Below are 72089 nucleotides of genomic sequence, written 5' to 3' on the forward strand. Positions count from 1 at the left end.
TCCTCGGGAGAAAAAGGAGGCAAAGCCACTTCATTCCAGTCTATAGTTTCAAGTTGTTTCCGATAACAAACGCCTTTCTTGTGATTTGGGATGCGGGCTTTCAATGAAGCGAGAAGCTTGAGGAGGTTTTCCTTGGTCCATCCTATAATTGCAGTCCGAGGACACGGAGGAGAGTCAGTCAATGGAATAAGACGGATTCAGATAACATGCAGAATGACACAGAAAGGACGAGTTAAAACAATGACAGCTAAATCTCAGTTGTAAGTAAGAAGTTTAGTTTAACTGAACTTACCAGATAATTCGGTCTCCATTTTGAAATTGTGATATTTTTTTTTTCCAAAACCACAATTAGCTTCTTTACAAAAGGTTTTAGGATGCTGTGTTAAAGTTTAGCCAGATGTTGAGTCCAAGTAGCTGAACAGCAACAATAGTTTGTTGGTTACGTCACAAAAGTAGCTCTGTAAATTAAAAACAAAGGCCGGAAAACAACGACATTTAACAACAAATCTCGTCTGCGTAAAAATGCGAAACATCACACGTCAAAGCGGAGCAAGAAAAGCTATGAGGTTGATTATTTTTATGGAAATGCACGTGAAACCGGTGAGCGGCGCGGCGGATATGAATTTCAGCCAATCACAAATCATAACAGAGAAACGTCAGTTTTAAAACAAGAGCGAATCAGCCAATTGGCTTCTTCTTTGCGTCCATAGGCCACACTGCTTAAGGCAAGTTAGGCGCCATCTATTGATCAGGAGGGTGTATAGCAAGCACATCCCAACGAGCCACCAATAAAATACAGAATAAATTTGCAAGAGAAAAAATCATTTCACAAGCGACTGTTAAAGTTAATTGCAATGACATTACTGATAGCACAGATTTTTTATTAATTTTAATCCTCCTTCTTCAAATCAACTGCAGTACAGACAGAAGGTTTGCATTTGAATACATTTATTTGATAGTTACAACTGATTTACAAATCATTAGATGAATGGCCATTTTGATAATCATTTAGAGCATTTAATGAAGTTTTTACAGGACATAATCTGATTATATAAAATGAAACCGTTCATCAAACAGCTGACTATACTGACTTTAAAAACTATAAGAACATGTTGATTACATTCTTTCATCCTCCTTTTGTGGACTTAAAACAAAGTGTTTGATGGTTTGGTGGTAGCATTATTACTTGAGCAAATTATGTGGATATTATTCTCACTACACTCATGTGTTTTAATTTTTGATTGTTTTGATTGTAGCAGCATATTTACAGACCAAAACAGCTCAGTGATGATATGTGTTAGCGAGTTTCTTGTTTGATATTATGTTGTTTCCCATCAAAATAGTTAAATGTATGTATAGATATCAGACGCAGTAAATGATTTACCTATAAAAAGATATTGAAATCATTAAACTACCTTGTACTTCTTAAATTTTTTAATATAACGAAGGGCTTAGGAAATGTATTTTATATAGAGAAATTATTTGAGAAATCATAGAGATATAACTTTAATTTCTATTACAAACAAGTTGTTTTCAGTGTTATAATGTTTGAAAATTTCAACTTTAATTTGCTCCCAACCATTTAAAGTCTCAAAAGTCAGACAGTACACATGCTAAATGAAAATGACTGTTTAACAGAAAATTTACAGTCATGAGGAACTATTGAAAGTTCTCACAAACTACATGGAAAGGGCAGTGGAAACAAGGAGAAGAGGAAAATTTGAGTGAGCCATGATTGCTGTGAGCTTAGCTGCCCAGACTGTAAGAATTGAGATTCCATAAACTTTCATGTACATTTAAATATGTCTATTGTATCAAGTAGTTTCATTTGACTGTGCAAATCTCATAGAAATACCACAGAGGTCATTGTTCTGCAAATTTAATTATTTCAGACAGATGCGTCTAAAATTCAGTCCAAAAACAGCTGGGATTTGATACTGAATGAAATATAGGCTGAGACTGTTCCACACATTATCCATCTATCCGTCCCTCCATCCATCTATCCATTTTCTGTTGATTTTCCAGGGTCGGGTCGCAGGGGCAGTAGCCTGAGCAGGGAAGTCCAGATTTCTCTCTCCCCAGCCACATATTCAGCTGGGATCCAGAGGCATTCCCACGCCGGCCGAGAAATAAAATCCTGCCAGTGTGTCCTGGGTCTTCCTCAGGGTCTTCTTTAGCAGGGACATGCCTGGAACACCTCACCAGGGAGGCATCCAGGAGACATCCTAACCAGATGCCTCAGCCACTTCAACTGGCTCCTCTTGATGCGGAGGAGCAGTGGCTCGACTCTGAGCCCTTCCCAGATGACCGAGCTTCTCATGGAGTTTCTCTGTCCAGTGGGCTGGAGTAGCCATCAAAGACCGGTGCATTTGTAACATTGTGGAAAGCAACATAAAAAGGGATTACACTGCTATCCTCATACCAGTACTTCCAGAACAATCACTCTTTACAGTTGACATACCTGGGATTAGAACTGGCATTAATCGTTGTATTGGGTCTGTATTAAATTTGTCTTAATGCCTAACCTCAGCAGTTTGAAATGGAAAATGTAGCAATAAAATACTTAATGAAAATGCAGTAAGTTCAAAAAGCTTTCAAAACATATTATGTCATGTTTTGACCTAACATGTTTAGTCATTTTTTGAGCATGACTCACATTTGCTTTTTTGATTGTTCTGTGTATCACCCTGTGATCCATCATATACAACCTCCAAATGAGGAGGTTGTATATGGAGCATCAGAAAATGGCAAACAGTGACTGATAAATCAATTGAGTTTTTACATTTTGCCCTGAGATTAACATCATTGGCTAATAAATTCCACAATTCTTTATTCAGAATCACAGTGTAACCTCAAGTAAGTCAGTACAACAATAATTTTCATGGCATTTATACATAATATCCAGCTTGCAATTGCATGGCAACAAAATACAGGGTTGGCTTTTAATATTAGGCTGCTATTTTACATTCACTACTCAAGCTTTCCATCTTGTGCTAACTCATAGTCTCATCTGTTTTTGTGTATGCCTTTCTCTTTTTTTGGAAAAATACATACGTCAGAAAAAGTCCAGCATCAGGAATGCAGAAGGTTGATACTTGAAATTTTACCCAATTTGTTTTAATCAGATACCATTCAATGAGATGTTAACACTGTGTATATTCACTTTCAACTGGCAGACTCTGTGTCTGCATTTCATGTGATAAAACATAAAAATAATTTAAACATGTGTAGTTTAATCTGTAAAATAGACATTAAAGTGAGCCTCAGATAAAATAAATATATTTTTGTAGACATAAAAAGTGCCATAAGCTGTCATGGAAGATGTCTACAATGGCATCTGAGTTTCACAGTATACATCCTTCCCAGGCTCCTCCTCAAATGTCACTTTGGCATCATCAGCATCCAACTGAAACAACAGATACAGAAAAATAAGTTCACACATCCTAAACCTGATCACACACCGCTTTGGCCTAAATTTCCACTTGCTGAAGTGACACTTACACATCTCATCTCCAGTTCAGTGAAGAGTCGGCCAGTCATTAACATGCGCAGGGGGATTGTGAGGATGAGAATGAAAGGGAGTGCTAGAGATACTGGACTGGACTTCACCATCCACAAAACTGCAAGACACACTATCTGGATGACCGTAAATAAGTGCATCCGTCCTGTGCTCACCTGCATCCAAGAAATACAGACATCCATGAAACACAAACATAGGGACCCCATGTTCCACCATCAGGTTCACAATTGTGTTGTTTGAAGACATGCTGAGAAACATTTGCTGTATTGGCACCAAAGTAAGTTGAGATGCAGAGTAGGGATGTGCTGCATCTATATTTATGTTCTTCTAATTAAGAATAAAGATGTGATGTAAAGGACAAGCGAGAAAGCTATGAAAGAAGCTCATACAATGATTTTTTCAACTCTGTCTGTCTAATGGTAATGCAATGATGCCTGGTGGCTTAAAATAACCATCAGTTTTGGTTTTAAACTAGGTCACATTCTAATTTTTTCGTGAGAAAGGGTAATAACATTTTTATATACCATATGAAATGTTGCCTTGTTTATATGTCAGTAACAGAAATTATCTGAAAAAATCTCCAAATGATTGAGATGTATATTTATAATTTATGGAAAATTTTAATAATTGCTGATGTTAAATGAAACTTAAAACAACAAGAAGAAAACACATTTTTCATCCAAGCAATAAGATTATATAACATTTAGAACAGGAACATCTCAATGTCCCAAATGTATTTGCCTTATTTACATTGATCTTCTCTATGTGTGGCCATAGTGAGCACCAGACTGTGCATGTCATAGGATCCTCATGATCCTCAAACCATCTTAAAATTATTGTGAAACTAAAGGGGTTCTTACTTTTGTAGCATAGGGTTCATCAGGATGGTATTTCTTAGGGATAAGAAGAAGTAGCATTCGATCCCACAGCTGAATACCGTTCAGTGATGTTACTCCCATGTAGAGGAAAATCCCAAACAAGGCTGACATGGGAATCAGCTTCAGGATCGGCTCCATCAGAATTGACAGACCTTGACACAAACAGATTTTCTCATAGATGAAGTGTTCTGTATATACCCCAGAAAGTAAAAAAGACATGCACACGTTGATAAAGGACAAGAAAGTACCTACCGACAAGCAAAGCTACCACGATGCCACTGACCCTCTGCTCCATCACTTTCTCTATCACAGGTTTTGGTCCTTTGCTCATGACCGTGAGGGCGTTGGCGTGGGTTACACTTCGCACTGTGGCAGCACTGAGCCATGGCATTCCGAATATTGCACTTAGTCCTCCCATTCCGACTAAAACCAATAAGTCATAATGGAAACCGGAACCTTTGACCATTTTCCTCTCGGGTTTACTGATGATCAGACTGCTCAAAGACATGAAGGGAGGTATAATGGTTTATGATACATTGATGACTCTGTCAGTTATACTGAATCCAAATGTAGTGACTTACGTTGTGATCTGTGATTCCAGAAAGATAAGAATGAAAACAAGCAAGGCAGGGATGCAGGAAGCAAACATTAACCAAACGGGGAAAGACTTGTATTCTCCAAAGGGATTGATGAGCCAGCCTCTTTTTGATGGATTGGACACCATAAGACCTTTAGGAACCACCAGTTTCTGTATAGGAAAATAATTTTGATCAAGTGTTAAGGGATGCAATCTTTTCAAATGTGTCATTAAAAAATAATCCTCCTGTTTACAAGAGTTTTTTTTTTTTTTGTGGGGGAGGCGGATTGTCTGTAAATAATATTTAGTATACACTACTAGTCAAACGTTCGGACACACTTCCTCATTGGATCTAATGGGAAAGGGTATCCAAACTTTTGACTGGTAGTGTATATATTGATCTTTAATAGATAAGAACAAGAATAACTTGAAAAATGACAGTTCTGATTCTAAACAAGGCCACTAAACTGAGGTGAGTATAATGGACCAACCTGAGTGTAGGTGTCTTCAATGTTGTAGTCTACAACAATCATTAGGAAAATAGCAATGGGCACACCAAAGTCACCAATCAGGCGCCTGACCTGGTGTGCAGAAATAAAGAGACAAAAAAAAAATGTAACTAAAATTTTATTTGAATGTTTTCAATCCTAGTAAAAGGAATGCTCTTACAAATGGTCTGTAGATTAACCACTCCTTGTTGGCTCACCTTTCCAGGAAGAAAAGTCCCATTCTTGAACTGGCGCAGGAAGTAAGCAATAAAGAAACAGCCAAACATAAGGCACATGGAGAGCAGGGCTGTGTTGGGATAAGGTGGTTTTATAGTGTTGATAGTAACAGTTACGTTCCCAGTGGCATTGTCATAGATAATGGTCTCTTCTACTTTTGGGTGCCAGGGGTTTTCAATAGATGCATTCAGATGATCGTAATTTAGAATCAGCGGATGGGCCTTGAAGATCTAAAGAAAGGTTGAGAGACCAGATTTAGTCATGTAGATTTCATGAAGACAGTAAATGTTTCAAGATTTATTTTGAACTGATGAACTGGAGAATGTGCAAAGGATGATGATGTGTTTTTTTTTTTTTACCCTCCCCAACTTGGCAAAAGTTTCATAGATGAATATGATGGAGATGAGGATGGAGAAGATCTCTTGGGTAAAGCGTGAGATGAAGCGCACCAGGAAGCTGCCTTCAAAGGCCACAATGATCACCACAATGATGACCAGCCAGACCCCCACCCACACTCTCCCAACAATGTACTCAATGCCCTGAGACTTGCAGAACTGAACAAAGGAAATAGGGATGAGTTTAATTCTGAACATGATTAAATGTTGTTTGTAAACATGCAAACAGCAAGAAGAAAAAAAAAAGGAAAAACTCTGTAACTCACACCAAAAAAGGCTTCCTCAAACACTAAAAGAGGACCAGAGAACCCAATAACTAGGACTGGCTGTGCAGCAACAAAACAGAAGATAATCCCCTGTATGCTGGTAGAAATGAGGAGTTCAGGAACACCCATCATGTTTTCCACCTTGTCAGCTGAACAAAAAAAAGAAATAAAAAGATAGAATCCACTAAACAAAGCAGATGCACCATGTCAGCAAATTATGACCAAACACACTCACATACATACCCAGCAGGCCTCCAAAGGTAATGGCAGGAGACAGGGCAGCAAAGTAGATGAAGATTATAGCAGCAAGGACTTGGGCATTCAGGGCATCTGTGATGTCACTCTTGTAGTACTGAAAGCGTCTCTTTATGTCTCGAATCATCCCACCAAATGGTCTACCAGTGCGGGAAAGGGGATCTTCAGGAGGAGGCCCGCTGGCAATTGAAACTGGGGAAAATTTTTGACAAAGTAAATCCACTTAAGAACTTATAAACCAAACATTATCCAATTGTCTATTTTAGTAAATTCAGAGTTGATCTGATGGTACCAACCTCTGTGGGTTTTGGAGTCCCGGCGACCCATAAGATCAGGCGATTTGAGTCTGTCCTGCAGTAGTTTCTTCTGAAAGTTTATGATGGAGCTGAGCATTGCTTCATTCTTGATCTCAGTGGGTGGGATGACAATGCTACAGTCCATGAAGTCCACCATGGCGTCAGTCAGTTCTCTGGCAGTTTTTGCATTAATCGCTGACTGATTAAACACCTAAAACAGAGAAATGAAACTGGTTTCAGCTGAAGATTGTAGGATGTGTCATCTATCTGCCTTTTTTTTGTTAACAAATGTTTTGGTGCCAATAAAGTTTCTAGTAGGATGATTGCATTTATGTTCTAATTAATGTAAATTATGAAAATCATGTCAAATTTTGATGCTGTACCAGGATTCTTCTGCCCAAAGACACTTAAAGCGACAAGACGTTCCCAAGCTAGTTAGCTATTTGTTATCATGGTTAATGCTAAAAAGAACTGTGATGTAGCAAAGAGGTGACTTTGTTTTTTAATTCTTAGTTTCACATCTCACAGGGGACACGTTGGGAAAGAATGGCTGGCTCCGGGGTGGGGCGGTTGGGGTCTGCGCCTGTATACGTATGTGTGTATATGTATGTGAATATATGTATGTGAATATATATGTGTGTATATGTGTGGGTATGTATGTGTGTATATGTATACATCTGTAGGTTGTTTTTTTTCTTTTTGTTTTTGGGTTATTTTTTTGGTTTTTTGGGGTTTTTTTTTTCTCTCTCCCTGTCCTCTCCCTTTATCTCTTTCACTTTTCTTATGAGGTGTTTTTTCTCCTTTCTCTTCCTGTCTTTTGTCTGTCCTCTCCGGTCCAGCAGTACAAATTCTACAATTCAAACAATAATACAAAATAAATATAGAAATAAAATAAAAATTCAGAAAGTCAAGGGGATCATTATATCTATAAAGCTTCCCTTGGCAGGGAAAATTTGCTCAGCAGAACACAGCATCCAGACCATCATTCTGCTTGCCTAAATGCTGGACAAGACAAAAAAATAAATAAATAAATAAAAAAAATTCTTAGTTTCACATCTTATGAAAGAGTATTTCTACGCTGTGAATTATAGGCTGACTAAAATGAAAGCAAATTAAGAAAACACAGTACGTTTTGGAAGCTTGTCAGTCAAATGAAACTTTAAACATCCTGTTTAAAAAGAGCAAGATGTTAACCTTTGACCCTATAAAGCAAAATGTATTTCTTATTTGATGATACATACAGTTTCGGAGACATTTCCTATTACTTTATGGTAGAAACTTTGCTCAAAATCCTGTTGTGTAACCATATGATACTGGTGTCCTGCCCCTTGGCAAATACCAAAAAAGTAGAAGATTACAATACAATAATTTTGACCTGTCATGAGGTCATAAATGCTCAAAATAAAAAACTTAAAAGTTGAACTTTTCTGCCAAGCGGTTCCTATATCAGACTTTAAAGGGTTAAAAAAATATAAACCAGATGGTTAGGAGGAATTTAAATACTATTTGGGGACGTTGGATCCGCCATGTTAATCTTTTCATATTATCAGAGAAGAGAAGTAAGAAGGTTATAGCTCAAAGTGCTCCAACAAAGGTCACCGGGTTTCCTTTTCTGAGTTCACAAAGATGTTTTTATTCTCGTCTGAGAGGTCTCATCATTTCTAAACATAATAAGCAAAACCTAAAGCAGTTGCTGCTCGGCACTAAGCAAAACAAATCACAAAAAAAAAGAAGAATCTCAAACTAACTGCCTGCTTCTGTCCAAAATGTGGGAGGTGGACGTGAACCAAAGATTTGATGTTTGAGGTTAGACAATAAAATCATAAGTTGAATAATATTTGTAAATTTATTAAGAGTAGATAAAGATTTAAGTCATATACTCATTATGCATCAGCACCTTTTGTTTTGCTTTTTCTCATTGTCATTTCACACTTATTAGTTACAGATATTATATGCAGTATCAGGAAGCAATGTCTTGCTTTAAGAGCTGAAAGAGATTCAGATTCAGTCATCACTTCAGTTTGATAATCACTTAATACACAACATATTTATGTCTGTTAAAAATCTCAGCTTACTCACTTTATCTGCCATTAGAGCTGCCATAGCACGGCCAGTCTGTTGGTAGTCCATGTCAGCTGTGCTGGGGCCAATGAGAACAAAAACAAAGCGCACTGGCACCGGGGCCTCCAAAGCTGAGTCGAGCACCATTGCTTCTTTGAGACGAACAAAAACAACTGTAGGTTTCTCCAGAAAGTCCAAGACTCCTACCCAAAGGGAACAACAAACATTGTTTCTCTAAATAACACAGTCAATGAACGTAAGGACTGAAAGCATCTTTACAAACAAGTACACACACACTGCAGCTCAGATCCAACAGGCCAAACAAAGTAGAAGAAAGAGTGACTTACCTACAAGCACCATGGAGGCCTCAACACGATCATATTCATCACTCTAAAGGAACACAGAACGTACCAAAATATGCAAGTATTAGTCACTACTTTCTGCGTACATTTTATTCAACGGAGCACTAAAACTGCTCCCAACCAGGGCTGCCAAATGACTGGCGCAGACATTAATCTGTGAAATAAGCACCTTCATTTTTTTTAACACATTAACTGATAAACAACAAAGTTACAACACATGTCATAATAATGCCACTGATTTGAGGCATGCGGGTGCCTTTTAACAGCGGTAAACCACCAAAAACCAATTTATTCTCCTTTTGTAAGAAGATTCTGATGGTTTTCCTTCCTTACATTTAGAGAATGGCTGCAGGGTGACTTACACACAGTATTTAATAAATCGCACAATCAAAACCTTAGTTATTTGAGGGAAGTTGCAAACACTAATGCATGTTATCTTGGGGCTCAAAAAGTTTGAGAACCACTTTCTGTTCTGTCTTAAAGGGTCCCTTAAAGGGTCCTTTAAGGCAAGGGTCTCAAATGCCGATCTTTGTGAACTACCATCCTACAGGTTTCAGTGTTTCCCTGCTGTGACATTCCTGATCCTAATCAATGGTTCATTAACAGGAAGGGGCAGGAGATGATTTTCATTTGAATCATGTATGTACCAGGGAAACACAAAAACTTGCAGGATGGTAGCTCACAATGACTGGAGTTGGTGCCCCTGCTTCAAGGGTCATGGAAGTATCTTAAAGAGACTTAATAACAGTCCCTTTAAGGTTATTATGTTACCATTTTTGTCTTATTAGCATTTGGAATATATGCCCATGTCAGTGGAGGAACTTACTCTTTCTCTGACTGAAAACTTGTGTAGTTCCATCCCATCAGTAAGCCGTTGGCTCTCTGGGTCAGATGACTGACTGGAACGATAAAGCAACCCTTGTCAGTAGCCATTCGTTTCCCTCACTTTCCAGTCTTAATGTTGCTCTGAGCAAAGAAGCTGCTGATAGTTTTAAATGTATCAGTGAGACACAAGAGTTTACATCTGGTATCTTCAATTCCTATGACCTTTCACTGTAAGTAAGATTTCAGGTGATTGATACACTTTGTGTCGAAACCATAGTCACAAGCAAAATGTCTTTAAATATCTAAATGTATAGATAAAAACATGTCTGGAGTTATTACCTCTTTAAAAGCAACACTTCTCAAAACAGTTAAGATTTGATAATAAGAAAATTTAGATATTAGTAATGATTCATTACATTGTGTGCCCACTCTGACATAATTAATAGCATATTTCTATATATTTACCAACCAAGTTTTATGTTCTAATAATCCACTTAGAAATACTGAGTGCTCCTCTTTTTGCTGAAGGGGGTGGTCTCTGTGTCTTAATGTAATTTTGATTAATACAATTATAGTTTTTCTTAGATTCATGCACATTAAAATCTAAAAATACTATTTAAAAAATTATGTTTTTTTTCCTGGATTTTACAAATGGAAAATGTGAAAATGGCTGCAAGGTGGTGCGGTGGTGAGCATCGTGGCTCGGTTGGCTGGTTCGGGCCTCTCTCTCGGTACTCCAGCTTCCTCCCACCCACCAAAGACATGCATTTTATGTTAAATGATCACTCTAAATTCTCCCTAGAAGAGAACATGAGTGTGAATGGTTGTTTCTCTGTGTTGGCTCTGTGATGGGCTGGCGACCTCTAAAGAGTGTACCCTGCCTCTCGCCTGCTGATTGCACTGATGGGCTCCAGCTCCCTGTGACCCTGAACTGGATTAAGCTATATTGAAAAATGAATAACTGAAAATATAAATAGGAAAAAAATGAATATATAATCAATTGATATATTATAAAAGAGGTTGTTTTAAATATTGTGTTCTTTAAGGGAGTTTCTTAATTTGGTCATTAGTTCTACATTTCCGATTGGGTTAATTGCTGCAGCAACCAGTCATGTTGGTTGTGTGTGTGTGTGTGTTGCTACTGTGTCCAATAGTAACCTTGTACTTTGAATGAGGTAACTATTGTAGAAACTGGTTGTCTTGCAGACAGAGTGGTTTGGCGGTAAAAGATGGTGTCACATAATTACAGGTTTGATCTCCTCAACAGCTACATGTTACTATCACGTTTCTCTGTGTGAGATGGTTAAATTTCCCCTTCTTGTGTGTAGATTTGGTTAACTGCCTCAGCTAAATGCCTGAATGTAGGTTTACTGTATTTGAGTCAGTAATGGCTGATGTCTTAGAGGATACCTGCGGTCTTGGAGCAGAGATTTCAGCACACCTTCCCGATCTCCGGACCTGATCTCCTTCTTGTTAACCATCTCATTGACCATCTTCTCAACAATGGTGGCAAGTGTCTTCTCCTCACAGTCAAAAATGACCACACCTTTGCAGAGAATTATTGGAAAATGTCAAAAAGTTATTGTTAGGAGTACAGAAAAAGAACTGTCGGTTTGCATTAAGAGGACGTGAGTGAAAACTTTCCATACAAAGTACTGGTAGTTAACACAGTGCAAAGTGGAAGTTAGTACACTATGATGAAAAAAGACTACTTTCCAAGTTGTAAGAAAGTTATTTACTGTACGGTCTGCTTTATTCAAAAGTTATGTCATATTAAAATATATTCCACAGCCAATTTTCCTCACTGACCAGTGTTCATGGTGAGTCGCAGCTGGATGAGGCTCTTGAAGGTGAGGTAGGAGATGTGTGAGGATTCCCACTCCCCTGCCTGCGGGTTGAAACTCTCCTCGTATCCTGTCCATCGCCCCAACTCCTGCCAGTACGCCTTCTGCTCCTGGTTCTCCATGAGCTCCTTTGGCTCCACACACCTCTGAAGACACAGAGGAAGGTAGGGCTAAAGACAGGCTTTGTATTTGTGGATCCAGCTGGGTGAAATGTTGGAGGTTGAAGTGGTAGGTGGATGAATTAGACCTGCACTGCCTACAAACACAGCTTGAGCTTGTGGTGTACAACTGTGGCTTTAGTGGCCTCTTAATTCACGTCACTGTATCTGTCTCAAACCTGAACATGATGAAACTGCAAGTCAAGCAACTCTAAGTGTAAATTTTTTTTTTTCCAACTCTAATGGGATTTCATAACTGTTGTTTTGCTCTCTTTCGTTTTGAGCTACATATATACCTGAAGAGTTGTAAAAAAAACCAAAAAAAAAACCCAATAGATTTGGTAGATATCTTCTTGATCTGACTAAGACAAATACAATTTGTCAGAAAGAGTAACTCTGGTTTCTGCTCTTAATTCTTTACAATATTATGTTTTTTAATTGCAAATGTAAATAAGGTGTCCTCATTTCTGCCAGTCTTATGTTCGGAAGAAGTTCTTGAAGTAAAAAAGAGTGGAGAGGGGTGTCCCTGACAATGCAGGATCCTTTGGCAGCCTCCAATATGAGTGGATAAAATATGATTCCCATCAGTGTTAGGAAGAGACCCGTCACTAAAGAATCAAGTCATTTTCATTAGTCATCTTTTGTACTGGTTCAACAGTTTGCATTTCAGCAAGACAATGATCTGAAGCAGAGAAACCTCTATGAAAGACTTGCAGTAATTTATCCAGACAGTCTAGTATCTATTTATTTATTTGTTTGTTCATCAGCAAGGCACTGAAGGTGGAATGAATGTGATCAGGTAACATTATCTAAAGGACTGAATCTCTGAATATGGGATGTGCATTATATGTGCTGAACTGCTGAGTGTGCCCCTCTTTGGAGTATTAAAATAGTAATATTTTTTTTACTCCAGCGAGTATATCCTATTACCATGTATATTTTTCATCTATTTAGTACTTTACAGAAATCTCATGAATATTTCTCAGCTTGTTGCCTCTAGTTGAGAGTTATTGTTGCTGTGAGAAAAGATAAATTACAGACGCCCCTCTTATATGTCACAGTTTTCACATGAGACAAATCCTGTCCTCAGACAAGGATCAGATCATATCACCTTTAAACTACCAAAAACATGGTTGATATTATGGGTTTTGTTTCCCATCGCAGCAGACAGGATTAACACATGAAGCCGTTTCTAAAATCTTGGTGGCAACAAAGTGGACATGGATCATGCAGAACTGGGAAGGTGACATTTTTGTCATCAGCAGATAGCTGGCTGCAGAGTCAGGTTCACTGCTAGTTTATGTCATGAAAATAATTAATTACTCACTGCTTCCATGTTTGGACTGTCAATACATCTCAACTGTGCTGGTGTGTGTGTGTGCCCCTCACCTGCCACTCTGCAACCAGGGGTAGCTTTGATGTTTGAGTCTCAGGCAGCTAAAACAGTCACCTTAAAAAAACAAACAAAAGAGAAAACAGTTTTAAATTGAATTATATTAATTATATTATGTATATTGGTTTAAACTGACTGTATCTACACAAATATCTGCATATATTTGTGTAGATTTGTGTAGTCTGTATGATATGTGAATTTTTTCTCTTTTTGATTATTAACATCAGAGTGTACAGGTATTGTTAATAAGGATGAGAGTCAGGAAATTTTTCTTTGTCTTTATTTGAACTGCTAATGTTGGGAAAAAACAAAAAAAATTAAAAATAAATCATATAAGTGAGTGAATGAAATCACACATTTCAAACTACGAGCAAGCTCATTAAGCTTCTGCATCCAGCAAATCTCCTTCCAGATTTAAGTTGAATCTTCTTTTTTAAAAAAAATTAATATATTCTTATGTCTGCCGCATATTTTTGGATGTTTTTTTTTCTCTCATTCGTGTCTTTCTTTGCTTATTTTGCTTATATCTACTCTGTCGATCCTAACAAGGTGTACAGCTGTGGATCAGAGTCAACCACAGGTGAAGACCACCCCTACTATTGACTGTAATACCATTTAGTATAAACATCTATATTTTATTTTTGTACTGTATATGTATATGTGCAAATGAGAGTAATTTTCTCAGGCATTTGCAGAATATCGTTTGTTTCTGAGCTGGTACCCACATTTGTCCAAGACAACAAAAAGATTTATTTCCAAAACACAGCATTTCAAAGGAGCGGAAGACTTAGATTAAACTGACTACAGTGTTTATGTGTGTGACTGAGTGTGTGCACGCGTCTACTCGTTTAACTGTAGTGAAACTTTTGTTTTTAAGCAGCAAAAAGCAAAAGATGCAACATGAATTAAACTTGGATTTAGATGTTGCTCCAATGGAAGGATTATAGAAGTAGAGAGGACTTTGAGTAAGATGCTTGGCAACTGATTCAAGTTGATGTAACATCCAATGTAAATTACACGTACGTATGTGCTTATGTAAATTATTAGAGTAACGAGAAATTTGAAAAATAAACAATTATTTATCACGTTACTTTTCACAGATAGAATCACTTTACGCTTTGTGCTTTACAATATAAAAGACTAAATTGATAGAATCATCCAAAACACAGATAAAATTGATAAGTCAATAATGTATTAATAAGAAAATACAATTGCTCCACAACAACCAGTCAAGTCACAGGCAACTTTAAACAAGCATGTCTTGAGCTTAGGCTTAAAAATATACTATAATATACTATAATATACTATAATATAATATAATATAATATAATATAATATAATATAATATAATATAATATAATATAATATAATATAATATAATATATCACATGCTTTGTATATGCATATACACATATATATATATATATATATATATATATATATATACATATATATATATATATATATACATATATATATATATATATATATATATATATATATATATATATATATATATATATATATATATATATATATATATATATATATATATATATATATATACACACACACACATGTATTAGTACAATTATTAGTGAATGTTTGATATGAGGTATTGAGGTAGAAAATCCTTGCTTTTATGTCTTTTTTTATTCAATGAACTTTTTAATTTTAGAACATTCTCAAAAGGCAAATGCTGCACTATGTTACAAGCATCAAATGGGAATCTGATACAAAACCAATTGCACATTTTTCCAGGAATTGTACTGATCCCATATTTTTATCTTTGAAGGTTACAGATTTATTTGCACTGTTGCACACATACCATTCATAACTCTTCTTTTTCTAAAACAAAAAAAGGATACTTACCTCCTGCAGGCGCTCGCTTAACTGACAGTGATGACAGGTGATTGACCCCAGAGGGAACCACAGTAAAAAGGGAAAAAAGGCATGCTTTTCTAAACACCACCTCTTTAAAGCTACTTTTGCATGCATGTGTGGATGCACAATAATGGGTGGGACTAATATATGCATGCACAAACACAGACACGGACATGTACACTTTTAATTACCTATGACACACTTGAACAGAGCAATGTGTTCTCCAATAACCCATAATATTGATGGTAAATACAGTTACTTGGTATGTCAGTAAACCTGCCGCACTGTGTCATTATTCAACCAGCATCTTATCACATTTTTGTCTGTGTTTAGAGGACAACAAAGACTTGGATTACATTACCCTTCCAGACTTCTTACCTTCACTGAGATAAAAGGCATCTTCTTCCTCTTTCTTCATGTTAGTCTTGATTTTGTATGTGCACAATGAAATTGAAAAACATCAATAACATTTTAAAATACATTTTTTAAATCATTATTAATAAGGAGAACAACAACCCCAGTTATTAATTCAGCACCATATCCATAATTAAGAGTCTTGAGCCATGTATTCCATACAACTCTCTCCTTAATGATTTGAACTTTTATGAGCTTTTTTGAAAATGAAACTTTGCATTACAGAGAAGACATGACAACCTTCTGACTACTGTTGCTGGTGTATCATTAATTACACCGTTGTAGTATAAGAGGCATCTGTAACATGATTGATGTTTTTCTTCTTGATCTACAAGAAGAATAATGGACCAATATTACTTTCCCCTATTATTTGTAAAATCAAAAAGTAACTTTTTAAACATTCAACTACAGTTAATCACTATTGGCACAAAATTATTTATTTTAGTTTGTTATGATTCAGGGTGCATTATGGCACAGATATGTAACTTGTAAAAATGTATGTCCTTGTGTCAAATAACTTTCCTGCTAAATCTCAGTCTGCCTTTGAAATAATCACAGCTTTCTGTCATAAAAGCTTGAACATAGTATTTGGAATATAGAAACTACATTACAGCAAGTTGAATTGTATTATATAATATGTTTAATTTCCTGAATGTTAACAAATCTTCCTGGACACAATAGAGTAAGTTGAGAACTTTCTGAATGCTCTGTGCTTGGACATGCTTGTTTATGGACAACATGGCACATATTTTGCTCCATAGATAATACACAGCCGATTATGATGCTGATGCATGTGTATATGTTGATGTTGATGCTGATGTAGCGGCTGATGCCTGATGCATCCAATCAGATGGCCACATTATAAACTTTTCATGATGACATAAAGCCCTAAATGAGGGAATTTTCTGACTCCTTTCCGAACAGCGTTGAGCAACAGGTCACTAGCTCCTGCAATACAAACTCTGTACTGCCTTTTCTGTTGATATAACAAGGAAAATGGTAATTAGTTTTAGCACGTAGCAGTATTTCATTCACCCTTACAGACAATCAACAAAAGGAAGGAGGCGGACGGAAATTCATAATGTGTGCATGCTGTCCCTGAGTGTGTCGGGACACACATTTCTTGCCACATGCTGATACTGAACTGACACTCCGTTTGATGTGACTCCTGTAGTGAGACAGTAGACTGTTTTAGCTGCATTTTAGATATCAAAGTTCACAAGCATAAGAATAGTTATATTTGTTCTTTTATTGTGTTTTTTATTAAGTTTTTATTTACTTTTTGTCTGTTAATTTCATCAACGGGCAGAAATAAAGCAGATCATCCAATAACCAGAAGCAACTAAACCCTGCTTCATCCCGATCTTTTGCCTCTTTTGGCAAGACATTTTGATTGATTAATTAAATTCTGGAGTCAAGGCAATCTGAAGAACAATGTGCTAAAGTAGAAAACCTGTTTCCAGCATGGTGCTTGGTGTTAAAACAAAAACAGAGACAAACAAGAGAAGCTCACACTACAAAGACCTACTGAGGATAAAATCACAGAGTAAATATATACATACATTTTATAAATAAATTACATGACATAAATACCCCCCCCCCCCCCCCCCCCCCCCAATAAACATGTCACAGTTAGCAATTTCCACCTTGCTCCACCTGGTTTTTAAAACTTCCTTGAGATGCTACAAGTTTTGTGGAGGTTTGCAAAGAATTCCATCCCATAAAACCATTGAAAAAAATGAGTTTATGGCTGCATTATTACCTCTTGGCACTGTACAGGAACGAATGCTACCCCTTGTATTATGATTGTGCTGTGCATGAACCATGGTCTCATAAGAGATTAAGTACTTTGGGGCATGACCATTGATGATATTTCGCATATGATTTAACCTGAGTTGCTCTACCCAACATTAGACTGGCAGAAAACCAGCTCCATTAAACTTTTCAATACCAATATAAGTTCTGGGAGGAGCATTAAAAAAGTCTCCTTGCCTCACATGTTGTCATCGCAGCTGTGGTTACACACATAGTTTACCACCACCAGGCTGGATTGTGGAGTAAATGAATAACGGATCCAATGCAAGCAGTTTATATGCCACCAGCAGGAAAGCTTAATTTGAAATATTTACCATTATTGTTGTACTTTTCTGCATTATCATGTTGCTATGATGCTCTAAATATAAATATTTCACTCATTTATCAGTTTCAATTAATTTCTTAATGATACTTTCTTATCTCTCAATTTTGTTTAGTTTAAGATTTATGAAAGCTTTTCATGAAATCTTTCACCATTTACGATATTTCACACACAATATGAATGCATTTGCACATGCATGGCTGCCCTATTCATTCACTAGTAGGTAGTCTAAATTTATCAGCCATATAATATCTATATCTATCTATCTATCTATCTATCTATCTATCTATCTATAGATATCTATATATATCTATATATCTATATATATATATATAGATATATATATATATATATATATATATATATATATATATATATATATATATATACATATATATATATATATTTATATTCAATAACAAAGAAACTTCTGTCTGTGTGTGTATTTGTGTGTATGTATGCATAAGGGATTGGTAGAGGACATTAGCAGTGGTTTATGAGTTGTGGAACTGTGGGTTCAAGAGTCATTTAACATAATGATCTATGTAAGTTGAGCTCTAAACAGTGTTTATAGGGGCCAAGACTCAAATGCTCTGACACCACTGACCCAAGTTCCTCTTCAGCTGGATAGCACGAAGACATGTGGAGTCAAGATAAAGATTATGTCAGCTGTCCACATCTGCTTCCAAGAGGTTACCCTCTCGAAGATGACCCGTCCCTGAACATTCAGGGATGTCCTTCCAGATGTTTATGAGCAGGTTTCATTGACATGACTTTAATGTGACTCCACAGGAAAAATACATACAGCAAATCAGACAACATGTTTTGCCTCCAGCCCTCATTAGGTTTGTTTATAAAGAACACAAGGGTCAAATAACCAAAATAATCATCACTGTCATACAATTAACCTTTTATGAATTATTTGGAACATGCCAATGTCACTTTCTCTGTGTGATTTACTCACCTTCGTATTACTTCACCAAATTTTGAGTCGGATTAATGATACAAAGGTTTATATTCCAAAAGACTTGACTTTTGTAACAATATCACAACAAATGTTTTCATATTTGGCATAAGAAAATGAAAAAATGTAATCAAAATTTTTATTTTGATTATATTAAAATTGCTACAATTTCCCTCATTTATATTAAAAGTATATCTAATATCAAATATGTCATTTTCCCCGTTCAGTTAAGTAACCATACACTAAGTGGTTAAAGCAAACATCTATAACAAGAAAAACATATTTAAAGAGAAAATTTTACTATTGTGCATATTTTTGTTAGTATTATTTATACAATGATCCTAATTACATTAGCTCAAGCATGTAATAAAATAATGCTTCAATGATTAAATTAAAATGTGCACTATTCATCATTTGATGTTTTTTTTAACACCTATGTGTTGTATACAGTGTATTAAAAGCACAGTCACATAGAGAAAAATGACCTAATGCCTGATAAATTATTTAAAAAGAAGGTAAATTGTTTAACACTTGATGGAATGCAGGCAGTAGGCGTCACAAGCTATCAGACGAGGAAACAGGCAACAGTCTGGCATGAGGCATGTCTCCCTTTTTTATTTATACTGATGCTGAACCAGCAGCCAAGCAGATGGGAGACTGAAGACAATACACATCAAGTGAGAGTAGCGACACCTGAAGGTACATGGTGGATGATAAGACGTTGGCATTTGTTAAATTTAAGATAATGTTAAAGAGAAATAAAAGAAGCAATCAATTTTTTCTATAAAAAAAAACCCCCATAGGAAGTGACTTCAGGTATCACCTGACTAACAGTAAAATGCAATGCCTCCCAAAGGCACTTTTCCTGACATTCACACCTTGGTCAGTGACAAAACAACTCACAGATGATGCAGGCAACGGGGTCAGTGACACAACTTGACCCCATAAACCTGCAATTCTCCACCAGTCATCGGGAGGAAACATGAAGGACCTTCAAGAACCAAAACAAAGGTCTGGTTACTTTAAGTAATTCGAATTACCCTGACCTGAATGACTGAGAGTCTACACCAACATTTATGTTTGTCTAATACTCGCAAACTCTTTTTGCCACATGCATTAAATGATAAATCTGCAGGAGCTAAAACAAAAAAGTGTTCATCCTTTCTAAGCATATTGCAATGTATAGATTATCAGTAACTAGTAATGTAATCAAAAGTTAGAATTCTATTTAACAACTAAACAGACTGATGGACTAGATCACAGGTGTCAAACTCCAGTCCTCGAGGGCCAGTATCCTGCAGGTTTTGTTGTCTCCATGCTGCAACACACCTCAAAATTCATAAATAGGTTGACTAGAAGCTGCTTTAAGCATTTGATTTGAATCAGCTGTGTTGGTAGAGGGAAACAACAAAAACCTGCCGGATACCGGCCCTCGAGGACTGGAGTTTGACACCCCTGGACTAGATTGAAGGTCAGTAGGTGGCAGCATTGTTATAGATAACCAGGCATTTTCCACCACAACAGTAATGAAACCTCTAAGTTCACTGGCAAGTCAGAGTGAGAACAGAAAGAGCCTTTTCTAGATGCTGCAGTTTCTTAGTTCTAAAAAAGAAAAGAAAAGAATCTGGAAGCACAGAAGTATCATTGATATCATGTTACATAAACCTTCAAACCTGTTGGGAGTCCCACCAGTTGTCAAATAGTTTCTTAAAGTTTTGATAATACAGCTTCTTTGCTACACAGCAAACTTATCTTAAACTCTTCAAACTTAATGCAGCCTAAGTAAATACAGATATTTTTCCACTTCTGTTTTTCTTTTTTCTTATATTGGGACAGATTAATGACTGTATTGTTCAATATTGAGAACAGAACTTCCTTCATTCTTGAGGAATGGGTTACTGGGGGTTTCTGTTGCTCTGTCTTCTTATGAAACTTTTCTAAAGATGTTTCTGAGGGTTGGTGTGCTTGGCCATCGCAGTTTTCTTTTCCAGTTTACTTTGATGAACGCTCACGTGGTGTGAAATCTACTGTTTGTATAAGGTCATTGTCATGTCTGACAGTTCCTCGCCTCACCAGTATGTCAGAGTCCCTCTACTGTTAGAAATGGAGGATTCATACTGTTGCTATTTAGAAATATAATCTTACACACACACACACACACACACACACACACACGCGCCACCATCATCAGCACTGTTTAACCTAAGTGGTGGTCATGACTAAGTCCAAAGAAAACACACAGGATTTCGACCCAATCAGGCAAATGTAATACAACATGACTGTTTTTCTATTTTTGTTTGTTTGTTGAATAGTTTAATGTTCAGTGCTATGTTCGTTGATAATTTTTGCTTTGGGTTACCAGTCACAGTGGTTGGTGGTTCAGATTTTTCCAGAAGGCAGTAAAACACAAACAATCCTGCGCCTCTATGACTTTAATGTCTGAATCCGCCACATTAATATAGTCCCAGTTAACACTTCAGCTGTTGATATCACAAGGTTTTTTTTCATAATGGCCTGCACTGACAATTGTCAGCCTGAGGCTCATTTTTCTCCCAGTGTTTCAGAAGGGGCTGTGTCTGTCTGAACGGGATCAATAAAAAAGCCAATTCACTGCCCCGCCCATTCAAACAATACCCCCTCTGAGTCTGCTATCAGCAGGGAAACAAATAATGCTTTTTATTAATGATAAACAGTCATTCATCCATTTTCTATTCTGCTTTATTCCAGTTCAAGGTCACAGGAGCCTATCCCAGCAGTTAGCAGGTGAGAGGCAGGTTGCCAGTTCAAGAACACCTCACAATCAGAGAAAATTTAAAGTGCAGTATAGCAGACATGGGGAGAACATCCAAACGCCACACAGAAAGGCCACTGTTGGAACCTCTCCCCTGTCAAGGCTTGAATCAGGGACCTTCTTGCTTGTTGTGAAGCCATAGCACAACCATCACACCTCTATACAAGCAAAGATCAAACAAATTTTAAACCAATGAAAATGTGCATATTGAGAAACATTGACTCCCAGACATTATGCAGTTTGCACACAGAGTAAGTATCACACATCCAAGTTTCAATCTCTGGGGTCTTGTATCAATGAAGGAGATCTAGGGAGATTCATTCATTCATTCATTTATTCATTCGAAAATACAGTCATTACACTATGTGACAAACACAAAACTGATTAATGAATGGGCAAAACAAGGACAGGTAAAAGAACCCAAGAAGTCAGCAGTACTCTGCTTTCCCATCTAAGTACTTCAACTTATAGATAAAACAGTATAAAATTTAAAAGGAAATACACCAAATTAAAATCTCCAAAGGAAAAAAGGGGCAATGAGAAAATGTGAAATGCCGCCATCCTACCACCACCAAAACAGACAAACAAACAAAATGGACATAAATATTTGAGAAAAATATCCATTAAAAGATTATACTTGTATGTCTGGATTTCCATGGAAACTTACACATAAGAGACAAAGGAGAACATACATGAAACATGAAAAATATGTGTAAATTAAAGACTTTGGCTACTTTTCTTTATTTAACTACAGAAGATGAAATGGGAAAAGGGCATTAATTTAATATTTGTTTCTCAGGTTGCCCGTTTTAAATCTGTTTTATCTGCTTGATAGTTGGTCATGAAAACAAAACAAACAAAGGAACTCTTAATAATGAAATACTGAATTAGCTTGCATATCTGTAGAAGCACCTTTGGTGACTTGAAATGTGCAACCAAATAAAATGTATTCTAATTCTTATTCTTATTTTTAGACTAACTGTATGGGGACATTGCATGTGGTGAACAGAGGATGGAGTGGATATACAGTATAGAGAAAGAAGGGATAGACATATCAGATCAATGCAGTGCAGATGAAAAATTCCCAAGGGAAAAACAGGGTTTGTTACCATCTGGCTACACAATGACAATAACAATATCTACACTAACTCACCAGTTTTAAACCTTATTGCACATTATTATGGTGTTTGGTAGAGTTTCCTTCGAAATTCACAAGAAAAAACACAATAGCACTTCTCTGTCTGCACAGCAGTGCTACAAACACAACGTGATATCTCTTTCATGCCAGTTATTGCTGTGAGTGCTCTCAGGGTAATTCAAGGGCTTCCTCGGCCCGTTATATGATGCTTCCACAGCTATTACAGTACATTAGAGGCAAAGCTCACAAGAAAACTAGATCGCATTGCTGGTACTGTTTGTGCTCCTCTGCTGATGCAGATGCAGGAGTGACAGGTGGGCTGCTTTTCTTTTAGCACAGTAATAAGAAGACAAACTATTTCCCTTCGTCTTGTGTTGCTGTTAATATACAGTACATTAATTGAACTCAAATTGATACAGGGTGACACAGTCATCCCTCCCAGCTTACAACTGAGACATACATAGATGAACACACACCTCTTTGTTTTACAGTCTTTGTTATAATTGCAATAAAACATGTTGGTTCCTTGGCATCTTACCCTGCAGCTAAATATTCTACCAATTCCTTCTTTAACCCGGTTTGAACTTAATCCTAATATGAGCAAACAAATGAAAAATTGTTTTGTGCTAAAATCTCAATACAAATGTAGTCCTGTAGCAGTTAGGACAGCATGTTGCATTATGGGTAATTTGGCTGGGAGTGTTTTTAGAAAGCTGGATGCAGCTGAGGGGACGTGTTCAGACAGATGTGTTTAAATTACTCATCATCCACCACTGAGCGTTCAAATGGGACAAGGTGTAAGAATAGCTGCTATCTAAATGTTCACTGTGTTTCATCATATAGAAGGGGAAATTAAGCCCACCTGATGCAACATTTCAGAGCTGTCACTATGTCCTTTCTCACTGCAGAGTAAGTCTGGACAATACAGCTGTGGGGTTTCTGGAAGTATAAGATTTACCAAAATGACCAGGTCAACTGTGACATGTTGATTTGCTGGACATTACTACATTGTTTGCAGCTTTGCCAATTTTGTCAAGATAAAAACAGTATTTAGTTCAAACTGTGGCAAATGCAAGTAGCAGAGGCACAACTCTGGTTTTGGTAGAGGGCTTGGCTTGCTTACAGCATCAGTTGTAGACTTTTGTAGGAATTAATTATGATTTATTGAGTGTTATCATAGTTTGTGAATTAAATTATGTGTTTGGTTCTGTTGTAGCATCTCATCTTTGTTCTAATTTTGAAATCTGTGTTCGCCTTGATAAATTCATATTAAGAGTTTCTCTGTTTGGCATATATGTCTGTATTATTTCACTTTGCTCTTTGGATGAACTCAGTCTTGTCATCTCATCTTGTACACCTGGCTAGCTTATCATCAACGCCTACTCTGTGTTTGTCATTCGGTCCCTCTGTTTAAATAGTCTCAGCTCATCACCTACATTATATCAGTTTTCAAACATTACACATCTACATCCTGAGTTTTGCTTGCTGACAAACACAGTGGTGTAGTGGTGAGCACTGCAGCCCGACACCAAGAAGGTCACTGGTTTAAGCCTTGGCACGGGGAGGCTTGAATAGTTGCCCTTCCTGTCTGGAGTTTGCATGTTCTCCCCATATGTGTGGGTTCTCTTTGGGTACTCCAGCTTCCTCCCAAACCACAAGACATGCATGTTCAGTGAATTGATCACTTGTAAGTTGCTTTGGATAAAAGTGTCTGCCAAGTGACTGTAGAATAGTTTTATGCTCAGCCTGCTGCACAGAATCCCACTTTATGGACCCCAACGACTTAATAAAACAAGCCCACTTTTTTGCCACCGGGAACAGGATCTGCCTCTGGAAACCTGAGATGGGACAGTGAATGTCTCCTGGACCACCCATCCTCCCTCCAATCACGGAGAAAACAGATGGTTAGTGTGAGCGTTTGTTTGTGTGGGTGCATCATGCATGTACTGCAAAGTTCACCAGTTTATCCTCTTCTTAGGTATTTTTAGCACTTGACATTATGCTACCCATGACAATGTTTATAACTTGAGATCAAATTAAAAACACATATCTATATGCGTGAATGGGAAGCATGATGTTATCTTTAGCAGCCAGCAGAAGGGTATTATCAGTCTTTGTTAGTGCTTTTAGGAAATCTGTTTCGTCGCTCTAAGTCTCCGTCACTGAAAGCAACATTTTAATCAGTGATTTAAGGTAGATATGTCCCAACTCACTCACATGCTGATGATTAGAATTATCTTATTTGACCCACATTAGTGACTGGAATGTATTTTCTTTCATTCTCTTTGTGTCTTTCATCCACCCCCTTCCTCTCCCCCTATTGCATTCATGCATTATTTATCTACCAACAGCAGCAGAGCCTTTTGCTCTTCATCTGCTGCCCCCGTGTCCACGACTGCCCTTAGTTCTGACATAGTTTATATAAATCACAGTCTCTTCAATGTGACCTTCAACCTGTCTTAAATGATACAAACACAGTATTTAATAGGTTATCCAGTTAAGTCATGAAACTAAGAAACATTTGTAGCGTCTGTTTTGAAGATCTTTTTCTTCACATAATGATGTTAGTAACCATGATGTATGAGCAAAACTTATTTGATACTCTTTGGCTTGTAAAGTAACTGCACTGCAACAGCTAATGGGAAATAAGATAGAGAGACTGAGGCATTGAAGGATTTCCTTGCACTTCACTGTGTGGATTTGCAGTTTGCAAGTTCATTGCACAACAAGACAGATTATAACACATCCACTTGTAAGTAGCTCTGTCAGTCTTGTATGAATGTGTGCAAAATAGAAAAGAAGGTGACTTATAGAGTCATGATTAGAGCTCGGAGTACAATATGGTAATCAGACCAACATTTTGCCTCAGGTGTCAGCCTCAGTACCTCTTCCCCCTTGGTACACAGCTGGACCAGGTCCAGAAAATTATTTATACACAGGGAGGGGTGTGAACAGATTGGGAAAAGAGTGACACATGAAAAATAGACCTTTAAAAAAGATTCTAGATTCTTGGAAATAATTCACTGATTAATTAAATGTAGTGCATGTCTCTAACGTATCCGCAGGAAACTCTGTTGCTTCTTTGCTTTTGCTTCTTTGATAGTGAGGATAACTTGCCTTGAGCCAAATCACAAGTTTTATCAGTGCTTCTTTGGTTTTCTTCAACATCAACAGACGAATTGTCAAATCTGGTGGTATTATGACTTATCTCTTCCCGAAATGTAAACAGTCTGGACAGACAAATATTATACTCATATGCTGCATTATCGATTTAGATCAACATCAAATAGAATGACATGCTGCCTTCATATGCACTTGCACATGATATTTAAACCATGTAAAGGTCAGTTTACTACATATTTGTCAGAATTTCACTGTTAATCCTTGGGGTGGGGGCTGCATGGTGGCGCAGTGGTTAGCGCTGTGGCCTCACAGCAAGAAGGTCGCTGGTTTGGTCCTTGGCTGGTTTGGTCAGTGGCCTTTCTGTGTGGAGTTTGCATGTTCTCCCCGTGTATGCGTGGGTTCTCTCCGGGTACTCCGGCTTCCTCCCACCATCCAAAGACATGCATGATAGGTTAGTTGGTTACTCTAAAATTGTCCCTAGGAGTGAGTGTGGTTGTTCGTCTCTCTGTGTGTGGCCCTGCGATGGACTGGCGAGCTGTCCAGGGTGTACCCTGCCTGTCGCCCAAAGCCAGCTGGGATAGGCTCCAGCTTCCCCGCGACCCTGAATTGGAATAAGCGGTTCGGAAAATGAATGAATGAATGAATCCTTGGGGTGGCTCTGTCAAGGTTTTAGAGGTATCACCTCTTCCCAGTCAGAGTAGAATATTTTAATTCAAGGGTGGAAACAGAACTGGTTATTCACATGACATTGCCAATGTCAGTGGATGTACCTGTTTTAGGGGTGTTGTGTTTCCGGGTGAGAGCTGCAGTCATTTCAGTCAACAGGAGGGTAAGTCTTGCTGTGGACTGATGATGTGGCCCTTAACTGCCTTCAGAAACAGACAAAACAAAGCAAAAGTACAAATAAAACTGAAGGAAAACTCTTTATTTGGCAGTTTTTGACAGTTTTTCAGTTCAATCAAGTTGTCTTGCAACAACAAAGGCACAGAGGTGACAACGTGGAAAAATTATTTACACACTGTTCAATCTGTTTGCTAGTTTTAAAAAAAAAAAATCCTAGCTTTTCAGACTAGTCAGCAACATCCTGGAGCATAATTTTAGCTGTTAAAGGCAAGAGCTCTTGCGCGTGTGTGCGCGCCGTGTGGGCGTGGATAGGAGATGGTTCCTTCCCTGAAGCCGTGGAGCTGAGTGCGTTTGCCACACGATACCGGTGGAAGAAACACGCACAGAGCCCTAAAACCCAATGAGTTCGCCTCATCCGCAAAGAGTTGACGCACAGAGTACCGCGCGCGTGCAGGAAGAGTTTCTGGACTGACCATCTTGACAGGAACCAGCCCGTTTGGAGAGTTTCTGTCCCTGTCGCTTTTACTTTCCCAAACCAAACCAACGCAGCAATGACAGCAGTGATTATTTCACCTCGAAGTTTCTGAGAACCGCATCCTCCTGCGTTGCATCCCGTCGGTGACCTCTTTTGGAAAGATGCGCAGGGGAACCAACATGAAGCCCGTTTTCTTAGCAGTTTTACTTGCAGTGGTGAGTAAAAAAAAAAAATGTTGAGCATTAAAAACAACAACATTGCATTAAGGGGAATTAAATTAGTGCCACAAGTTTGCCATAAAGTTTTATCTTCTAACCTGTTTTGCGTTGTTGATAGCAAATTTTCCTGACAAATTACTGCCAACATGTCTATATTTTCCTCATTTAAAGGCTGAACCAGACTTTTGTATGAGTTTCAGATCTTTTCTGTGGATGTTTCAGGTGTCCTCACGCCTACACCTGTCTTGTCCTCAGCCCTGACTTGACAACATAAAGCAGAACGGATGTGCTCTGCGGCCATTCAGGTTGATACTTTACAGCTCAAGTTGCTGGAGCTATAGTTCCACCCGTCTCAGTTACATGTGTCCCCTTGGACAGAGGAACAATAGTACTGGCGCAGTCAGCTTTTTTGGAGTGGAGGGGCTTGTCTATGACATAAAATGCTTTGCAAAGCTCTTATTCACCAAGTTTGTGAAAGTTGGCTCAACATTACGTATCACTTATTTGCCAAAGGGAGGATGAGGCTGTTAATAGAGAGCCACATGATGTCTTATCAACATCAAGAAGACTAACAAAACACACACAGGAGTCAAAACACAATCGCACCATTCACTTCGAGGAAGCAAACCTGCAGGGAGCGAAACAAGGAAAGCATGGCCATATAGAGAGAGAGAGACAAGACAAGCCAGCAGCTGAAATCTTATGAGGATATGTGAAAACTCTTGAGTCTCTTATTATGATCCCTCTGATTTATATTGAGGACACACAGAGGCCCAGGACGGAAATAGTTTTCCAGTATCTGACGACACATGGTCAGTCAGCGCCATGTAATTGTCAAGGTTCTGGTTTAGGAGAAGGCTGCATCACTGATACATGACAGATGCTCCCATGATGGGTATGCATCCTCTGCTGGCTCAGCACATGCAATATTGATAGACCCTGAAACCCCTCCTTCTCCTACTCCTCCTCACTCTTCCTCTCCTGCTTTCACCTCATGCTCACTCCTCTTTCCTTTCTTTATGTCTCTATTTCCTCTCACCTCTCCAGAGGTGATGATTTAGTGTTGGCTGGTTGTCATCGCACCACCAGCATTGCCCAGTGCCATTCAAGATCCCTGCCTGGTTTAAAATTAGGGACAGCTCATCAGGAGGCAGGTTTACAGGATGCTTAATGGCTTAACAAGCGCTGACAGCTCAGGTCCAGAGGTTAAGTGCTTCCAACTGAAAAGTAAGGAAAGCAGTAGTTAGATTGGTTTGAGCGCTGACGCTGTGTCCACATGCTTCTGCAAAAAAAAAACAAAAAACAACATTTGCGTGTGCATGTGTGTGATCTTGTTTGAACTCCATTAAGACTGGCTGGCAAATGTTTAGCAGTGCAAGCCACTAATTTCCTCTTAAACCAGTTACAGGAAATGTCCAGGTCAAGCTCCAACTTGCTAAAAAACGCTGGATGTTTTTGTTTAGTTTTTTTTCATTCCAGATGCTGTTTGCTCAAATCACATTAGCCTCCAGTTATTCTGTTTGCACAACTTAAAAGACATAAGTGATGCACTTAAATCCCAGGTTTGGTTTTTGTGGTGGTGTTAGTGCTGCACCCACACCTGAAGCCAGAAAAGGCTCAGAGAAAGCATAAGCAGATGCCAAACGCTGGAACTTGGAGACATTTCAGAAGTGTCATTTTAGAACAGGTTTGTTCACATGAAAGGTTTGTGAAGGCATTTGTGAAGATGCATGCGTGTCAGTGGGCGTGTGCAGAATAAAAGGGGATAGTTAAGGGGGACAAGAAGAGGGAGGCCCAGTGACAAACTTAACTTGTATAAATATAAGTATGTGTCGGTGGGGTAAATAGTGTGTTGCAGTTTAGTTGATGAGTAACAGTTGTATTTGTGTCCTAAAAGTATTTTTCCTTTAAGGACTCTGAGGAATAATTAGAAATTATGATGAATGAAACATTTTATGTTCCCCCGAATAAACAGAAGCCACATTCTCAAACACATGCAGAGCAGAGAACTGAATACCAACTCTTCAAGGTGAATGAAACATGGCTCCATCAAGGGCAAGAGAATGTGTGCATGAGTGTGTATGCACTTGCATGATGAGCACACTGACACAAACACACGCATAGACATCAAGTGTCAGCTGACTCAGTAGTGCCTGCGGGAACACTCGGGAATTTTGTAGAGCTGCTCTCTCCTGTCAGCAACATTCCAAACACACCTGAATCCTGACGGTTTATATTGAGGGTACAAATGGACCCATCAATATACTGTACCTACATGTGCGCGCACATCCTGTGTGGAAGTGTATGGTTCACTCTTACTCATAATCTCCCTGAAAACATGTTCGCCTCAGTAAAGAACAAGCTGACTCACATGTTGCTCATGGTATGAGACATATTCTAAAAGTGTTATCGAATTAAGCCAAAGTATTTGTTTTGCGTTGCTTTTCTGACATCTGGTCTGCATTTTGTCTGTTTAAAAAGACAAGGTGGAACAGAAGAACTTCACAGTTGCTGACTAGAAAACAAAAACACCTCATGCATCTGAAGAGAATGAAAGCCAAATCCAAGTCCGAGTCCAGTTGCTGCTTTAATCAAGGTTTGCTTTAGAAAAGCAGAGTGCAGAACATGAAAGATAAAAAACAGGCTGGTGTGACAAAGATTTTGTGTGATTGTAATGTAAAAGGGCCACACACATTCAAAGTTCTCACTTAAACACCAGCACATCCAGGGTTAGACACCAGTGTGCATGAGTGTGTGTGCTCTCATGCATTTATGCAGAAGTAGAGGCACGCACAAACATCTTTACCTGTCAACGGCTAAGATAAAACACTCAACAGGTTACTATGCAAAATGTTTGGAGCTAGGACTAACATTTCCTAGCTAAGTTGTTCTTCAGTGACTTTTTGTAAATGCACATGTTTTTTGCATGTGAAAGTTATGCTCTCACGTGGTTAAAGTTGAGGTTTCTCAACTTTCTTGGCATTTGATCCTTTAAAACAAAGTTCTGCACCTACAGTTCCCATGCGTCTACAAGTTGTAACCAATTCAAACAGTAAAAAAAAAAAAAAAAGCTCTGCAAATTGTCTCATTACAATATGCCTTGAAGCCAAATCGGGATAAACTATTGTTTATTTCACAAGAGTCCAGAAAATTGGGACACGACCTAGAAATTTGCTTTGCTTTTGCCCCATTTTGTCTTTCTAGGCAGGAAGCCACTTACTATGTGGATCCAAAATAAATTAAAGGGAGATTACAGAAATAACTACGAAAGAAGATAAAAAAAGAAAAGTTTATTTTTCTGTTTTTATTTCCTTTTATTACAAAGCACTTATTGTTTTATCCTTGTTCCATCTTGTAATGTTCACATTGCACAATGCCAAACAATTTTTCAGTTTAGATGTTACATAAACCTTGGCACTTTACAGAAAATTAAAGACATTTTATGTGTTTTGATTGGAATCTGCTGATCTTTGCTGCTGAATGTAATTGTTTCTTTGCTTAACCTCTCTGTTGACCTGGAGGTTGGAGCTCTGGCCAATTTGGAAGATTGTCCATCCAACCAGTATACGACCAGAGGAGAATGCTGCAAGCAGTGTGCACCCGGGGAGGGCGTCATCAAACCATGTGGAGCCACTCAGACAGTTTGCGCTCAATGTCTTGACAGTACGTATCTAAAAAAAAAAAGAAAAAAAGCTGTTTAACTGCTATGTTGACATACATGCACATAAAAGAAAATTTGTGAAATATGAACAAGTACAAATAGCAATGCAGAAATAGAGAAAAAAGTAATTTCATCCTGCACTTAAAGACTAAAAAATTGACCACCTTGCAGATCATTTCCTCTTGATATAACTCATCTGTAGCTTTTTAAGTCAAAGCATAACATATAGGCTACCTGTTAAAAGTTTGGACCCATTTTCCCAGTAAAGTCAATATAAGGTTTGTCCAAACCTTCGATTGGTAGTTTATACTTCAAACTGGAGTTTATGCAGGGCTGTAAATTGCAGAAATGGTTCGGTACAGCAGTGGTTCTTTGTAGCCACAACTGTGCTACTGTAACTATATAATTAATATAATCAGTGTTAACTAACCCCAATGCTGACAAAACACTCAGTGGAACATTTAACAACTAAAGATTACCTGGCAAAAGTCTATAAAATATGATTTGATATACGTAAAGCACTAAAGAGAGACCTTAGTCTTTTGGAAATAAAGAAGAGAAGGAGTACACAACTCTAGAAAATGCTGCACATGCAACACATGCTATAGTCAAGAAGTTTAGGAATATAGTTTCACATGTGTAACCTTTTCAAGTATTTAGGTTATTTGTCTTCTATGATAAATCTTACAACTGAATGATTGTCACTCAGTATAAATTTATATACACTTGGTACATGGCTAAAAGTAGATAACAGTGAGCTGATCTTTGGGCCCACAGTTAACATTGTCCAAAAAACAGTCATTTTGTTCTGGAAACTTATGCATGTTATTAACTATGTTTCTGAAAACCTTTCACATTTCTCATTCACATATAGTTCATGTAATTTTAAACTCTGCAAAATCAAAGCACATGTGTATAATGACCTGGGAGCTCATGAAAATGGACTCAGGTGAGGTGGAAAGCTGTTCTGTTCCTTTTGGATTTTGTAAAAGAGGTATCAATCAGTGTTATCTGCATATTAAGAAAACAACATTTATGATGGTGTAACTACACTTGGCATAAGGCCTAAGTACTAAGCCTGCAGCCAGCCAAAGATTATTTACTTCCTTGCTTAGTTAAGTAATCTGATTCCAAACCACATTCTGAATAAATTATAATGGTACGGCTTTAACGAGTCCAGGTGCGAAATTGAACTGTTTGCATCCAGAACCATCACTTCCAAAAGCATTTTGATACAATGCTCCAAATTCAACAAGTCACCAAGCTGTTAAGCAGCAACGAAACCATATCATACAAAGACTGGGCAATATGTTGCTTTAAATCTGAAGAAACTGGTTCTCAAGAAACTCAGTTCCAAATACTGAGAGGTTCACACTGAGTGCTCAGACCTAGACTCAACCTTTAAAAATTAATTTCAGGCATAAGATTATAAAATTTGCCTTTGTTTCTGGACACACATAAAATACTTTCATTTCAACATTTTTTGCCTGTGATTGTAATGTGTCCTGGAAAACGTGCAGATCCTTGTCTTAATGAAAAGACTGATAAATCTGCATATTAGAAAGTGAAATATTTCAGACATAACTGTTCTCCAGCACATCTGAACTCATCTTGGACTTTACCTTGTAGAGACAGAGGCTGCATTGGCCTGAAACACATGAAGGCAGTAAGAATGGGATCATCTCCAGATGTTGCATGGGGAAAATGAAGGGTGAGATGCCTTTTTAGAGTAATATATGAGTCATGTCATACCAACTACTTGTAAGACAGGAAGCAGTGTAGATTCCTTCTTTTAAAGTAATGCTGGAGACTAAAGAGTTACAAAAGATATTTAAGACTACATCAATGGAGTGACTATATACTTGAACATAGAGGAGGGCAAGTATTACTGCTTGAGATGAAAGATTTGCTTGAGCCTGCGAAGAATAGGATTTTTCCAGTGCCAGATCATATGTTATTGTGCTCACATAATTATTATTAGCAAGAATTCCCTGACCATCATATGTCCAGTCCAGGAAGTAGCTGTCAACCTTACTGGGTCAGTGAACGGTGGCAAAACATAAGCCAAGCAATCCCACAGTCACAAAATGATTCAGTTTCTAGGTCATGAGACAAGTCAGAGAATTTTTAGGTGGGAAAAAAACTATTCTTGTATATTTGTGGGAATTCTGTGCAGTGATTTATGCTTTTAGTAGTGTGTCTTAGTTTAAGAGTCAGAAATTACAACATGTTGTTGCCAGACAACTGTCTTCCCATGATTTATCATTTTCTCTGCTGTTTGGATAAAAACTTACATTTTAGGCCCAAAATTACTTTTATGAGACATATCTCAAATGCTTCTGGCTTTCTGTTGCACAACATGGAGGTTTTCAGCAGTGATAATTATCATTCTGCTTGTTCTGCATGGACATGAACAAACAAGAGAGTGACAGGCCATGTGCACTCAATCATGGAAACGAAGAAATGCAAAGCAGATCCATCTGCTAGCGTCACATTACTATTTTAAGAAAACACCAAAGAGATCAGATCTGCAAGCTTGTAAACAACTTCTTTAAATGTGTAATACTCAAATACATATTTAGCTTACTACAATAAAGTTAGTGTTCTGCTTCCTTTGGTTCCAAATTTCAGAACTGGAAGCTAACTAGTAATAATTTTAGTTAGCTTGTTCTTGTTTGGAAAGATTAGCATTTTGAGCTAACTAGCTCACAGATGGAAACAACCACAAAGTCTCTTTGCAGAGTTTAAAAGAACACTTGGCCTGTAGAAATATGAATACAGATTCGGAACACTCCCTACATATATATGTGTCATCAGTTTGAGTTATGTTTGGTTATTTCCTAAATCTAAAATAAAAAAAATTAATTAATCAGAAACGTTTTCATTTCTGAGTGGTAGCATCTAGGCCTCATTTAGTTCAGATACTTTACAGAGGCCTGGCTGAAATGTTGAAAAAGACAGCCAACTGAGACACTCCAAGGACTTTGGATGAATGAGCAGATAAGTGGAGATGAAACAGAGCAATTGCAGCTGTACAATTGGAATGGAGACAAGTCAAACTTCTCAGCCAGCAGTTAGTGGCTCATACACACACGTACAAACACGTCCAGAAAAACACTCGCACTCACACACCACACACTGTGCAGTTTTCAAAGCAGATAAAATATGGAGTCCTTATATGGCTGTTGAAGCAAAGGGAGGGATTGAATGTTAAACCAGTGGCAAAAGCACTGTTATATGATTTACTGAGAAAGGAGAATACTGTTTTTACTCCCCTCCTCCATTTGCCTTCATCACACACCCCCATTCTCACTCCTCTCTCCATGCTGCAGCCAGTGTTATTAATGTATTGACTTGCATTATTGATGCATGGCATTATGATAATGGCTCTGAGAGCACTCATGGGGGGTAGTTAGGGTAGTGGGGGTAGTTTGAGCATGTCTGTTTGAGGAGAGGGAGGATGTTGCAAGATATTATGGTTAGGGGATGAGGGGATAGCAGTACGTGACTAACACTGCCACAGAGAGAAAGCTGTTTAGTGTCCACTAACTGAAAACTTAATTAAACAAAAATGCGAGGGACCCAAATTTGACACCATCAATTTAAGACAGAACTGCAGATTCATCTGGTTCTCAGATGACAGGGTCTTTGCTTTCTTGTCTTCCCCTTGTCTGTCTGTGTCTTTGGCTAGGGGGCTATCTTTCCTCATCTCCATTCTAATCTCTGCATCATCAAGGTATTTGTCCTCGTTGGTGGGCCCCGATGCAAGTTGAAAACTTGATATGTTGCGAGACACTGAGCTGCAGAGGGTCTACAGCCTCTTGTCTCCTTTGTCGCTTTAGTTTATTTCAGTTCAGTTTAGAGATAAAATGAAAGCTTATTGTAATCCGTAACAGTTTATATAACCGATTAATGATTCATGTTAAAATTCCCTTTTCAGCTAAATTTTAAAGTGTTACACCATTAAAGGTTTTGAAAATCTGAATATGAGATGGTTATAATGATGCGATATTGAATATTTGTTGACCATGGTCCATGTTAGACGTAACTAGGTTCAGATATTTAAATGTTTCTAAAACACTACATTTATCCAAACTTTTATTAATTTAGCAACAGTTCCTACCTCCTACTTGTCATGTTTTATCTTTGGTAAAATCACCTCTATTAAAGGCCCAGTCAGACATCTTGACCCTGGTTGGTCTAGCAATCAGATCAGCTGTTCAGTACAAATTTAATTAGGCCAAAATAGTTGCTCAGTCTTTGTGTCTTCTTGTCATGCTTGAAGCAAACATGTTCCACAGTGATTTAGATAACAGCAGGAAGACAAACATAGACTACAAACATGGTGGAATTAGAATATTTTAAACAGTTAAAAGGCACAAAAAAGTTTAAATAAAACAAACTCCAGAAAAAATAAAACGGCAGATAATCACAGTCAATGTTTTCACGGTTAATTAATCTTCATGTTATTTTCTTGTTTGATTCAGAAATTCTGTTTCAACACAAATAAATGAAGACTATTTGAATGATATATGGAGAATCAAGGTATTATTTTTACAGTGTGTCCACCATTCTTTCAGTATTTTCATTGTAAACACACTCACACACTAACTAATCTTACAAATGGGTGCATTGCATAATTTAGTACGTTTCCCAGATCTCTATCGAGTTGAAACACCATTTCAGAAACTGTGCAGCACTGATTGCACCTTTCGCGGATATTTCTGTCCTTATGAATCTTGCAGTCATCATAAACATGTGTTGGCTGATATGTTTGTCACAACAAAAGAAAAATCTGTTGCAGCTTATTATATTTTAGAAATCTAGTTTGGTTTTTGATACAGCCCCTAAAGTTGGGGAATATCAGAAGCAGTTTCAGGAAAGGTCAAAGTAAAGAGAAAATTTATGAAGAAAAGCTAATATATATGCATTTCACAGTGTAAAGCTGAATATACATTTCATGGGTGTCAGTCCAGTCAGGCTGGAAAAATTTAACTTTGTTCAAGAAAAAAGCCTTTCTGAGCCAGAAATATAATTACCCCAGAGCCGATCTATCTAAATGCCAGAAAATACCTTTTTAAACTATTTGCAATTTGCTATTTCTGCTGCTAAAAAGGACCACTGATATAAGATAATGCAGTGATATCCAACTTGGCCTTTTACAAAGATTGTGTTACAAAAAAAGAAAAATGAAAGAAAGCAAAACTGTGGAAGGCACCAAAGCTTGCAGCCATCGTACAACTTGAAAAGATGCACATAATTTTAATAGAAACTGTCTATTGCTGATACGATGCAGGAATAAGCTAAATATCACACGTCAGATAAAAACAACCTGTTTAAAAGTGATATTGAAAACTGAGTTACTTTTTTCTTCAATGTTGTTCCTTATAGAAACACCTTTGTGGATCCAACTGAGTGATAATATCTTTATAGATCAGATGGATGCTAAAGAAAGAAAAAGTAATCACATATTTGTCCAACATAAAGTTCAATGTAAATTTTCTATTTACAGGTGAAACCTTCTCTGAAAATTTCAGCCACGAAGAGAAATGCCAGCCCTGTACACAGTGCACAGGCCTTTACCGCATGGAGACACCCTGCACTGACTCCAATGATGCAACTTGTGTATGCAACTATAACTTCTACCTGAATGAGCTCACACAGCTCTGTGAACCCTGCACTAAATGTCCACAAGGCCATGGCATGTTGTACAGCTGCGAGTATGACCATGATACAACTTGTGAAGAGTGCACCGTGGACACCTACTCAGACCAGGAAAGTTCTCGAGATCCTTGCATGCCGTGCACCACTTGCGATGACAGTGAAATGTTGCAGGCCTGCACATCTGTCAGTGACACAGTTTGCCAAGGTAAGAGAATTACATTATTTTAAAGCTCATTCCTTATAGTTTGTATGTTATTAAGTTTGTCAATACACTTATTTAGTGAATAATATGCCAGGTTTCAACAAAGAGCTGTGCATTGATATCCAAATCCTAAACAAATTGTCATGAACTTCTGTGCACAGTAAAGATTGACTGGGTTCACTGCCCAGGGTGACAGTGAAGTGAATAGACTATATTTGTGCACGTGCTGAGTAGACAGCACAGTGCCTTGGACATCCTCTTTGTCAGCCAAGTAATCAGCTCATCTCTGCTCGACACTGTTGGCGTTGTTGGCCCAAGATCTAAATGCCAAAAGAAAGCTTGTCTCATTGCCGAAATGAACCCATCTCATCTCCCAAAACAAAGACCACAGTCTTTTTTAATACAAAAGGTTTAGAGAGAGGTCATATGTGAGTAGGCCTCTGAATATCTTTTATATCATTGCACCCTGTGGGTATCACACTCTAAATCACAAATTCCTTATGGCTGCAGTCACTTTTCATTCCAATGATCTGATGCCTCGCAGATTAAATCAACGCTTTTGTGAGATGACAATGAAAGGACTCTGTTGATTAGCTAACAGTCTGTTGAGGCAGCAGACTGAAAGATATGGTGATCACAGTGGCAAAGACATAGCCTATCTCAGGCTAAAGGAAGTCTTTTGTGCATCTCCCATGATCCTGTGTGGCCTATGAATGCTTTTGGTTCAGCCCATGGGACTACTTGAAGATGCTACAATGACTAAAACAGACAGTAAAGCTATGTGGAGTTTATGTAATATATTTGTGGATCTGTGTCTTTTGAAAGTGAGCTGACTATTTTGTGTTGTTTGAACAAGGGATACATGGCTTTTTTGTTGACAAATTACATTAGAGGTGTTCTTATTAGTGATGGACAGACAGCTGACACTGTACTGCCATGATTTATGCAATAAACATATGCTGTGGAGTAATGTATGAATTATTTAATTAATCAAGAAGGGGGACCAGAGGGTGTACTACAGTGGGATCACACACCTTAGCCTCACAGGTAAAGTCTATTCAAGACTGCTGGAGAGAAGAGTCCATTGAATAGACAGACCTCAGATTGAGGTGGAGTGGTGTGTTTTTCATCCTGATTATAAAATATTGAAGCAGTTGCACACCCTTTGAGTGTGTGGGCTCTAGCAGTATGGAGTACGGGACCACTTGTTAAAGCTGCCCTGTCCTTGTATGACCAATGCCAGAGCTTGGGCCACATTGCCAGCAGTGACTCCTTCACAGTGAGGATTGGGCTCCATAACAGCTTCTCTTTGTCACACATTCTATTCGTAGCTTGCATGGACAGAATTTTTAGGCACAGTCGGGGTGCTGAAGGGATTCAGTTTGACGGCCTTAGGATTAGGACTCTGCTCTTTGCAGATGATGTGGTTCAGTTAGTTTCATGATCTCCAGCTCTTGCTAGAGCTAGTCTTAAGTGTATTTGAAGGGATTAGGATGAGAATCAGCAGCTCCAGATCTGAAACAGCTGAAAAAGGGTGGTGTGTCCTCTCCGGGTCAGGAATCAGATCATGCCCCAGGTGGAGGAGTTTTGGTATCTCTGTGTCGTGTTTACAAATGAGGGAAGGATGGAACGGGAGATTGATAGGCAGATCAGTGCAGTGGTGCAAACACTGGATCACTTTGTCATGGTGAAGAAGGAGCTGAGCCAAAAAGTGGAGCTCTCGATTTACCGGTCGATCTACGTTCCTATCCTCACCTATGGTTACAAGCCGTGGGTAGTGACTGTAATGATTAGATCGTAAATACAAGCAGCTGAGTTTTATACACAGGGTGAGAAGGGTGAAAAGCTCGGTCAACTGGGAGGGGCTCTGAATAGAGTTGCTGCTCCTCTGCATCAAGAGGAGCCGGATGAGGTGGTTTAGACCTGTGGATAGGGTGCTTCCTGGACAAATCCCTGGTGAGGTATTCCTGGCATGTCCTACCAGAAAGAGAGCCAGGGGAAGACCTGGGACACGCTGGAGGGACTACATCTCTGGGTTGGTCAGGGAACTCCTCAATGTTCCCCCTGACGAGCCGGCAAATGGGGCTGGGGAAAGGCAAGTCTGGGCTTCCCTGCTTGGGCAGTTGCCCTGTGACCCAAACCCAGAAAAGCAGCAAGAAAATGGATACATAATTAATCACTTCAAGAGATTTCTTTTATTTATTATTATTATTAAAGTGATTTTTTTCTTCAATTGGTTATGTAAGGCTATTGAAAGTACGTAAGCGAGGTCTGGTTTGACAAACCAGAAGCAATCCATAATGAAAATTTCACTTTTGAGCTTTTTTAAATGGCGAAAAATTCTTCTTAAAAATTCTTCTTCTGAGCATCCTTTAGTTTTAGCTTTGTAGAAATTACAAAGCTAAATTTACCTCTCTCATTTACCAAACTGAGCACTCTCTAACTGCTGTCACTGCAGGTATACTGCTAACTCCTGATAAGTTCTTAAAACAAAGAATAAAAAAAAAGAAAAGAAAAAATCAGTCTGTACAATATGACCACAGAAGAGGTATGTTTTTCTCTGCACATTACATATTTAAGGTGTGTTGTATGGGTTAGTCCAACACAGAAGACTAAGAAGTCATACAGGGTCATTCCAGCTTTAAAAGAATCTGGACCCCTGAACAGAAAAGGTCTTGATAAGCAGAAGTTGACACAATATGCATCAAAGTAGTTTGCTTTGTATCCTTCTGTGACAGCCTAATTCAGCTTGTGGTTTCTGAGAGGGAAGTGTGGTATTTGGAAATATGATTCATCTTCAATGCTAATATATCCGTCAGATAACAAACTAAGTATATGATAAATTTGTTGCAATACCAAGCATGATGACTTACAGCCCACTGCATATGGGCTTCATTGTCATACTTAATCCTCACTCTAACCCAATCATGTTCCTTTTATTTATAATGTAATCTTTTTACCAAAGCACAAGCGTTATCAGTGCTTACAAATCTGTGGCAATGCCAGACGTCCATATCCATTAATGTTGTGGAGTCGGGCGACAGGCCTAAAGGCTAAACACAGCCAGGAAGGTGGAGGGACTGAGAGGAACACACAAGGCCACTGCTCATTAAAAGACATACTGTAACTTAAGACACTGGAGACATAGTCTAGCTGAAGGTAAAAAGACCACAACATCATTTTAACGCCTTAATTTACTGCTTCTCTGTTTGAATTGACTTGTATTTGAGTTAGGGCTATTTTCCTCTATGGGGATTTCACAGCTCTTCATGTGAATATAAGCTCAGTTAATAGGTGAGAAAAAATCCAATTTCCTCTAATTTTCAAGAGGATTAATGTATATTTTAAGTTTTGTAACGGCTGTAAAAAAAAACAAAAAACAAAAACTATCTTTGTGTGATTGTAAAACATGTTAATTCTGACCAGACGTTGTCAGGCTAGACCCACAGAATTGAGGATTTGAAGGCAAGATGCTTATCTAAAGAAGCATGATACAACTTCCACTCCTCTGGAGGCCAGCAAGCAAGGTCAGAGGTTGAAGATCATGGGAGGTTTGCATGCAGAGGGGGGGTAATCAAGCTGCATGAGCCCCCCTGGGATGTGCATTAAACAACATAGTATAATCCTCACAGTCCTTTTAGGGGTCATGAACATGGTGGTGAAAATGAAGCTATTTAAAGCAAGCGAAACATCTCATTAAAGTAATATTCTGTCCTGTCAGTTATTAGCAAAAAGTAAAATAAAAGTTGTAAGTGCACGCGTTAGCAAAAAATGAAAGGCAGGGAATGCAGCCACCTTGATAAATTACAGTATATATATATATATATATATATATATATATATATATATATATATATATATATATATATATATATATATATATATATATATATATATACATTAGGGAGAGTGTTTGAGACTTATACTCAATCTATTCTAATCAAATCAAGCATTATTCTTTTGTTTAATGGTCATCATTCAGTTCATTAAACATTAGTCAGAGTCCACACTATCACATTACAGCAAAACAGATGTGAGTATAAATGTAAGTTAGAAATTAATCCCATTTTCTGGATTCCCTTAAGGTTTTGGCTTTATGACATGATGGCAGTGAAGACGGCATTGAATGAACTTTTTTGAAAAACATCCAAACCTGGATGCTAAATAGTATGGGTAATATGATCACAGAAACCAGTTATGTTATTTTATATATAACTGCAGTAAATATTGTATTGTCAATACAGATTATTACATAAGAAGCTAAATAATACATTTGTATTTACAGTATAACTCACATCCACATCTTTGTCAACTGCTGAATTGCTCCTTGTTCGCATTGAAAAGACTGATTAAATATATTGTTACTTTGTTACATGGCTGCCCTTTGCAGCACACGCCTTTCTATATTTTAACAGTAATGGATCAAGCTCTATGCTCTCTATGTAGTCAAAGTCAGTCTATATTTAAGTCAATGCTTTGTATAGAATGAATAGTCGTTGCAAAGTGTTGAGACAAAAACACCAATTTGATGAATAACACAATGAGCTTTTCGCATGTACATAGCGATTTATTGATTTTGGCGTGTCTATCTTCAAAATGCTTGGTCGATAGGAGTGTTAGGATGGCTAACACGTTGTGACAAAGCACTGTCGTTGTCATGATTAAAGTTGAATGAGCTATGCTTGAGTCTGACAAAATAGGTGCTGCCTGTTCTTATCAGCCTAAAGTTTTGGCTGAAAGCCCTCAGGGCCAGTTTCACTCCATGAATATTCTTCCTTGAGACTGACGAGACCAATGTCGGCTAACCTGCCACCCAAAGCCCAAGGTTCAGGTTGCAAGGCAGCAAAAAACCAAAAAGGTTGCAGCTTGCAGCACATTATGCAGTTATAATATGCATGCATACTCATGCACAAGAGGAAAGTTCAAAGGATTAGCTGACTATGAGTCATAACACACAAACACACACACACACAAACACACGCACACACACACACACACACACACACACACACACACACCCACCCACCCACCCACCCACACACACACACACACACACACACACACATACACACTTGAGCCTGTGTATGAGCTTCCGGGCACTGATACTCCAAGATACAGATTAAAATCAATAATATGACTGATTGAACATTACAGATGGAAGGATGAAAGTTCAGAGGAAGGGGAGGGGTGAGCAATCGGGTCAAGTCCATTTTGCTATTGAGTTGATAGGTGAGTAGGGAGGGAGTTATTTCCTTCCTGAGTTTGGTTGACCTTCACTACGACAGTTTGCCCTCTAGAAATGAGACAGTTGGATAACCAGCACCATGCATGGCACTCAGAGCCAGCACATCTGAGACAAAGACAAAGAAAAGAGGAAAAGGGAGGGTAGAAGGGTTGAAGGAGAAGAAAGGGTAGATAGAAGTCACTGAGTCAGAAAATCAAGATTTTAATTATTTGTGTCTTCAGAATGCTAAATCTGCAACCGGGTATTCGACAAACCATTTTGATCAAAAATATGATGAAAAGTATATGATTGAAGACAGATTAAAACAGCAGCACTTGTGTCATTATGTAGGACATCAACACATCTCTTCAATATCTTGAAAGGGTCTTATTATAGAACTATATTATCTCCTTAAAGATGGGATCTTCATTAGTTCAAGATTCAGAAAACCAATGTTTGCACAGAATGAGCTTGCAGGTCTTGCAGGTAGAGCAGTAGAGTTATCTTGCAGGTATTTATGCTTTAAAATAGGGGTCGGCTACTCTGGTCCTCTGGTGCCGCAGTCCTTCAAATGTTAGGAGTTTCTCCACTGCAACACACCTGGCCTACTTTAGACTTAATTAGCAGACTTGTGTGGAGCTTGACGTCAAACTGCACAACTCTGCCAATTAGCCATTGATTTGAATCAGGTGTGTTGCAGCAGGAAAACACCTAACATTTGCAGGACTGCGGCACTTGAGGACCGGAGTAGCCGACCCCTGCTTTAAAACATGATGGACTTCTCAGAGTGAGAGGTGATTGACCCAAAGGATCCTGCAAGTGTTCAGTTAAACTATCTCCTGGCCTAAAGCTGCAAAATCCCAGTGACCACTGGTTTTGGTCGTTCAAAAACCAATAAATGAAATAAAGGTTGACTTCATACAGTACCTGTCAAAAGTTTGAAAACATTTTCCCACTAAATCCAATAGTTTCAACTGGTGACATACTTTTTTTTTCTTTTCTTTTTTTTTTTGCAAATGATTTATAAATGAAACATCTATTCCAATCATATTTGGATGCATAGTTCTGCATTGTGCTTGTAGACAGAGGTTAGTAAGAAAGGAGTTTATTGCCAAGCAATGACTTGACAGTCCTAGCATTTAAAGAATGGTTAGTTCCAGCAAGCATTTGACAGACAGATAAAAGGAAGAAGACAAATGGGGAAATTGATAAAAGGGCAAAATGCCATCAACATTCCAGATTTGCATTGAGAGGGTTGCCACATCAGTGGTTGTGAAGAATCCCCAACCCCAGTGTGACTTAACAATTCACTGTCTTTGTATCACACAGGCAGTCATTGTGTGTCGTATAGTTTTGACCATCACATCTACTGACCTATATCTCAATCGACTTGGGCTCTGTGGCCACAGTTGACCTTCTGTCTTTAACCCTCTTGCTCCCCGCTTCACACAGTACGAGCATTGTAATGACAAGGGAAGTTTTAAAGTCAAGTGTGTCTCTTTGTCAGCTGCCAAACATGTATGGTTCCTGACTCTGTCTCCAAAAGTCGCCCGCTACTCATCAGGAATTTGCCCCTGACATTCCAAGAGAATTTTTTTTGAGAGATTTGGCGCAAATGAATTAATCTGGTGTCAAGGGTGACTACAACACTTGAAGTTTGCACGTGCCGTCAATTTACTGACAAAACTTCAGTAGAGGATTTGTCCTTGTGAGGATTTATGGAGTGCTACAGGATATCGCGTCTTTGCCAAATGAAGTCTTGCTTTTATTGACACCTTTTTCCTCGATCTTTACTTGAATGTAATTTCTGCACTTTGGCATAAAGGGAAACTTTTACAAAGTAAAGATATGCCCTTTACTTTGTTTCTGTCAAAGTAAAGGGCATGCCTTTAGTTTTTTATTATTCCTGGGTTTAAAATTCTGACATTGCTTCCACTTCAGTTTTAGCAAACATGAACACAACGTGATCAGTTTTTTCTGCTCCAAAGTTTCTGAGGATAATGTAAGACAGATTTACGTACGGTAGATATCTCAACTTTTTTTTATTTAGTTTATTTTTATTTTTTATTTTTTATTTTTTGGCAAGCTAGCCTTTAAATGGAGATAACCAGTGATGACATTTGTTCATTCCCTTCCACCTTGGACTTAGACCATGTACACATGTAGCTGGGTTTTTGTAAAACCAAATTCCTCCCACCGTCTTTTAAAACAATTTGTCCACATCTAACTGCATCTAAAGCACATTGTTAAGCATTTTCATTTATGCCATTTGTGTGTAAACACTTGTCTCATATTGAGCATTTTTTGTCACAGGCAGTGATGTTTCAAAAACTAAAACCCCTGTTATGTATATTGGAAGTTTTTTAAAGAAACATTTTTATTGCAGTAAATCTGTGCTTTCGTGTAGAAGACAGGTCTAATCATGGAAAAATATATTTGTTTTGTGAGATACCCTGCTATGTGTGGACAAAGCCTAAATGTTTTTCTCAAGTATTGCCTTCATTAAGCTACAAAGTCTCCTTAAGGATGAAAAAATCCTGATTATGTGAAGCACTTTAAAGATGTAGCAGAAAAGCATGTGTATCCAAGAAAGATTTTCAGTATTTACTCATCATCTGACTTCCCTTTTACAACGTATTATGTTATGCACATCTACTTTTACTTCTGTTCATCCACAAAACGTTCACAAGATACCTAAACAGTGACTATTTAAGAAACCATCATTGCAGCTTATTATTCATCCTGCCGTTGGTGTATCTTTGACGCTCTCAATCAGAAAGTTCACTGCTGCTTTCCAGAACATTCTCATTAGTGGTTCATAGCTGATCTGTTAGGCATATGTTTGTCAAAGGAAACACTGTGTTTGGTGTATTCCTTCTTGGAAAGTGGTAAACAGTGAGCCACATTTAGAAGCAAATCTGTACCTGAACTGTACAACAGAAAATAAATGACAATGAGAACAACATGCAGGAAGGCAAGCGGAGAGGTTCAGAGAGGAAAGAGAAAGAAAAAATCTTTTGATAGTGGAGAGAAGGAACAGATGCTGAGAATGCAGCCTGGTCGATAAAAGCGATGGAGTTACTCCTCTGCACTCTCGGGTTTCTCTGGTTGACCTCTACGAGTGCTGATCACGTTCTGCTGCAGAACAGGCGCACAGATAAACACAGGCGTGCACACACATGTTCCCAGTACAGCTTCCCGTCCACATGCATGCACGTTTAGAGGTGTGTCTGAAGCACAGAAAGAACAGAAAAATGAGATGGGTCACTGAAGGTGCCATCTGAATCACAAGTCTTAAGGAGAAAGATAGAGATATGTCTCAAGCAGTTTAACAAAACAAGGAAACATGATTCATCAGCATTTGCAATTTATTCCTTCTTTTGAGCTTGTTGCAACAAAAGTATGGTATTATTATTTGGACTTGTATGAAAATAAGCTAAAGGGCATTCAGGTTATGTTAGCTGACAGTGTGGTTCCAGCTAATGAAAAGCAGGCCCCTCCTTTCCTTTGTGCATAAATCTAAAGACAGCTTGTAAAGGATACGGTGTTGAAACATCAACACCTGTTTGCGAGAAAGCTGGAATTACAAGTTCAACTCAGGTGTGGTTAAACATAAGTTGCAACCACACACACTTGACCCTGCATATATATACACTAACACAAAAGTGCAGACAGATTAACAATATAACATTCTTTCTATATAATTGCCCGCATGTTATTAGTGCCCACATGGCTGGTTCTCCTTTCACCTTCTTAATTATTAAGACATAAAGCCAAAGACAATATTCAGTAAAATTAACAATTGGATTATGCATAACTATAAGTATAATAAATGTTGTGTTTACTGTAAAATTTGAGTTTAAAGAATTATTTTGGGAGCTTTATACATTTTGATTTTTGTGACTTAACCAATCAAGCTTATTTGAGTGTCCAACTTAAATCTTGTGTAAGATATAAGGGGTGTTATTTCATCCAGAAAACAACCTTTTAGTTAAAAAAAAAAGACACTAATATTGGTTAATGTTTTTTGTGGAGCACTAATTTTCCCTAAACATCAACAAAAACAAAACCAAAGAAAGATGTTTTGTGTCAAATCACATTGGTTTCAGCAGACACACTTGGGGTCCTGTTTTAATTGCAGTTCACTGATTAAGAGAGGAAGGAGAGCACAGTAATGATATTAAAAGACAAAAGATAAAAATATTAGTTCACATGTAAAAGATGAGTAAAATATGCGAGATTCAAATGACCACAGAAAGGATCATGGCTGATACGTGCAAGCAGAAGTGTAGAAACATGAACAGGAAAGGGTTAAAGTTGGAGAGAGGGAGGGGATATTTATGATGTACAAAGAAGATTTGTGTCAGTGGACTATTTCTTATTTCTTGTATACATGTGTGATAGCGGTAAACGATATCATGGGAGAGAAAGACAAACTGTGGCGTTGACTGATAGTGGTTTACATTTGTCTTTGTTTTTCTATGTACGGAAGATGGCAACATGTAATTTGATATGTTCTTGCTTCATCAGAAGCTACTTTGTGTGGCTTTTCTTTCTCAACCACTTCATCCATATATAATATATTAGTTTTACTGAGTATACACAGAACCAGTGCCAAGAAAGTTAACCCTTTAAGATCCAAATCATAAAAAGAAAATGGTTAGAAAAGTCCTTTTTTTTTTTTAATCAGAAGTTGTTGTTTTGTTTTTTTTTTTATTTCTCCCTTTCACAAAATGTAAAAAAAAAAAAAAAAAAAAGTATTTTCCTTTTATTACCATGTATTATGTAAAACTTCTTATTGTGTAATCTTCTTTCTGGTGTCAATTAAGGGGAAAAAGACAAGAAAGTTCAAAGTTTTTACCATAAAGCGATGCCGGATGTCTCAGGAACTGTATCATATATGTCTTATGCACTAAAGTGTTATTACTGGACATGCTTAAGGCAACATTTGACAGCAGTTGCAGGTGCTGGATAACTTTTGGAGCATTTTACTTCACTGCTCGTGGAACCAAGCTAGTTGCACTCCTTTCATTATGTTGCCATCCTTTCTAAAATTCTTTTTTTGCAAGATTCACATTACACAATTTTCATAGGGTTTTTTTTTTGTTGTTGTTTTTTTTTTAAACAATCCTATAACTATGATTTTTGTGCATTTAAATTGCAGGTCAAAATATTTTCAGACCTGAATGAGGAAACAGATTTAGTTTTTAGTGTGAAAATAGGTTATTATTGTTTTTTTCTTTTTCATTATTACAGTTTCATATTTTTAGTTTGCTTTTGTGTGGTCAAAGTAAATCCATCTCCTCTTGTAATTCAATCTTCTTTACAGGGAGTGTTACAGATGGAAAATTACATTGTAGGTGGAAAATTTCTGTTGGTGAAATTTTACCAGAACAGACTCTTGGACCCCATTTAATCTTTTTGTGTTCCTGATGCGAGCTTGTATGTTTCAATGTGATGATGTTTTAAATGATTTTAAAGGAGAATCCCTGGACTTCCATGGACTTTTTGACTTGGATGAATAGGGATAAAAATGCTTTTGGTCTTTAATATACATCCAAGATTTTCCTGAATGTATAAATAGAACAAAACAATCTAATTATGCTTTGTAAAGACTTCATTATCTTGGCTTTTAAGAAATTATTGGACTGATTAGATAAAATTCTGATAATCATTTTACTTCAAAACTGGCCTCCGTGCATCATATGATGATCCTAGATGCTGCAGTATCCCTTGAGGTCAGTACATCAAAATTACATTACAACCCAGCACAATTCCTGGGAGCTTCGCTAACATTGCACTGGAATGCAACTTCAGTGCCATTTTTTAAGCTTGTTGATCTTTTTAACCAGTTCTTACAGTTCTTCTTGCACCCATATGAGGCTTTTTCCCAAACCAGAGGCCAGACTAAAAATGGAAAAGCAGCATTTAGCTTTTATGCTGCAAACAAGTGGAACAAACTGGCAGTGGAGATGAAACTTTCACCAAATGCAGACACTTTAAATCCAGGTTTAAATAATTTCTTTTTTTCCATGCACCTATGCATGAAATCTGCACAGCAACTTTTAATTTATCTTGTCTTTAATATCTTAATCTAATTTATTATTTTATTGTGATCTCTGCTATTTTTCCTGCCTTTTCTTAACAACACACGCAAGGCTTTTGATGATTTTATGAAAAGCACTTTGAATTGTTTTGTACTTAAAATGTGCCATAGAAATAAAATTGCCTTGCCTTATAAAAGGCTTTTGCCTGAAGGTTTTAAAGGTGCAAAATGTAGGAGTGTATCTTAGACTTAACCTTATAACTAGGATTCTTAAAGCATTTTCATACCTTATACATACATGTTCTGCTCCTTTAAATGAGCTGAAAGCACCTGGAGGCTGCAGCACATGCCTGAACTAAGATTTTGATGGTTTCACTTAGTGGCTTTAAGAAATAATAAATCTTGCAAGTAACCAACGTTAGCATCATAACAAAAGAAAAACTGGCATTTGTTCTTGTGCATACACAACACTGAAAAGAAAAAAAAAAAAGCTGTGTGTTACATGTTAATTAAAACTAGCATTGTGAATACCCTTCAAGGAAACATTTTCCCACTAAGCTTTGGGATTGTGTTACTTCAGCAAAGGACCAAATCATAACAAAAACAACAACAACAACAAAAGGTTCTAATGGGTTAAAGGCTGACAATGACTGACATATTAGAATAACTTGATACAAAAATCAGTAGATATTTGTTGCTGCAAAGCACTTATCATATCATAAAAATTCCTTCAGCTGAAACCCCCCACAGCAGCTCAGTGCATCATCTAATAAGTGTTTTCACCTCATCAATGAAAAATGGCTCCTTGCACTTAGCGACTCTCTTGAGGTATGTAGAGTCCTTGGAAGCCAACGGGCCGATTTCCTGTTAATGTGAGTAAGCGTAAGTAAGTGACAGGCGAGGATAGGTTTCCACATCCGCGGTGAGGAGTGAACATGTCTGCTAATGGTCGGAGCATTGCGGGCAGTAGGGGATGGACAAAGTTGTTCTTTCCCTTTTTGATTGCACCTTGGGGAGGGTGAAATGACCACCATGTGGGGTATAACGCTTGTGTCGGTGTGCTTATTGTGTTTGTCAGCATTAGAGGCATTAACAGTTATGTTTGCTTATATCTGGTGCACAGAAACTCAAAAAGTTATAGAAGCTTGGGAATAGAATATCCGTCCGTCTTTCTTGTCATATTTGTTCTAACATTTACACTTTCAATACAATTTTTATCTACTTCTTTTTAAATTAACTTTATAACCATCTAACCCAGTTGTTTTACATGAGTAGCCTGGATATAACCTGAATGTAAGTCCTGCACACAAGATGTGAAATATTATCAGAAAATCTACTTGATTCTGTGAAAAAACAAAAACAAAAGAAAAAACAAAAAACAACAGAAAAGACCCCAAAAAAAAGTCCTTAATTGGCTAAACATCTTATATTATACATGTTGATCCAAATCTGATTTCATGTTGTTCATAAGGACTGCATCAATTTATGCTAAAATTGCTTTGACAAGGAAGCTAAAGTTCTGCATCTAATTTCTACTATGATTCAATTATTTGTCCTGAGGGGGGACAGTTGGCAGGAGTCGAGAGGAAAAAGTCAGTCCTAAAAAGAGAAGACCTCTAGCAGAACCAGAAATGGTGTCCATTTGCTTTGAGATGGGGTAGATCATTTATATAGCCTTTCGGAAAAAAAAGGCACTGACATCAAGTAGGATTACCAGTGTATCTGCTGGTACTTGGATGTAACTTGTACAACTTGTAGACTCAGATACACAAAATAAATAAAGACATACTGGAATAAGGTATCGATCAAAGTCGCTCATACCTTTTCCTTTAGCAACACAGCTGTGCTGGAAACACACACTAAATAAACTATCATGGTTGCATTATCTTTTAAGCTATACCATACACAAAACCACTGTACTGTCCCATTAATTTTCTCTTTAGAGTGAAATAAAATCCCAGTCATGCTGTTATTTTCCCGGATGAGCATCTGCCTGCTGGGTCTGGGATATCAGTCAGACTCAGCTTGTACTTAGCCAGAAAGTCTTTACTGACATCATCAGACTGACAGCAACCATTCAGGAGATGTATAAACCTCCTAAACGTGTTTATATAAAATCCGCTTTTTATCTCGTTTATGTAGAGTGAAACCATGTTTTTGTTCTTAATCATTCGGGATTCTCATAAAGAACACCTCCGTCCCCTTTTCTGTTTGTCCTGTGCAGTTCAAAACTCGTCAGCGTTGCCCACACCATATACTGCATCCTCATCTGTCACTGATGAGGACTTTAACCTGCCTGGACTTCTACCAGAGGACCCCACAGACAGCAGCACCGCCACCACTAATGTCAATCCCCCGGACCGGGTCTACCAGGGATTGAATGATAAACTAATCCCCATCTACTGCTCCATCCTCGCAGCCGTGGTTGTCGGTGTGGTAGCCTTCATTATCTTCAAAAGGTGAGATCAGCACATGATGGTTGACGAGCTGATTACAAGAACAAGTGTTTTTCAAGTTTGAGGAAGAAATTTTTACTTTTAAAAATGTTTATAATCATTGGATCAGAAGGTCTGGATATACAGATGGCAGATCTTCTGCATGGCCTGATATGGTTTAAGGGTATTTTTATGGTTTGCTTTCTTTTGTTCTTGCTTTTTTCATTGAAAATATGCTACAAACAAAATAAAACATCTGCTGTTAAAATATGGCTGAGAGAGCTTATTTTTAGCAAATGGTCCCTGAAAACAAAAAAAAATTATTAGTTTTTTTCATATCATCACATTTTAGGGCAGGGGTGTCCAAAGTCGGTCCTCGAGGGCCGCTGTCCTGCAGGTTTCCCATGTATTCCTGTTCCAACACATCTAGCTTCCACTTAATAGATCAAACAGCCAATGACGTGCACAACTGATTAAGCTCTACTACTAATTAATTTGAATCCGGTGTGTCTGAGCAGGGATACATAGAAAACCTGCAGGATTCTGGCCCTCGAGGACTGGAGCTGGACACCTCTGTTTTAGGGCTTCTGTTTTACACAAGTAAAAACAAAAATTACTGAAGAGAATTTTTAATACTGACCTTGAAAATTTACTGTGATTATCCCTTTTATAACTGTTCAAATTTATACTGACACGCCACTCATGGTTCAGATTACGGGATTGGCACAAATGGTCCCTTTAAACTTAAAACCATAAAAATGACAAAACTCTTGTTCCGCCACAGTTTGAAATGTATGTTTAATTGTTAATGAAATCATCTGCTGCTTTTTTTGGATGGCAGCTTTCAGCCTTCTTTTGGATGACAATATGCTCCACTAACCCGCTGTTCCTGTACACTCCTGCTAAATTTTAAATGTGCAACATGTTTTAGCCTTTGTGTATCAAGGCAAACTCTGCAATTTTGTACATTCAGACATGATTATTTCCAGACACTCTGAGCACAGGAAGTTAAATACTGAAGCAGCTTATTTTAAGGCTGGTTAAAAGGCTGTTTCTTTGGCCTCATTGTTATATCAAAAGGAAACATATAACATTTGATTTAGTCTGACTTTATTACCACATTGATTATCTAATGCAGCTGCCATTAGAGCAACTCATGGTAGGTTACTAAGCTGTTCTTGAGTCGAAAGTACGATTTTCTCTTTTTAAACGTTTCGCGCCTGCACAGCATTTATTAATCCTGACAATTCCCCTCACCCCTGCATGACATTAATTGTTAAAGGCAGGGTATGAGATCCTGGAAAATGGTTTAAGCAAGCAAGCTAGATTTTGAAAATAGACCATTCAAAAGTCCAAACCCCTTCTTTCAGGCAGAAAACATCTCCTATATTACCTTAAACCGGTCTTGGTGTTTTGCATTGCTAAATAGACATTTTCAGGTTCCACTTTACTGAATAATAATTTTCTATCACTGCACTGCATACATGTGCAAATGTAAAAGATAAACATCTTTTTAATGGCAAAACAAGCAGATAGAAAGACAGAATGCAATCAGCTCAGTGTGGTAAGGCTCTGGCTAGTTTTTATGTACACAACTTTTGCACTCCGACTTTGTTTTTATTTATTTATTTTTTTTTCCAACTCGTCTCTAACATACAAGTACACGCATACTTATCAAATTTGATTATAGGCTGGTTATAGCTATTCTAAGGATAATTTCCACATACAACACAGGGGAAAATAAAGCTGAATTAAGTTGGATGGATGAAAGTTTGTTTTCCATGTCTTATGATTCATTCTATTTAAGGTGGAACAGCTGCAAGCAGAACAAGCAAGGAGCCAACAACTGCACAGCCAACCAGAACCAGACACCGTCACCAGAGGGGGAGAAGCTGCACAGTGACAGTGGCATTTCTGTGGACAGCCAAAGTCTGCAGGAACACCAGGGCCAAACTCAGACACAAACAGGTACACTGTAGCACTAACACACAACGGTACAGATACACAGAAGTCACTCCTGCAATTCTAAGTAATATGACTGTCATTTATCAAACAGAATAAATGCATGTGCGAGCACGAATACCAGTAATCTTGTGCGTGATGGGCCTGAAGGCTGCGCACTAAGCTGTCTCAGTCAGCTGAAAGAAAACATCTCCCCCTCAGGAATGTGCCATCTGATGACTTCATTGCTTCCATTTTAGCTATGACTTTTCAAACTTAGTGTAGCAAATCGGCAAACAAGGACTGCAAATTTTGCCAAGGCCTAGTGTTTGGTTTCTGGTAGCTTGTGCACTGGTTGCTTTTCTATCATATCCCACCAAACCAGTTCAGATGATTAAGGACTTTCTCCAACACATGTCTGCCCAACGGTTAGCAAAGGAAGAAAGCGTAGTGTGGAAAAGCACAGTAGCATGAAAACACTGCTCTTAACGTGGTAATCGTATCAACCTTTGGCAAATTTTTCACTTTTTCATTCAATTAGAGCACATTGTGTGCAAACCAACTGCTGAGATAAAAATTTTAAAAAGGGGAAACATTCTTAAAGATGAGATTTCTCTAATATACACATAATGGTAGTTTTTTGCTTTTTGGTTTTACTGTTTTAAAAAAAGATAAACTGTACAAAGGGTCTGCTTTTTTAGTACTGTAAATTGCAAGTCTCACAGCTTATAAAGACTTTTTGTCATAGACTTTGTCCGTTCTTTTCAGGGGATTTTCCCTGCATTTTTCCTCTAAAATGCATTTAGCTCTGTCAGACTCTTGCTCCATCTTGTATGCAATGCTCTTTTGAGAAGATTTCTTCTGGATTGGGGGTTGAGCTTATGTTAAATATGATACATTTTAATCATTTGGATTATCTTAATGCACAAAAAATATCTTTTTTAGGGTTTTAAAAAAGATTTTGTTGTTAAAATTGATCTAAAGTTTGCCCATTGGCTTTATCAACAGCTGTAAGCATGAGCTTTCCACATCTGTGCTTAGCAATTGAAGTAGACTTTATTAGGCTTTTAGACTACTTTCCAAGTGGCCAACCTTGTTCAGATGCTCATTAGCAAAGTTTTTGTGTGGAACTTTCCATTTAATTTATTTACTCCTCCATCATATTTTCCTATCTATGGTTTCAAATTAAGACAGTGCACCATCACTGTATAGTGTTCATATCTTAGTCTTGACTTAACTGCTAGGATGCTGCTTGCTTAGCTTGCGCCTTTTGATTATGGAACAAGGTCTGCAATCAAATTTGTTAAAAAGCCAGTAAGCTAATGTGAAATTTAGCTATACCAATTTCCAGATCTGAAAGATGTGTTTTTAAACAAATAGATACCTTGCTTTCAATGCAATGCATTGAATTTGTCTTTATTGTCTTTTTTGTACTTTTTTTTGTACAAGAACATGTGTTTTTTGTTCTACAGTGAGTCAAGTGATGTATAAATAAAAACTCGGAGCTGAGGGGTGGGAAAAAAAAGTCAATTTTTAAAACTAGAACCATCTGAATTTTCCTCCACAGTTGTCACCATTGATGAAGAGCCCTGCTTGCTGCTTCCGCTCCACACCAGGGAAAAAGTGGAGAAGCTTCTTTTCAGAGGCAGCGAAGGAGATAACTGCAACCACATGCAGGACAGCGACTGGTACAACCTCGCAGGCCTCCTTGGATATGATGAGGAGCGGATCATGACATTCCAGCAGGAAGAGCATCCTGTCCGAGCCCTCCTGTCTGACTGGGCAAACAAGGACTGTGCCAGCATTGATGCGTTGTGCACGGCGTTGCGTAAGATCAACCGTGATGACATCGCCCAGAGTCTAGTGCTCAGTCCAAGTGCTCCAAAGCCGACTGCCACTTCTGTAGTGTGATTTTTAAGATTAACTCTCTGCAAGACCTTAACACCCAAACCTTAAATTTAACATATTCTGACACGGCTACCTTCCACTTCATAAATTCATGCTACAACTTCCTGTTGCTTTAATCTTATTGAGCTGAAAATCAGAGGACTGGATCTCAAAGAATATTATTCTACAAACACTTTCAGGTTCATTTTACATTTTATGATCCACTCAACATACAGCCCATGTGGAAAGACCTTGTTTGCAGAAGATTGAATGTTGAATCACTATTTCAAGTCTGCATCTCTCCCTGCCTTTACATACTATTTGACATACATCTTACCAATCTTTGCATTAACTATCAGCACCTAGCAGCAGTGGGCTTTGAACTACACTTGCTGTGAATAGCTGGGTCTCTAATTCCTTCCTCTCCATCTCATCTTTACTTCTAAACATGCAGATTCACTGCAGTCCTTACTGAAAGCCGCCACAAGCCTGTTTTATCCCTTTAGATGTTACCAAAGAAGCAGAAGTGTTGTCAGTTCTTACCAGTCAGGTGACTTTATTTAGATGCCACGTTAGACTTTATGAATGTAACTTGGCAAATGGCTTGTGTCTGTTATGCTACTGGAGGATGCCTGCATACCTCAGAGTATCTGGACTTTTGCAAAGAGGACACTGAGGAAATGTTCAAGGACTCATTTAACTCTTTAAGTAAATGCTTTGTCCAATTTTGACGATTATGTTAAATTATTTTATGAGATTAATGTAAAATTTGTCTGAATTTCTTCTTGATTAATTGTTTTGCAGGCTTTTGTTGATGTTGTTTGTTTGTTCCATGAAGTGCCGTAAGAATCGGTGGCTGGATGCTGCCGTCAAAATAGTCTAAAGGTTTCCATCTTTAACCACGACAACATGACTCCAGTCTGTGACACAGCTCAAAGACAGACTATTTTATACCAACCCAGATAAGGGAAGGCAGTGAAACCTTAAAAACATATTAACTCTCCCATATGCTATATGTACATAGGTAAATAAGTAAACGCAAAATATAGCCATAGGCACACACCTACAGTTTATAGCCATGCATGCATGTATGTTACTTAAACATACTAACAGGTAGCTCATGTATACATTTACATTCAACAGAAAATGTCAGATCCTGCCATATATATGGTGTGTCTCATAAGGGGACCACATGGTGTATATTGTGATTAGTTGTAGCAGTATAACGTAACTTTGTCTAATTACACCTAAAATTATATTATTTGCAAGGGTGCTTTAGATGGTAACGTGCTACCTTCGTAGACAACAGCATGCGGTGTTGGTGCACAAATTCCACATAGAAATCAAGTACAAAGCAACCAGGATGCAAAATAAAAATGCAGGGTTTTTAAATCTTTGTTAACCTTGATTTGCTGAAGTTCTCAGGGTATCATGAATATTACAGCCATTATCATTATCTAACCGTCAGCAACAGAACGAACTAAGTGTCCAAAAGGTACAGTATTTATTTAAGGTAAAGGTTCCTGCGAATGACAATCCTAACACATGAATAGGGGAGAAACTGGCCAGAGAAAGAAAAGAAGAAAAAGGGTGTCTGGTTTCTTCTTTGTCTGGAACAATGACCTCTGGATAAAAGGCAAGTCAACAGAGACAAAAGTCAAAGGATGTGTGATGAATTCAGACAAGCGGAAGCGGAAAAGTTTTAAATTACTTCGAAGTGAAGGTGAAATACATTACACATGTACATTTGCATTAATCAGCTTTGTTTTTTATTGTAAGCACTGATTTCCCCCATCATGGTAGTACTTGCTTCTACATCTTTTTATGTTGCACCTACCTGGTTTTTCCTTATTACATTTATTCTGCTGTCTATGGATCACTTTAACCCACTTTCTCATATTCTCTGTTATAGAGGAAATGTTAAAAGGAGCAAATGATTAATTGTATTAAATTGAACTAATTGGCCCTGCGATGGACTGGCGAGCTGTCCAGGGTGTACCCTGCCTGTCGCCCAAAGCCGGCTGGGATAGGCTCCAGCTTCCCCGCGACCCTGAATTGGAATAAGCGGTTTGGAAAATGAATGAATGAATGAGGAAATGAACTAATTTTCCAACTTCAGCTTTTATTCAAGCAGAGGTTATCACTAACCTACTGAGCATCATGTTGTAGTGTTAAATTACATGAAGGTATTCTTACTACTCTAAAGCTTGTTGTATTTTAATTCCTAAATGTTGGTTGTAAAAAGTATTACATTTCTGTTTTGTTCTAGATTGTAGCACTTGCATGTATAATCATAGCTATCATTTTTGTATCTTAAGTGCCTGGGAAGTATTTCAGGTGATGAATAATTCTTGATTTTTGTGTAAGTTTCTATGTTTGCTTTTTTTTTTTTTTTTTTTTTTTTTTTTTTAAAGTGCCAACTGTATCGGTTCTGTTGTTGTCTCTGTTTCTTGTTCAGTTGTAAATATTTTTCCTATTTCTATTCTGGCTTCAGTTATTGCCTGAAAGGCACAACAATGAAGTAGGTTATGTAAACGAGACTCTTTCAGTGCTGTTTTAAGTCTGTAAGAAAAATGACAAAGGGAAGTGGACCACTTATTGTAGAAGTGAACAAAAAATTACTATGTTTAAACAAGGGGCTTTTTAAAAAAAAAAAAAAATTAAAAACAAGATAAATCAAAAGTGAAAAATTTTAAATATTGATTTAAAAAAACAAACAAACAAAAACAATGTCAGAGAAGTCATCCATTTTTGCCAGAAAAATCATAGTTTGCACTGTGGTTGAAAAAATTTTTAGCTTTTCAATACAAAAAAAAAGTTTAGTATTTTATATGAAGCCTTTTGTTTTCTTCCCATTAGTTAAATGCAAAGAGCAACGCCACTGTAATCAAATAAAAGTAAATGACCAGGTTCTGTACTTGCTGCTGCTCATGATTAAAACATAAGAAGTCATGTAATGCAGAGGACTCGTGACTCTGCAGCTTCCAGGACTGTGAATATAACTAGTGAAAGAAATTCAAAGGAACTTTTCATGTAAATGAGATGAATACGACCCCAACTCAAAATCTGTGTAATTCTGCTGATCTTTTTAGACAGCGTTATCAGCTCCCTTCTTCTTTATGTTAAGCTAGTATCTCTGTAGCCTAAAATGCATTTTCCAAAAGGGGTTTCCTGGATGGTTTTCCCGTACAGCCTAAGCCATCTGCACAGTTCAGAATGATAAAAGTTATAACCCTACACAGTATCACTAGCTATAGCATCCTGCATTTATCAGAATGATGTTGCGGTAAAGTACAGTATGACTCAATACATCCTTCCTTGTTTTGTCTAACATTACAGACAGTTCCCTTTTCACTGTGGGCTGAATCCGCTGTTTATCTGCACAGTGTGTGTGCTGCAGCGACGAAGACAAGACACGCAGCGTTGCTCTATGTTATTACATTACATTGATTTAGCAAATGATTTTATCCAAAGCATCTTACAAGTGAGGACTGCACAGTGGTTATTGCCCTGAATGAGTTTGCAATATGCTTTTAGTTCAGAAGAGGTTAAACATCTGCAGGCACTGATCATAACAACTAAGTGCTGCAAAGGTCAATTCTGGTCAGCAGGGAAACAACAATAAGTCTGTAAAGTATGAGGTTATTAAATATGCTCATGAATTGTAGCTGTGTCAGACTCTCAAAACAACGTTAAGGAACAAGGAAGTGTCTTCATATGTTTGCTGATGTGGAGAGTTGTTTAAACCCACAGATGACAACATTATGACCAATTAATGTTCTGTAAAGTTGCTTATAGCAGCTCATCAATCTATCAGAGGTCAATCTAATAATTTTCAGATGGTACACAGTTACACAGTCCATCCTATATATAAACCAAAACAGCATCAACCCACACCTTATAATCCTGTACATACAGTCCTTCATAAATGAAAAGCACCATAAAGGAGCAAGTTTTGGTAATGAGTTTAGAACATCAGCGTGGTTTAGAGTTGCTTATTTTCTAAGTAAAGCCTAAAGTCTAAATAAGCTACAGTACAGTGATCCCAAACAAAGTGATAGGTGATGATAAATATGAAAGACATGACATATTGTAAAGCTTTACCTCTCTTTTTTTTTTTTTTTAAATAAGAGAATAACGATCTTCAAATTGTGAGCCCCTGTGAAAACCTAAACTTGAAGATAGAGCCTTTTTGTTCAGTCTAGGAAGCTCAGCGAACTGACAAAACTACAAGTAAAGCCTGCAGAAGGTGAATGTTGCACGTGGGAACCAAATACAGTGTAACCATGCAAAATAGGTCAGAGCCAGGTAGGATGTGAGGGTGAGTGACTGGTAATCAAGTTAAGTGACAATACACCATGACTGAAATGTATATATCTGAGAAAGACTGAATGTTCCTTGTGTATTAACACACATAGTCCTCTACAGGTGCTGTAAATTTGCTAAATGACAAGCAGTAAATAAAGCTCTTAAACCCACTTATTCTCTTCATTAATCCAAAACACACAAACACGCTCAAGTCAAATCCTTAATAAATAAATAAGATGGCATAATTATATCATAAAATTGCATTTCTAAAGTTACATAAATTTACTTCAGTAAAATATAATTGGGCTGCATGGTGTACCCTGCCTTTCACCCAAAGACTGCTGGGATAGGCTCCGGCTTCACCACGACCCTGAATTGGATTAAGCGGTTAGGAAAATGAATGAATGAATGAAGTTAGATTAATTTAATTCAGTGAAATATAATTGGGCTGCATGGTGGCATAGTGGATAGCACTGTGGCATTGCAGGTCGCTGGTGGCTGAGACAAGTTCAAACAGTGGCCTTTCTGTGTGGAGTTTGCATGTTCTCCCCGTGTATGCATGGGTTCTCTCCGGGTACTCCGGCTTCCTCCCACCATCCAAAGACATGCATGATAGGTTAATTGGTCACTCTAAATTGCCCCTAGGAGTGAGTGTGAGCATGAGTGTGGTTGTTCGTCTCTCTGTGTGTGGCCCTGCGATGGACTGGCGAGCTGTCCAGGGTGTACCCTGCCTGTCGCCCAAAGCCGGCTGGGATAGGCTCCAGCTTCCCCGCGACCCTGAATTGGAATAAGCAGTTCGGAAAATGAATGAATGAATGAATGAATGAAATATAATTGGGCTGCATGGTGGCATAGTGGATAGCACTGTGGCATTGCAGGTCGCTGGTGGCTGAGACAAGTTCAAACAGTGGCCTTTCTGTGTGGAGTTTGCATATTCTCCCCATGTATGAGTGGGTTCTCTTAAGGTACTCCGGCTTCCTTCCACCATCCATAGGCATGCATGTCAAGTTAATTGGTTGCTCTAAATTGTCCCTTGCAATGAGTGCAAGTGTGAACTGGCAACCTGTCCAAAGGGTAAGTCTCACAGTGAATGCATAGGACACCCGTTTAAAGAAGTAAGTCTTTTGAGATGGGGTCCGAATTTAGCATTTTGAGATAAAAAATAAAAAATAAAAATAAAAAAACACTGTAGAACACTGTACAAGTTGTGCTGCCTTTGGGATTTTCAGACTTTTTTTTTTAAAGGTCAGAAGCCACAATCTTATGCTCTTGGCAATGATGTGGGACCACCTTAAAATGTTGCACTATTTCCACTCATTGTAGGAGGTTGCAGTGTGATCACAATGTGGTTTGACTTTGTAACAGCCCTTGGTTGTTTTGCATGTTGTCCTCCAAACTGAGAGGGTCTGTGCATTTTCCCTCAAGAGTGAATGACTTCCTTCTGGCATGTAACTCAAGCCAAATGAGACAGACTGAATACTGGAGGGTTTAACATTGTGAGAGATAAAAATGGATGAGAATGGGGAAACAAAATGGGGAGAAAGTAGGAGGAATTTGTTCCTCTTTAGCTTCATTAAATTGGCTGCATGAATTATGCTATTATGTGTGGTCAGTGGTAACACAGCACTATCATAATAGCCTGTCAACACAATTCGACTCAGTCTGGTGAGTGATATAGCATAATTAATGGTGCATGAAATGGCACTTGCAGGTTTCATATTTTCTGCCACTGGGCTTCACTCAATGGTTGAGTTACAAGTGTGAAAGTATTGTGATGGATTAGCATAGCCTGCTGTTGTTTTACTTTGATAGATACACTAACAATATGGATCCCTGTTTCTTAAGATAGCATAAGATAATGTAGCCTAGCAAGGTAGCAACAAACAAGACATAGTATAACAGGAAAACATAGGTCAAACATTTAAAAAATGTAATACAAATTATTCAAGGTTTTGAAAATCTAAATGAAATGAATATGGTAAATACCTGAGCTTTACATAGATACATATTTTTGTCCAAACATTCTATAAAGCTATGTGGTCTGCATTGTTTGTGCAGTGATATAGAAAACTTTAAATCCTTACGTTTATGAAGTAGAATTCTTAGTTCCCATTAATATTTTCTGTATATGTATACAATATCTGAATTGAATAATAAAAATGATTGATTATAGTAAGAAAGTTGAACGCAAAGTACACAAAGCATTTATTTCACATTACCTGTATACGACATACATAAATTTATATACATGATACATGCATGCATGTACATGCATGATAATGTACGTGTATCATGCATGTACATGTTAAATACTAATAATAGGAATTTATTTTGAATGGAAAACACTACTTCCCTTTAAAAAAGAGAAGAAACAAGACATGCACTCAGAGCACAGACCTGGGCTAAGCAGCTCATTTCCACCCTCATTTTAAAGTATCTTTTGAAAAATTCTTGAGTCCACAATTTCTTCCAGATCACTCTGAAAATGTAATAGACTCAAAGTTAGACTAAGTTCTATTCTCAGAAAATATACCCAAAAAACTTTCCGTTAGGTGTTGCATAAAGTTGCTAACAAACAGAAGTAATTCCACTCAAAATATCAAATGCTGTATATAAAATCCATTTAAACCTGATGTTGCAGGTTAAGCTTCATACTTTAAAGCAGAGGTGTCCAGCTATGTATCCCTGCTCAGACACACCTGATTCAAATTAATTAGTAGTAGAGCTTAATCAGTTGTGCACGTCATTGGCTGTTTGATCCATTTAGTGGAAGCTAGATGTGTTGGAACAGGAATACATGGGAAACCTGCAGGACAGCGGCCCTCGAGGACCGACTTTGGACACCCCTGCTTTAAAGCTTTATACCTCATGCAGTCAGATCTGCCTCTGCTTGTTCAAATCAGAAATGACAAAAGCAGGTTGTGAAATGGTTGCAGTGTCCAGTATCAGTCTCTAAGTGACCTGAGGTTCAAATGGAAAACATGTTGCTTAGCTAACTGCTGTTAACCTCCAGTGAGTCGTTAGCGAGGAATGCTTGATGTGTAAGAAGAACCATGTGTGAAGAAGTGACTTGTGGTTGTGAAATGGGAGAAGTCATGTTGAGTTTTCATGACAGGTTCGATTTGGTGGCATGTTAAACAGAGTGAGAGAAAAAGACAATTTCTCTGTGTTAAACTGCTTATCAGTTTGGAAAAGCCGCACAGTTTCTAACCTGTGTCTGTTTATATTGACATCTTGAATTTACCTGCATGCTGACTCGATTAAAAATGATCAAAATTACTTCTTAAAAACAGCTCATGGATCTGAAAAGCCAAAAATGTGAAAAGATTTCAGCTCTATTTAAGGTATATGCTTCATTTATTCTGCTGAAATAATGTAAATAAAAAGTTTTCACTCTTTCAAAGACAAACACTTTTAATTATGAATTAAACCAAACAGTTTAATCATATTCATACAAATATATTTAAAATAAAGAAAGCATTTCTCTCTCAATATATAGACAACACAAACATCCATACATGACTTGGTGAAACACAGAATAATCTTTATATTACAGCTATTTCCCTATTAAAGATGTTTTATTTAGGATGGATTGATTCCACATGATGACGTTTGAAGAATGGTTTAAACTTCCTCCTCCTTCCTCTGTTTTGTTCTTGCTGAGGGTACTTTCCAGGCAAACATGGGCTTAGGAAACTTATTTATATCTTTAAAACTCATTATAGATTGATATACTGATCCAACCTTAAACACACAGCTTAAAATTTTGAAAGTGTCTTTGCTTCATTAAGAGAGTTTGATGTCCTCTTCTGTAAAATACAGAACTCAGCAGCTTTTATAGCACAGCACAAAAAGATTTTTGGAACGTTTCTTAAAGATTACTTTTCATTGCAATACCAAAAGGGTCATGTGACCATCAGCTTCAAACTCACAGCCTTACAGCGCACATGTAGCGTCTACTTACTATTCAACAAAAAAAAAATGTTTAAATTTTTGACAATTATTTTTTAAATGCAAATTCAAACCAATTAAAACAATTGTTAATAACACGAAGAAAGACCTGATTTGTGAAATAATTATTGCAATTTAAGCTCTAATATGCAAGAAGAATATCAGGACAAAAGGATAAAAGCTTTGTAGAACTAGCTGAATGGTCACAATAAACCACAATGAGCTCAAAGCCAGCATGTAAGGACTCCCAGTATAAAAGAACCCAGTTGGTAAAAAGCCTTTACTGGTTTTATTGTGTTACACTAAAGCTGAAACTAGGTCCATTAGAAAAATGTCTGCTGGACCCCATTGTGGAACCTACATGTGTTTTTATGGCTCATACCATGCAAGTTAGCACACTACTCTTTTAAAAGGCACTCTCTTAGATGAGGTCAAAGGTCACAAGCATCTTCATCTGTACGACTAAGTGCATAACCTCTCTGAACATATCTGCAGGCACTCACACCGATGATGAATAGCTGACTGTAGCTTTCAGATCATCCCAGACAAAAGCACACGTGCTCTCTTAGGTCGCAGTGGATAGGAACAGGAGACGTAACACAGGACATGGCCTTTGAAAGTAGCTGAACGGTGTTCTGGGGCGGGTCAGAAAAGAAAAGAAAAAGTGAATGATCTTCTGAGGTTAAAGGTTGCTTTCTGACAAGGTAGCAAAGGTGAAGCAAGCTTTTTGCTGTTGAATTGGAATGGGCGTTCATTTGAGGATCAGCTTCAATTAGTTTTTTAGAATAAATTATAAACAGATCTGAGTTTTCTCTATATCGTCATTGTAAAGTGATATTGACACAATAACATGAGGAATTGTGAAGTCTGTTTATTTGTAACATGTTCTCACATTAACAATGATACGTTTTTGGAGAAAGTTAATTGAGTCTTAATTGAGACATACAAACAATTTTACATGTCAAATATTCATTTGTGCTTATCATGTTGACCACTTTTATCACCAAAAAAAAAAGCTGGTCGCTGAATAAAGCCAGAAACTATAACTTGACATTTGATCTGTTATTACATAAGTTAAATGCTTTTCATGTTTATATGAGCCTTTTGAAAATACTAGAATTTACTGTAAATGTATTTAGGAGTTTATCCTGCAGATCAGTGTCTGTCTGGGTTCCTGTTGAGTGTGCTGCTGTGCTTGTCTATCGATAAAGGACCATGTAACCATTTCCTCTGACATGCTGTCCATTTTTATAAATGAAGTGATGTGGTTTCCCACCGTCCTATAATTCTGCTCCTTTTCATCCTCTTTCACCTGCTTGCATGTGCTAGAACACAGTCAGGCTCTATCAGCAACCCACACAATTAGGCGAAGAGTAATCAAATTATATCACTGGTATGAGTAAATGGAGGGATGAAGAGAAACAGAGTCGAAGTGGAAAGGAGGGCGATTCCATTCTGTTTCCCTCTGAGACAAAGGAAAATTCAATTAGGTCTATAATAGACCCATTTTTCACCTTCTTCCACTTTCATCCATTATACAATTCCTCCTCCAGTCCTTTCCTCTCTACTGTCTCCTCTTAACAATGAAGCGTCATTATGGGGTTGCCTCTTCTATATCTCCCTGCAAATTCTTTTTTCTGGATGTCTGTGTTGTACCTCACAGTCTTCATGATTTAAATTCATTCTTGTATTGATCCTACTGAGAGCTTTCTTTTAAAAAAAAAAAAAGTTAGAACAAGGAGTTTTCCAATGTGTTTGATCACTTCATATTAGATAAAAAGTCTGTTATAGAGTACATGAGAAGAATAACTTAAGAATCTACAATTTTATTGATCAAACAAAAATGTCATTTTTGATCTGAGTTAACTTTATTTACTGATCCTGGCAGGGTTCCAGGATCCAAGGACTCAAGTCCAGGCTAAACATGGAGAAGCAGCATTTAGCTGTTATGTTGCAAACAAGTGGAACAAAATGCCTGTGGGAAATAAAATTTCACCACATTTTTTCTCATGCAGGAAATCTGGATCTTTTAAAGAATATAGATGGTTGCTTGCTTTCAATAGTTTTTATTTAATTATTTCATGTGATGTATTTTTGATAATGAGATTTGTACATCATTTTATGACAAAATATGATTTGTTTAAACTCAAATTCTTTAATGTAGATTTACTGCTTCTTTTGGATTCTGTTTTAATAGTTTTAATACTTTATAAATTGCATCTTGATATAAAATGTATATCAAGTGTGAGAAGGAAATTGCTTTTTCTTATTGTAGTTCATTGAGCAAGACCCACATTTTTTTCCCATGGTTTTTGTTGTTGTTTTTCCATAATAGCATAATTACTCACATTTGTGGGTCCATCCACAAGCTGTATTTAGAAACAATGGTTTCCAGATGAGTTGTTGATTCCATGCAGTCATATCGATTACAGAATTGTTTCTGCTTTTTTTGTTTCATCATTTGCATGCATCTCTGCATCTTTAAGTGATGTTATTTTGCCATCATCTCCAAATATTTTCACTATAAGAAAATAAGGAAAGTATTTCTTAATATTGATTGTTGAAAAAAGGTTAAAACATTTAAACCCTTCTCAACTTTACTGATTAATTTTTTAATTAATCAATAAATAAATTCTACATGGAGATCAATCTTATTTTATTATCTGATACACTTTTTATGTTCTCTGTTGTTTGGAATAATTTGCAAATAATTTATTCCTGTTTTGTTTACATTTTATGTTCTCAACTAACTTTTTGATAAATAGAGTTACAAAGTGAATAGTAAAAGTGCTCCTTGGAAACAACATCTTGTTCAATTAGGGTTATAAAATAACTGCAGTTTTAAAGCAGGTATGTCTCTCACTGGTAGGAAATGCTTTGCCTGTTGTTCTTACTCCTTCCATTTTCAGTGAAGTTTTAATGCATTTAGCAGGAAATGGCAAAACAAACAATAACACAATGCAGTTTGATTTAAATGTTTGCAAAAAGAGAGGTAATGTTGCGAATGTTGCAGGATTTACGGTATTTCTTTGTGAACTGGTGTAAAGTGAGGGAAATGCCATGAAGACATCAGCTCTTTAATTACATTTCGTGTAAAACCACATGTCCTGTTCAGTGTTTCTATTTATGTGTCTTTTCTGGGTACCAGATGCTGCATGACACACTTAACTATGCCATTAGCAAGTATTTGGCCAGGAAGCCGTTTTAAACGAAACAGAATATGTTTTTGTGATTTAAAAACAGGCTAGAAAAAAAAAAGCTGACTTGTTTTTTTCACGCAATGATTCTGCACAATCCCTTGCTTTGATCGTTTTATTGGCTCATCCTGACAAGTGATTCAAAAGGAGCTCTCATGTCATAATAGAGAAAAAAATACAACACACATGTGCTAAAACAGCCATGATGCCTATGAATGCTGATCTGATCCTGGAGATTAAAACCTGCCAGTGACAGTGACACCCTATGCCACCTGAACATTTCCAGGCTTGAAAACATGCCAATCAACAAATAACCTTTTTGTTTTAAGGATAGCCTACTGGAAATCTCACAACTGCAAGTTCTGTTGAAGAGAACAGAAGAAATGTCTCCACTCTGTGCAACACTAAGATGTGTTGCCCACCTGGATCTGAATCTTCAAACCATAGCGAGACCATTGATTGTATGTTGTTTCTGACTAACATTCACCAGACAGTGGCATTTCTGTAGCAAAGAATAGGAAAGAGTGTGGCAGATTTTATAGTATATACACCAAAGTTAAGCTTGTGTTCAGTGTAAACCAATGGAACTTTATTTTCATTGAAGACTGGGCTTACATCGTTATACTGATCAGTCTCATATTTACTGAAGGAGTATTAATCATACACTGCAATAGTAGAAGCCTGAATCCATAGATAAAAAATAAAAATAAAAAATAAAAAAACTGCAAAAGTTATATATAAAAAGAAAACTTGTCAGTAGTTGATAGTTATATAATGTGGCACAAAAAAAGGCTGTGCATTTAGAGCTCATGTGACCTGTATTGATACTGTCAGAGATGTGATATATATATATATATATATATATATATATATATATATATATATATATATATATATATATATATATATATATATAAATAAATAGATGTCAATACTCAATATGTGTATCATAGTTCAGTGTTGATTTTGGTCATTTTTGGTTAATTATTAAAATCAATGCAGTAGGCAATGGTGTTTTCTCCATCTGTACAGCAGCTTCTCACATTAGTGGAATGATCCTTCAAACTGTCTTCAAACTACCAGCAAGAAGGCAAACTAGTGTATTTCTGAGCATTACCACTAATTGCGCTTCTGTGAGCAAAACATTATAATTGACAGGGCCATTTGCTATCAACTGCGTTTTCTGAAACTTGGGTCCCCATATTGTGGTGCCTGAAATCTGATTAGACTTTAGAATAGCCAAGGACAAGCGCCAATGTTCTGCATCTCATATAATACGTAGGCTTGAGTTTCAATCCCAGCTACCCATTTCTGTAGTGAATGCAGGTATAGAGTGATAGTCGTGATGTCACATTGATACAGTCTCTAAATAAAGGAATGATGTAATGTTGTACTGTGGATGTGGAAAATAACACAGGAGGAGATTACTGTACTCTCAAAAGATAATGCAGTTTTCTTAAATGACATGAAGACAACCCACATCTATCTATGTGGGTTGTGTTTTTTTGTTTTTTTTTATCTTATCATTCTTTAGCCAGGGAAGATATTGATACACTGGTGAGTGAGTATTTAATGTTAGTCACCTGTTGTATTTATATGTAACAGGGTTGAGGCTTCATTTTAAATTGTCTGAATTGTTGATCTTACCATATTTCCAAATTAATCAACATTGAAACGGGTCAAAAACTTATAATGAAGGACTTCACAGTGCCCACCTGCCAGCTCTTTCCACTGTTGTCCTCAGGTATGTTGCAGTTTGTGTTGACAGACAGGGCCTATTTGGTAAACCTATGTTGTAATGTGGACCTGAGGCAGAAAATGTTGCAGCTTGTCTGTTTGTGGTGTTTTCAACACTGAATTGTGTGAATTGTCAATTTAAAATCAGGTTTCTAGTCTGGCTGAATGTCAGACCACCTTGGGGATATTTTATAAGCTTAGCTTAGCATATAACTAAACATCTTTTAATGGTTGTAAGACAATCTATTCATCATACAAGCCAGACCAAGTGTCTTCGGATGCCCCCATGCTCCTGGGAATTTTAGGGAGCCAGTGTTTAAAAGGCTTTTATCTCAGTTTAATATGTAGAGGCTCATATTGCTGACAGCTTCATACCATTTGGTCAATAGTAGAGCTTTGCAGCTAATGCTGGTGAGCCCCATCTGCAGCGCCCGTGGAGGGAGAGTCTAATTCTGCCACATCCCCTCAGGTGAAATACTGTCAAAGTAGAAAAAGTTAATTTGATGTTAGAAGTTCTGTAAATCCTTCTGTACTGTATAACTTTGGTGTACTTTAACGACCGTGCTGCTATTTTTAATGACTGTTTTGACATGTTTAAACAGATCTGATACATGGAAAATGTTCAGTTTTAAGAGCTCCAACATGGAAGAGACCATTCTGCCTGACAAAGTAAAAAAGAAAAAGTGAGTTAGGCAGAAAGGGGAAGCATTACAGACCTGTTGCAATAGTGCCAGATAAACATGTAGTGGAATTTGCACAACTGCATTTATTTGCTTCTTTTTATTTCAGATGTGACATGTGGCCAGACAGTAAACAAGAAGATAATATTTACTCTTCTGTTGGTTTTCGTATCCAGAACAAGTCTAATGCCTGTAGAAGTAATATTACTCTCAGTGCTCAGAAGTCTGTTACATGTTCAACTCTGTAAAATAAAGATGGTAGACTACATCTTTCAAGGTTGGACCACAGTTTCCGAAAATCACTACTTTCTGAGATAATTAAAATTGGTCATTATTATTTATTATTATGGACTGTGTTGACTCAGGTGCCCACACCAGGACTAAAACTACCAGCTGTGTTTTAGTCAAGTTGAATTTTTTTTCTTTAAACTAATCTCTGTCTTTTTGTCTGCTAGTTAGTTGATGCTATTAGTGTAAAAGCGTCGTGGGGTTGTTAAACCTATTTTCCACGAAAGACAAAGCAAAACTCTCAGTCTTGTAGCTCCAACTCATCACCTTCTATTAAAATTAGCCTGTGAACCCTGGTGTTGTGTTCTCATCGATCTAGATTGAAGTCAAAGAATGAAACAAAAAAAAAAAAAAACAACAATTGCCAAGTGATTTAATGAAGAATCAAATGCCAATTAAACACTTCTCTGCACTCAAAAACTAAATAGTAGCATATGATAGTGGGTTTTTTGACCACTGTTAGACAGATAAAATACTGACCAATCATGGACCAATGCATTTTGGATCCCAGAAGGTACTAGCAAACAATCTTTAAAGAGTCTATCAAGGTTTTGTCCTAAAGATATAGACTCATCCTGCTTCATTTAACCGGCCTGTCTCTGAAGTAAATACATAAATGTTAAAATCCTCTATCAAACTTCTTAATCTTTAACAAGAAAGTAATATAAAGACTAATCCATGATCACCATAATGTCTATTTATATTTATCTACTCTATATAGACAGTTTAAACTAACAGAACCATACATTTGTTTACCCTCGGGGCTTCTCTCTTTTTTCATTATGGGCCGCGACCTTCTGTGCTGAATTTAACTAGTGTCTGTCTGGCATACCCAACAACAGATACTTTGACATGCAGCCTAACTCTTCTCAATCCCATACTCCTCTTCCCAGTCCAGATTTGTACAGAGACGGTGTCAGATTCAGCTACAGTATCAGTTGTCAGGGACTGGAGTCAGATCAAAGTGGGACACTGAAAAGAGTGAGATCCACACCCCATCTCCCAACCATACAAAGCAGCTAAGAAGCAAACCCCTGTCCCCTGGGAGCCGTAATGGGAGCTATTACCCCTGTTCATAGCCATTTGGGCAAACCCAAGAGAGCCAAAGTGAAGGACGGCACATAGACATGGCAACTTCATGAATGACTATGAATGTCCCGTTAGTTAGCTCGAAGAATCACTGCATGCACAATCGTAGAGAAACCACACCTCAGAAGACCCATGTTCAGTCCATTTGTACCCTGTCCGGGTGTTGTTCCTATTTGCCATATCATAAAGAACCCTCCTCCTCTTCCCTCCTCACAAACCAAGAGCAAATTAAGTTAAGACCGATCTGCTGCCCAATTTATCTCAAATCCTCACCAATGTAGATCTAATTTCAGCCTCTTAGTACCACAAACAGGAAGAGCCAGTCGATAAACAGTCCATGGTTGTTGTTGGAGGGAGTGACGTGCTGGTGGAGTTAGGATGTTGGGTGGAAGAATACGGTAACACAGCGGAAAATAAAAGCAAGATGATTGTTATTATCCTTCATCCAGTCCATCATTCACTCCACTGGCCACCGTCCTCCTCATTTAACCTAATTAGACTATGCAAGCAAATGAGTTTAAAACCATTTTAGGAACACTAAAATACCCAGGAAACTGTATGGTGAGGTCATATAAAATGACTTAACTAGGAAGAATTTAAATATCCTCACATCTCACTTATTCTTTTTTCCCAGCTAATAATGATAATATTAAGAAGAATATAAACAGAGAAGAAGGGAGAAGGATTTAAGCACTAAAATAGAAATAGAGACCCACATTTTAGGAAATACACCTCTGGGTGGTGAAATAGCTGAGAGTGATTTCAACAGTGATGCCGAAAGCATCTGCTGACATGCAGCTGTCACCTGTATGTCAGCTAAGTTGGCAGAACAGAATAAAAATGGACGAGTCTGCTATTCTGACGGCTGCTAATCTAAAAGTTATCCATCAGCTTTGTCACAGAAGAAATATGAGTTCTCTGCTCACACTGCAGCTGTGGAAAGCTTAAAAAAAAAAAAAGAAAAAAAAAGAAAAAAAAAAGATGGAAATGAAACATAACATGTTCTTTAACTGAAGTCTGTTTGTTCATATCTCCAAATGAAAATGATATTTTAGAGTACATATCCTTCTTGCTGTTAGCAATGTTGCTTCAAAAGGCACCCAGTTTTAATCTCAGTGTATTTGGGGAGTTTTCGCCCCCTCCCAGCGGTGGTACTTTCCACATTCTCACGTGTATTCTCAAAGTCCAAAATTATTCATGTTGGGTAATTAAGAATTTTAAATTGACCATAAGGCTGAGCGAGCACATCCTAAGTTGGATAAAAATAAAACATGTTAGTTCAACATATTTGCACCAGTTCCTCATCTCACTCATACTTGCATTGTTTTGTTTTAGTCCTGCGTAGCTTCCCTACATTCTGGCTGAGCAGTCACTCAACATTAATTCCCAGACTATAATATTGACATTAAAGCTGTGCTTTTCTTTGATACTGGGTCATGATTACTTATTTTCCTCTCTTTCACGCAGGGCACAATACAACTTTGTTTTCTTACTCTGTGTCTAACTCTGTGCTGAACATGTAATTTAGAGAGAATGCTTGTCATGTGGAAACAAATTATGTGACCAAAGTCTCTGCCTGGATGCAAAGAGGATAGCCCTAACATGCTACTTCTGTGTTCTTTCCTCCGCTGATGTACAGCAATATTTCTTCTTTAGTTCAAGTTCGGAAAATTAAGATAAAATTAAAGGAGGAATTACTGGTTTGTCACAAAGCTTTTGTTTGGCTTTGATGAGTGCTATTATAGTTTTGTCCACTATGCCAAAGGCGGGCCCTGTGGATCTTTTAAATAAACTCTTGACCCACCAAAACAGAGCTGCCTCTGTCTTCAGGGACCATCTAATTAAGCCAAATTTCCAGAATTAATGGAAAGCTGAGATAACTGGCTGCTGGCACACGCTACATCATTACTATACAGATGTGCTCTTGATTCACTAACCTCACTTTGTTTAGGAAACCTGTTAGACTTTCCAAAGAGGTCAAACAGTTTCTTTAAAGCCTCAAAGAGAAACATGTAAAATTTTAACAAATACGCTCACAGTTCATATTTGTGGCAGGAGACAGATATGTACAGGTTTACAGACTGAGGAAAGGAGTCATGGGTTGATAGCAAAACCAGATGGCTGGAGGAAGCCCTCTGGTAAACCTCTGATCTAATATTTCAGATGGCAGACTGACGGAAACAGCATGTCACAAGCAACACATCATTCATGATTACAGCATTTTGTATTATAATGGA

General features: G+C 37.6%; 2 protein-coding genes across 2 annotated transcripts; one reads left to right on the forward strand and one right to left on the reverse strand.

Annotated features, from left to right (window-relative positions):
• Positions 1-3325: 3325 nt before the first annotated feature.
• slc4a1b (solute carrier family 4 member 1b (Diego blood group)) lies at positions 3326-12126 on the reverse strand (the record flags this gene model as incomplete). Its single annotated transcript, XM_079260916.1, has 16 exons — positions 3326-3406; positions 3502-3675; positions 4381-4550; positions 4651-4892; positions 4980-5146; positions 5467-5556; positions 5682-5930; positions 6060-6254; positions 6362-6510; positions 6605-6808; positions 6913-7123; positions 8992-9176; positions 9321-9363; positions 10162-10234; positions 11571-11706; positions 11970-12126. The coding sequence occupies 16 exons, from the start codon at positions 12124-12126 to the stop codon at positions 3326-3328; spliced, it is 2526 nt and encodes an 841-aa protein (XP_079117042.1).
• Positions 12127-27440: 15314 nt separating this feature from the next.
• ngfrb (nerve growth factor receptor b) lies at positions 27441-54626 on the forward strand (the record flags this gene model as incomplete). The annotated part of the gene is made up of 6 exons (XM_079260917.1): positions 27441-27539; positions 31064-31205; positions 36716-37072; positions 50564-50798; positions 52582-52742; positions 54283-54626. The coding sequence occupies exons 1-6, from the start codon at positions 27486-27488 to the stop codon at positions 54624-54626; spliced, it is 1293 nt and encodes a 430-aa protein (XP_079117043.1). The 5' UTR covers positions 27441-27485.
• Between the last annotated feature and the right edge of the window lie 17463 nt (positions 54627-72089).

The sequence above is a fragment of the Telmatherina bonti genome (assembly GCF_933228915.1).
Source record: "Telmatherina bonti genome assembly, chromosome: 21".
NCBI lineage: Eukaryota > Metazoa > Chordata > Actinopteri > Atheriniformes > Telmatherinidae > Telmatherina > Telmatherina bonti.